This window comes from Egretta garzetta, unplaced genomic scaffold, assembly GCF_000687185.1.
Source record: "Egretta garzetta isolate BGI_Z169 unplaced genomic scaffold, ASM68718v1 scaffold133, whole genome shotgun sequence".
NCBI lineage: Eukaryota > Metazoa > Chordata > Aves > Pelecaniformes > Ardeidae > Egretta > Egretta garzetta.
Window position 1 is genome coordinate 4,871,867 of NW_009259111.1, and position 53,998 is coordinate 4,925,864.

At 43.0% G+C, this 53,998-nt stretch overlaps 1 protein-coding gene across 1 annotated transcript; it reads left to right on the top strand.

Moving 5' to 3' along the window:
* The first annotated feature begins 11,587 nt into the window (after positions 1 to 11,587).
* Positions 11,588 to 43,385, top strand: PTPRJ (protein tyrosine phosphatase receptor type J). Its single transcript, XM_035891039.1, has 24 exons — positions 11,588 to 11,599; positions 16,947 to 16,965; positions 17,991 to 18,158; positions 18,916 to 19,185; positions 21,503 to 21,775; positions 22,670 to 22,936; positions 24,067 to 24,333; positions 25,562 to 25,834; positions 26,729 to 26,995; positions 28,808 to 29,095; positions 29,350 to 29,484; positions 31,880 to 32,090; positions 32,226 to 32,344; positions 32,908 to 32,995; positions 34,062 to 34,103; positions 34,948 to 34,956; positions 35,050 to 35,137; positions 36,245 to 36,335; positions 37,167 to 37,240; positions 37,389 to 37,523; positions 37,897 to 38,016; positions 38,788 to 38,948; positions 39,435 to 39,570; positions 40,333 to 43,385. The coding sequence occupies exons 1-24, from the start codon at positions 11,588 to 11,590 to the stop codon at positions 40,489 to 40,491; spliced, it is 3,672 nt and encodes a 1,223-aa protein (XP_035746932.1). The 3' UTR covers positions 40,492 to 43,385.
* Positions 43,386 to 53,998: the final 10,613 nt, after the last annotated feature.

The window sequence follows — 53,998 nt, forward strand, 5'->3', positions numbered from 1 at the left end:
AGATGGAAAAAACCCCCCCCCCCCCCCCCCCCAAAAAAAAAAATTAAATGGGGAAAAAGCTGTGGCAATTCAATAAAGTATTGGGGGGAGGGGGAGATGGGGATGGGGGAGAAGTCTTGCAGAAACACAGACAGCCCCAATTTGGCTAGTTTAAAGTTAACTGGACTGTTTGGCGTGACCTCATGTTTGAGCAGTTTAGCTTGGGCTTCTTGCCTGTGTGGTTTGTGTTTTTAAAACCAAGAGCCGCAGAGGAAGGCATTGGGGGGGAAGGCAGTGGGAGAGGAGGGCAGCCTGTGGTTTTCCCCAGTGGTGTATCCCTGTGTGACTTTTGTTGAAGCCCTTTTTCTTCTTTGGGGCTTGACCTCAGATCTGCCTTGCAGCAGGCGTATGTTTATTGCTTACAGTAATTAAGGGTAACCGGGCACACGGTGGAGGGCAGGTCTAAGCTACGCTGATCCCTCTCTTGGAGAGGGAGCTGTGGCCCCATTCTGTGCTTTCCCATCGCCTCAATGGGCCAGCGAGCGGGTGGCCCTGCAGCCAGCTCAGTGCACCCATCCAAAACGGGAACCTGCATAAAGAAGGATTAATCTGTTGGCCAAGCAGTGGGGAGATTTCAACCTGAATCTACTGTGTGCCAGCTGAGTGCTGTAACCATTTGGCTATTGGGAACTACTTTCACCATATTATGGCTGAATGTAGCCCTTTGTTGCTGCTTTTATTCCCTGCACCGAGCATCTGAATGTTTTTGTCGTGATCGAAATAGTTCATTTTGATCTCCTGCATTGGTTTCAATGCAAGTCGGAGGGGGTTGCCCTCAAGTGAACCCTTCTGTAAATTCAGCCCAAATTCATGAATAGTAGTTTAGTCTTCCCTGAAACTGTGGTTGTTGTTTTTTTTTAATGAATAAATGATTCGGCAAGGCAGAGGAAAAAGTTCTGTCCAGAAATGGTAATATTAACATCTGCTAGGCCTGTTTCTTTTATTGTTCAGGCTTGTTGCGAGTGGTGTGGATCCAGTTCAGCCGATAAGCAAACTTGACTCCCTCAGACAAGTGAGGGCTTGCTTTTTTTTTTTTTAAAGCCTATCGCTTTAAAAAGAGAGCTTTGCACCAAAAGCTGTGGTACTGTAGTAGAAGGAACTAGCTCATATGGTAACACAAACAAGGTATCTAAAAGGCAACATAAACTCTCTAATAATAGGGGAAACGATTAGTCATTTTAAACTCATCCTTATTCAAAGCTGTTCTGGCTCTCGGGCATCTGTTCGGTATTTGAAATAAAGGAGGAAGCTCTGGTGCTTTATTGGAAATGTTTCTGCAGAAGATCAGCTCAGTTGGAAGATGATGTTTTGGTCTATTTTGAGTTGCGTAGCTGTGCAGGCACTGTGTTTCTGGGCTGGCTGAGCCACCATTTACACACAGCTTTTCTGATAGTTGCTATAAATACACTCTGATGGGTTCTGTTGATGGAATTGCAATAAAATTCATAATAATGAAATTCATGAAAAAAAACTCATGGGCTGCATATTATAGGTGCTAAGACTTGGTAGGTACATGAAGTGTTCATATGAAATGGGAGAGGTATGTGAAAGAACAATGTAAGAGTTTAAAACATTACTGTCCTAGTATTTGGGGATGGGGGGATCTTCATAAAGCATATGTTGAAATGGGGCAAGAGAGATATTGGGAAAACTGGTAATATCTTTTGGCATGAAATTCTAGTTAAGTCAGGATAAAGAATAGAAAGAATAAAACACTATCCCCTTTTTCAGTTGTTTTACTCTACAGTCTCCAGCATGGCTAGTTTGAATGTAGGGTACAAAGGACATTATTCAGATGAGACGGTTTCGGTAAGCTTCCAATATAAATGCTTTGAGTGAGAGTCAACACCACCACAAGTGAAAGTCATTTTCTTTCATTTAAATATGAAGGTTAAATACTGATAAATCATATCATCTAACTTCAGTTTTTGAGAAACTGGCTAGGAAATAGAGTGGTAGTTGTTGGATCAAAAACATCTGGTGGAATATGTTATCAAAGACTTGCCCATTTAATTACTGCCTTTTATTGTAGTACTTGTGCCTTTCAGAGCAGGATTATCCCTGGGCTTAATGACTAACCATGATGATTTTTTTCTGTTTGGTTTCTTCTGTGCTTGGGTTGTCTCTGCTGGTGTTGGATTCCTGTCTCCAGAGTAGTAGTGTTTGAATGAAAATAGGTAACTTCATGTCGCAGCACATAATGAAACATGGTTGTTAGAAGTACATGTAGTGCAAAAACTTTCTTTTTTTGGCACCTACAGAACCCTACCTACTTGCTTCTTGTAGGAAAATTTAGTCTTGAAATGTTTTCTATGAACATATCCCTGATTTCACAGTTATCCACTGATAAGGCATTCTAGCTGATGGTTGGTTTTGGGGGATTTGGTGTGGGGGTTTTTTTGTTATAAACCCTGATTTTGAGAAATAGGTGGTGCTATGTCTTCCCTCTTTCATGCAACGATGTCATATATGATCAGAGCTCATCTTTTTTGTAACCTGCGTCTGAACCCGCTGCATAATAGTGCAGGGGCACACACTTGCCAGTCTCTCCTCTGTTTTAAAACAAGAAGGAAACCCCTTAGTTTTCCAAATGCTTTTCTGTTTGTTTGGCTTGCTTGTAAGGAATGTGCTTTGGTAAGTGTCTTTGAGAGACAGAGCAGGGGCTGGGCTCTAAATCTTAAAAGTCAGGATTTAAAGTGAGCTTTGAACACAGCTTTCACAACATGCGGTTGCTGTTAGAAGAAGCATAGACATAAAACCTGCTGTATGGTGCAGGGGAGAAAGTGTTATAACAGTGGATTTTAAAAGGTTATGAGTCATACAGACAGGATATATCACTAGAAAAGAAAAGGAGAAAATGTCTTTATAAAGATGTTAAGCCCTTAGAGGTTGTCTAGACATCTGCCTTCATGCCTTTTGGCATCTGGAGACTCCTGTGTTGCAATACATGGTATTCCCTTGACAGAAAAAAAAAGTCTGCGGGTATATTTCCATTTTCATAGCTTGAGTCAGGTGATGGATCAGGCATCTTTCTAAACTAGGGCCTTGTCTGCACTGGTGTATTTAAGCTAATGTGTTTCTCAGCCATTTGAAAAGTCTTTAGCTTTGCACCAGGCAGTCTGGGTGCAGTGAACAGTGGTCTTTAGTTCGACTTGGTTTGGTATGCCTTCGGCCTCATTCGTATGTGTCTTAGCTGAGTCTTTCATCTAGATAAAACTCTTCCCAGTTAGTGTCTGCAAGATGTCTCCTCACCAAAACACAGGGTGGGGGTTATGCCACGCAGGCAAAGGCTAAAACCTTGCTGGGTGTGATCAAACCCTGCTGGCACCTCTTGCTGATAAGGCAAATTGGTCCAAAGTGCCATTTCTTGTTAGTTTGTTTTCCACAGTTGAACTGCTGTAATGTAGTTGCTATAAGCAGTGATAAAGCAGTACCTCCTAGAGATGATGAGAGGCTGCCATAGCCTGTGAAGGATGCACTGCTTTGTTCTGGTATGTAAGCATACTTACAAAAGTTTTACATACTTTATTCAAACCTGTTTTTCAGGAAGTCACGTTTCTGTCAGCATTATATAACTCTGTGACATCTCCGTTAGAGACAGGAGAGGTGCAAAGAAATCCAGCTTGTGAATCACTCTTGGTTTAACCCTTACTGGAAGGTATAGAAAGAGCGTGAGGCCAATAAGGGAGCAGTTCAGGGAAGGCAGTGTGGAAGTCTACACAACCACATCAATTACGAGGTACAAGATAACAAGGTTTTAGCAGCTGGAATACAATTAACTTCCTCTTTGCTCTTATCTCTCTCCCCTTACCTGCACATTTCATGCAGGTGAATAGCCACTGGCAGGTAGCAAAGGTCCATTATTTATGTCACCTGATACAAAGCTTTGACTTCTGACTCAGCACCCTAACATCTTGCGTATTTTTTTAATGTGCTAAACTTTAAAGACCTAAGAAGATCCCACCCAGCAGGATGATGCAGAGTGCTTAAGGTTTGTGTAACTCCTGTTTTATATTGCTGCTTTACAGGCTTTACTGTTGGCAAGTGGCAGGTTATAGATAGTTACAAATATGTATGTTATTCCCCTAATCTGGGGGAAATCTGGCTATTACATGAGCAAATACATTAAATGACTTAGCATTCTGTGACATGCACATAAAATATGACACAGACATGGAGGATTTAGTTTCATCTTTGTCTTAATGCTAGTTTGAAACACGAGAGGTTTCAGTTGAATATGAGGAAGAACTTCTTCACTCTGAGGGTGGCAGAGCACTGGAACAGGCTGCCCAGGGAGGTTGTGGAGTCTCCTTCTCTGGAGATATTCAAAGCCCGCCTGGATGAAGTCCTGTGTAGCATGCTCTAGGTGAGCCTGCTTTAGCAGGGGGGTTGGACTAGATGATCTCCTGAGGTCCCTTCCAACCCTTACGATTCTGTGATTCTGTGATGTCACCTGATAGAAAGCTTTGACTTCTGACTCAGCACCCTAACATCTTGCGTATTTTTTTAATGTGCTAAACTTTAAAGACCTAAGAAGATCCCACCCAGCAGGATGATGCAGAGTGCTTAAGGTTTGTGTAACTCCTGTTTTATATTGCTGCTTTACAGGCTTTACTGTTGGCAAGTGGCAGGTTATAGATAGTTACAAATATGTATGTTATTCCCCTAATCTGGGGGAAATCTGGCTATTACATGAGCAAATACATTAAATGACTTAGCATTCTGTGACATGCACATAAAATATGACACAGACATGGAGGATTTAGTTTCATCTTTGTCTTAATGCTAGTTTAATGTGGCTTTAGTATTTGAGTGGGAAAACTTTACTTTTTTTTTAATTGGCAAATAAATAATAGCAGTGACTGTGCTCTAGCTGGCTTGGGACATATCCTTGTTTCCTCCCTGAAAATGATAGAGATGTTATGCCTTAGCTATTGCAAAGTATGAAAAAATTAAAACATTAAATGTCAGGCTAGAAAGAAGTGTCTCTGATATGGAAAGGTTTTACTACTGTTTGTTACTTTCTTGGTTGGAAATGCTTTGCTACTGTTGATTGTAGGCATTGTTTCGTCTTTAATATGTGAAATCCATATAAACCTCTATGTATGTAAATCATAAAGTTCTTGTCCTTCTAGGCCTCTGAGGCATTTTGTGGTGCTGCAGGGAAACTGTTTCTACAGTTTATCTCAAGGTTAGAAAGCTTCTAGAGAGGAAGTAGTCATGTTTTTCAGTTTTCGTGTATGTGGTTTGTTGAGGACATAGGAACAAAAGAGAATATATCCAATGTTTCAAAGACATTGAGTATATAATTTGGGTGAAATAAAATTAAATCTATTCTTGTGACTCTTAGTTTGAGTCAAAGAATAATTAATTGAAACTGTTACGTGGTTTTGAAGATGCAACATAAATGAAGCAGGAGGATGAGCAGTTGCCATTGATTCTAGTGCCTGCTACTCTTCTTTCATCCTGCAATTTTTTATGTAAGTATTAAGAGAGGTTTGTCTAAAATACATTGAAGATATCTGGGAGACATTCCTAGACTTAAATTTCTAACTATACCAAATATGCTTTTAAAAAATAATTTGACTAAATGGGTTAATAACATAGATAGGAAAAAGGAGAGATACTGATGAAGCTTTCCCTGTGCCCAATCTCTTCCGCAGTGTTGGTGCCTGGCTACTATTGGTTCTTTTTACTATCTCACTTTTTTGCAGCCACAGTTGAGGCAATAGTTGCTACTGCAAACTCTACCACAGTGAGATCATGCTGAAGTGCTCGGAGGATAGTACTGCACTTGTTGCTGCCCCTTTCTGGTTTTCCATTAGGGGTAACACTCAAATGTTGTGGAGGCCTGCGCGACAAAATTGTTCTTAGTAGTGCACTACTATTTCTAAGAAATCTTCAAAGTGATTTTTAAATGTTTTGCCAAGGCAATCTGTTAAACAGAAGGCTGCCTGTATAAAATATAGATATATATGTGCCTTCAGACACATAACTTTCATAGAAATTTTCTTTTTAAAATCTCATGGGTTTAAAATTCGCAATAACCATCATCAAGATGAATTTCTGATTGAAATAATTGTGCTTCATCATTAAACTTGCTGGTAGAGGATATTCATTTAGTGGTAGTACAACCAGTTTGGATTAAATTGGGTAAAATTAAGGAATGTTTGTCTTTCACTTAATTGCATTTTTTAAAAAAAGTTATTTTCAGTAATCTTTTATGAAAACTTTGGATTTGTCTGTTAAAACCATGCAATGGAAGGAGGAATGCTTTTGTATTCTGGTGATACAGGTAGCAGAAAATAGGTAATTGTATGGAAATAGCAAAGGCTATGGGAAGCCATATCAGCAGTATTATTGCTCTAAGCAAATGATGACCAAAATGTTGTAAAATTTGACTCTTAGTTTTCAAAGCTTCCTCTGTTTCTTTTTTCAAGCGATGTACAAGGCTAAGCAAACACTTCACAGTGATACAGTATGCAATTTATTTGAAATGAACATGTTTTGAGACTCAAATAACATAAACATGTCTTCCTCTTAAATGTAAGAGTTTGAAATGAGCTATTAGCTATTTGATCCGTATCAGAGCTAAGAAAAAAAATATTATTTTTCTAGAACAAAAAGGTTGCAGCTGGTCAGGCTGCAGTGTCAGTTTGATCTCCGGTTCTGACCCTGCATCACCCAGCCTTTTTCCACCATAGCTGGTCCTCCCAGATGGCCATGAAGTTGACCTTTGATAGACATGTCTATTGACTGGTAAGTGAGAGAGAGCCCATGTTGTTGTCTGTGAATAACTTCTCATGCAGCCTTAATGTATTCATAGAGGCGAGTCTGGTGATGGGGTGATGGCGGAGCCAATTCTCATTCCTGTTTCTATTCAGCTTCTGTTCAAAGATGAGGAAAAGAGAGGCTCTACCAGAGCCCTAGATGAACTTACTGGAGCCGTACAATGAGATCTTTTGTTCCCTCCCAGGAGTATTACTACATGTTTTGAACGCTTGCAGTCCGTTTGTCTTTTGCTACAGTTTAAATTCATTACAGGATTAAATGGGCTGACAGTTGCAGACAAACCTCAAGGGTGTCCCCCTAGCCCTATGTTGCTGCATGTGAAAACAGCATATGGGAAAACATTGTTTAATCCAATTGTTTGTGTTTGTGATAATCTGATCCTTGTAGATCAACCAGATCCCTGACTTATTTTAGAGTTGGAAAAGGTTTAGCAGCACATTATTTGCAATGAGGCAATCTGCATTTATTTTGAAGAAATTGATCAAATGTTACTTTGCTTTTAGGGCCCACCAAAAAACATAGATTCAATATAAAACAGTGCAGCTGAAGATGTGAGATGCAGTAAACACCATGAAGAAATTCTAGGGTCCAGCCAGTAATTTATTGTATAAAATTACTTCCCTCCTGACAGGTTTGTGATGCTTGAAGAGGCTCTGAGCCTGCCTTAGCTCAGCTCAGCGTAGTGTCATTAGCTCCCACGATCTGCATCTGAGCCAGTGTTTACATCTACATCCATGCTTTATGCTCTAGTGTGGTCATTCCTAGCCTTGTACTTTCCAGAATACGTCAATTTTTATGGGAATTTAGGCATATTTCACTGCTGTTAGTCACTCAGGCTGAAGTTCGATGGTTTTATTGGGGCCTCTAGTGGTCTCAAGACTACATTACCAAACCAGAGTTGCTGTTTGGGGATGGTGAGAAAGGATTGCTTTCCTCCCTCCCTTTGAGTGGATTTACCCAGTTACGGGGCAAGGGCAGTGCCATACAGATAATTTATTTGGATTCTAGTGGAGCATCTTACATGGAGTTAGAACTGACCATGCTGAAGGAGCATAAATAAATGGTAATAAACTGTAACAGAGCGTGAAGGAGGAGATGAAGGTTAGCCTGAGAGGTCTCCATGTCAGGCAGTGGTCACAGGCTGGTTTCTCCCAGCTGCACGCCTCATTGCTTTTTAAATTAGGAAGTTTTCAGGACACTGGTAAGGGCAAAAAGATAAACTGTCCTAAGAAAAGTATAGAAGTAAGGCAGGAAACAACAAGCCCTTCATGTACCAGCATTAAGACTGCCACAAAAAAAGGACTTTCTGTCCAGCGAGGCAGTTTTGAGCTCTGTGTGAGCAAGCTGAAGGCTTTCAGACACCATGGTTCTCCTGCCCCAGACAGGGTGTCAGAGATCAAAAGTTTGGTCTTTATTTTCAATACAAATCATCTTTTCGATAGTGTATTTGAGCTTTTGTGTAAGTTTTAAAATCCTTTTACAGCTAATTTAGCTTGGAAAACTCTCAAACCAAATCTAGCTCAATGTTGTGCTCCTTGTAAAGTATCTTTTAACACTTTCCTGAGCAAAAACTGTGTAGATTCTGAAGTGTCCAGCTCAGGAAAGTGAAATCTACTTGTGATGAGAGAGAAACTTGAGTCTCATTGCTCTCAGCTAAGCGGTTCTGAAATAGGGCCCTGTCAAGAAATGCCCCTCATTTTCACAGCTGTGCTGCAAAGGCCAGGCAGCTGCTGGCTCTGGTGTACATTTTCCATGTTGCCTGGGTGGCCAACCCTGCTGATTTGGGGACAGTTAGCATTGTGTCATTGCCACTGGAGTTTGGTGGTTTTTTTTCCTTTTTTTCCCCCCCCTCATTGTATCCTCCTTCTTCCAGGGTGTGCCTGAGTAATGACTCAGAGTGAAAAAATAGTGCTGTTAGGCTACATGCAGGAATGTGCCTTGCTCACATAAAATAAAGGTTGATGCTTTCTTAGTTTTGAAAGAAAATGACTGGCAGTCTTAACTGAAAATTCTTGTTGAAAGAGGAGGTTTTTCGATTCAGGCATTGCTCATTACACACCCAGCTGCAGTTCCACCGATGTCGGTATGATGTGTAGCTTGAGTAGGATAACAATTTGGGTTTTAGTAAGTAATTGTTTTAAATATTACTCATTGCCATTGTCAAATAAGCGCACTGTTCTCTTTGTAAACTTCTCCAGCAGGATCGTCTCTGAAGAGACATTACATGTAGGACTTACTGGGTTATACAAATAATTGAAATTCAGTGAAACTTCTCAGCCTTTCTCGGGGATGAAGTTTTGTTGTTGTTTTCTCAGTTGGAAGATTGCTGGTTGCTTGGAGGGATGCTGCTGAACTGTGAGGTGGTTTGCAGCACCTACTGCCTGTAGTTCATTGGGACCTGCAGGTTTGGGGCAAAGGGAAGAACTACTGCTGGGTTGCATGGAAAGGTTTTAAACTGATGTTTGATCTGGAAGCTGTTGGAAAGAAGTCTAATGGTGCTTCCTAGGATTAGTGGGGAGAGAGCTATCAGTTGCAATGCAGTTGTGTTTGGTGTCTGGGCCTCTTGTCAGCCTGTTTCCTACCAAAATCTGTGCTGCTTGGTCTTAGGTATTTCTGTTGCTTGTTTGTTTTGTATGTGCACAGGTAGGTGAATCACTTCCTTGTACCAAACCACAGGAAAACTTACCTGAGAAGTCTTTTCTTGAAGGCAGGACTGAGGAATGGGAAACAGATCTAAAAAGTATAATTCGGATAAGATCCATTCTGTATATTTCTCTTTATTTTGGATGTGTTGCCCAGAAAAATCCTTGGTCCTGGGCTAGCCACCTAAGAAGCAGATACAGGTAAAATTTGGAGAAAAATCAGGAGAGGAAGGAAGAACTTTCTCCAGTATGTTTCATCACAAATTTTCATTTGGTGTCTCATCTTGGCTTTCCTACAAGGCTTTGTCTTCCACAACATTTTTAGTTCACTGGAGGTGCTGCACAAACCAGAATCTCCTCATTTGTTTTCATAAAAGCTAGTGGAAAAAAATGATATTTGGTCCCTCTTGGAGAAAAGCTTGCTTCAGGGAAGACAGAATTTAGAAATGTCAGGGGTAAAATATAAATGCATGCAAAGTGAAATAGTCTTTCCTCTTTCACATAACTGCGTAACAGCTCAAAATAGCCTGTGGACAGTTGTGTATGGCTGTCAACTGCTTTGGGGTTTTGAATAGCTTCCTAATACAACGTGGTGTCCTAAGAGGGTCCAGCCCTACCCAATTAGTAACAAACATCGGTTCATGTTTGTTTCTTCTGGGTCTCTGTGTGGTCCCATGCAGTCTCGTTAGTGGAGCTGCTCATTTAGAGTTAAAAGAAGAGAAGACTCCAAAGATCTTGCAAAAACTTAGTGCACTGCTTCTAAAATTAGAGCTTTTTTTCCCCAGGATAAAACCACATCAACCAAACATTCTGTGAAATTGTGTTTTGTGGATGGGCCGTGAGTGCCTGCCTAAGATACCAGAGGGGAAAACATGCGGAGCTGACACTTGCCACAGCATAATTTTCAGTTTTTTATTGGAAGTGAATGTGTCATATTATTGAGATCATCTAGAGTTAATTTGAATCAAAAAACCTGTTGTGGGTTGCAGTTAAAATGAATTTAGCAGGGTAAATGCACACTGGAAACGGAAAATACAAAACCCCAAATGCTAGGACCAAATCCACAAAGTAATAATTCTTAAATGAAGCTACATAACATAATTAAATGTTAGCTTCTGACTTAGCCTCCTGTTGACTATTTCCTCCTTGAAGTAGTAAGGACCTGAAGCAGGAGGACCACTGAAATGGATAAGTGAACTGTAAGCGTAGCTTGGAGCGCATCTACAGTACGCAGGTTTAATCTGCATTGTCTTTTTTCTTTTCATACAATAAGCACAGGATAAAACACTTGCTTTTCTTGGCTTGGAATATCTTTAATTGCATATGAATTCCTATACATTTTATAACAGTATAGCAATTTGTCCTTAGCAGTTGTCTGCTTAAATGCAGATAAATGCTTTGCAATTGAAGACTTACAACTTTTTAGGAAGAAATTGGAAAATAGGACAAAATATTGCACAAGGATATTGCAGCTCATTTTCCAGTATGGTATTTTTTCACCCCAAACCCCAGAAATTGTCAAGGCCTGTAACTTGAACTAGGTTCATACAGGTTTAGGCATATAGCTCCATGCCTCAGTTCAGGTCATCTCCTTTTTCTTGCCTGCTGCTGTAAGCCTACGAACTTCATTCATTTTGACATAATGTGGAAATGAATGAGGTGAAACATCCCTGAGATGGGTTGCAATGGGTTGCAAGAGACAGAAACATTACATCTTTCCAAACCCCACCCTGTCTCTGAGATTGTTGTCTCCTGCAAGAAGGTGTCACTCCTTGCTGATTTAGACTTTACACTCTCAGTGAAGGGGGAAGATGTCGCTAGCTGGAAGAGCAGTCAATGCCTTACAAATCCTAGAAAATCATCAAGTATTGGAAAGCTGTATCAGTCTGTGGATGCAATACCCGGACAATCCCACTTGCGTTATTGTGGGGCTTCCCAGTAGCATTCCAGGATTTAATTTTTGCTTACCTTGTGTGTCCTTGAATAACACCTCTCTGTGGGAATGCTTTCTGAATAAACCTGTGCCAAGTATGAAATATCAGAGGTGACAGAGCAGTCTGCAAGTCACCAAGTTGCTGCGTCTTTGCTGGTTAATGTTTGTTGGCCGGGCAGCGATGACCGATAAGGTCAGTGAAGCAAAGCCTGGAGTCTTAAAACCATTGTGGTGGTTGTAGTGTGGTGGCTTGCCCTAAAGCCCCTAGTTATGGATGTGGGACAACTAATGGAAAAAAAAGGAAGCAAGTCCAGGGTTACTGGGGCAAGGATCTTAATTATGCTGTTGGTTTTGTGAAAGGTTGTTGAGAAAGAATTTGGAGACCACTGTGATAGCGAAGCAAGACCAGGGTTACTGGGGCAAGGATCTTAATTATGCCGTTGGTTGAGAAAGAATTTGGAGACCACTGTGATAGCTTGGTGGTATTTTTCTGGAGCTCCTCCAAACCTGAGAGGATGGGTGGGTGGAAAAGAGAAGATCTGAAGGTACACATGTGAAAGATCGTTAGCTTTGAGAGGGGTGTGATTAATTTCCTGGCTTTTTGCATCTGAGTCACAAGGCACACACTGGTGAGCACGCAAGAAACACTAAGCAGCAGCCTCAAGTTGTGTTCTCAGAAAGGATTTGTGGCTAGGGTTTTTTTTTGGTTAGGATCTTTTTGGTTTGCTCACTTTGACTGTTAAGCCAGCTTCTTAACCTTGTATTTATATGAACCAAACCACATTGTTTTGGAAATTGGAGCACCTCAGGCAGGTGGGCTGCTGTTGACAAGGGGGTTCCCCCCAGTGCAGGAACCCTAACTTCATCAGAGGGTACAGTTTGGCAGCAGAACCAAGCTGATGTAGTCTCTTGTGGCCAGCAGGAGGGGAGGCACTCCTGTCTTCCCCGCTGCTGACCAGCTCCCATGGCTTCCCCAATACATGTGTACAGCAGGCACATTTTAAGTCCTGCACCTGAAGATGTCTTAGTCCAAGTCTTACCAGTGGAACTTGGGCTTCTCAGTCACAGTATTTTTGAAGATGTTTTCCTGCAGCACATCTTACATCTTCCTCAATAAGGTTACCTGTAAGACTAATAGTAATTCCTCAGTTAGGTGACCTACTGTATACCTGAGGAGGACGGAGCTGAGTCCTGCATTTATTACACACCACCAACTCCTGGTCAATAAATAACTGCACGCATAAGGAGTACAGGACAGACCTTGTGCAAGTGCAGATGAATTATTCAGCTCCTCTGGAATGTACAGCCTTTGATCAGGCTCGAAGAGTGGCTGTGTGACAAATGACAAGATTCACTTGCCATAGCTGATGACAGTGATGAGTTTGTGTATACACATTTCTCCCGCTGTTCAGTTGAAACGTTCAGTGTTTTGCATTTTGCTGTCTTTTCTTGATCTGTTGAGTGTTTTCTAGGGGAGGGATGTTCTACCCCTACCACAAGTTACAGTTTTTTGGTTAAAAAAATGCATAACTCTATACATGAATAATATGGATTCATGTCATTGAAAAGAAAAGTGGAAATGGGAGGGCTCCTGGTACATTAGGTGCAAACACAAGGAGAATCAGGTGTTCAGCACAAATATCCTCTGAAATAATAAACAAATGTTTTGTATAAATAGCATCTCATTCAGTAATAACATAAGGCTGGAGAACAGTTCAGTTCATGGCTTGTGTTGAAAAATACAGCACGGAATGACTGAGTCAGGCAGGCTGACGCTGGGGAATGGGATCATTTGTTTTGCGCGGTTTTGTGTTTCAGAAGGAGGCCTGCCTGCTGCTGACGGGATGTGGGTTTTTTTGAATTTGGTTTGCACATAGGGTTCTGGAAAGACAGACGGGTATTGTGAGAGGGGATTGCCAAACTGTGTGATAAACAAAAGCAAGTAAAATGATGGGAAGTTGTTCGTTCATCACGTGACAGGAGTTTTAGCATAACTTTCCTTTTGTTGTTTGAGCATCATTAACAAAACCCACAGACTACAGTACACCCAAGTTTCTAGCAGCTTGGTAATAATTTACCATTAGATCAGATGGCTGTAGCTGAGGGTAGAACAGGAATCAACATGCTGCTTTTTTGAGCTGGCAGGGAGGAAATGGGGAGGTGACAGGCAGGGGTGCAGGGGACTTGGTAGTGGCATACCTGTTTCTCAGTCATATGATGTCTGTTGTTCCTGTTGCTCGGGAAGGATGCTGTGCCTCAGAACTCAAAATGTGGGGAGAAGGAGATAAGAAATTTTGTCACCTTCAGGCAGTTTTACAGAAGAGAAAGTAACTGAAGGACAGGTTGTCACTGATGTCAGGCTTTTGCTGTTTTGTCTATAGGGCTGCAGAAATCGCCATGTCCTGTGGTATATCTTCATGTTTTGTTCTTTTTGCAAATTCCCTTTCTTATTAAACATAGCATCTTTTTGGCTTTGCCTTTAGATCACCCTGCTTTTCAGGGAATCCCACTTCTTGCTCATCATTCAGTAGCTGTTTCCACAGAGCTTCTACTCTGAACGTTGCATGGTAGTGTTTTCCTGCCTTAAGATTGGCTTTTTCCTTTGTAGTCTCTTCCTTGGCCACTTCTTCATGAAAGACTACAGACAGGCTCTTGACCTGAGTACAGACAAACATTTCCTCACTTCCTGATAGACTTGCAGTTTGGCTGGGCTCTTGTATATTCAGAAAGGTTGAGGAGGAGCCTCGCGCTTGTACGTAGGACATCTGCATCCCAAGTAATTTATTCATCAATGACCTGGACGAGGGGACAGTGTACCATCAGCAAGTTAGATGACGACACAAAACTGGGAGGAGTGGCTGATATGCCAGAAGGCTGTGCTGCCATTCAGCGGGACCTGGACAGGCTGGAGAGTTGGGCAGAGAGGAATTTGATGAAGTTCAACAAGGGCAAGTGTTGAATGCTGCACCTGGGGACGTTGAACCCCATGCACCAGTACAGGCTGGGGGATGACCTGCTGGAAAGCAGCTCTGCTGAGAGGGACCTGGGAGTCCTGGTAGACGACAAGCTGACCATGAGCCAGCAGTGTGCCGTTGTTGCCAAGAAAGCCTGGGGTGCATTAAGAGTAATGTGGCCAGCAGGTTGAGGGAGGTTCTCCTTCCCTTCTACTCTGCCCTGGTGAGATCCCACCTGGAGTACTGTGTCCAGTTCTGGGCTCCTCAGTTCAAGAAAGATGAGGAACTGGAGAGAGTTCAGAGGAGAGCAACAAGGATGATAAAGGGACTGGAGCATCTCCCCTGTGAGGAAAGGCTGAGAGAGTTGGGCTTGTTCAGCCTGAAGAAGAGAAGACCGAGAGGGGACCTCATCAACCCATACAAATATCTTAAGGGTGGAAGTCATGAGGACGGAGCCAGACTCTTCTCAGTGGTGCCCAGCAACAGGACAAGGGGCAATGGGCACAAACTGAAACATAAGAGGTTTCGGTTGAACATGAGGAAAAACTTCTTTACTTTGAAGGTGACAGAGCACTGGAACAGGCTGCCCAGGGGGGTTGTGGAGTCTCCTCCTTGGATGATATTCAAAGCCTGCCTGGATGATGTCCTGTGTAACATGCTGTAGGTGAACCTGCTTTAGCAGGGGGGTTGGACTGGATGATCTCCTGAGGTCCCTTCCAACCCTTGCCATTCTGTGATTCTGTAATGTCCTTTGTGTCCCGAGTTGTCAGTAGGGCTGTGCTAGAGAAGACCAGGCGTTAGTTCTTTGTTGCTTACAAGTGTTCTTTTGCCTAGGAGGTGTGCCCAAACATCTTGCTGTGGCACCGAGACCATCACAGGCTAGAAGGGGGCCTCTCCACTCGAATCTTTTTTCTGGTGCATTTCTGCTTACTGTAAAGCTGGAGGGGTTGCTTCTAGTCAGCTGGCCTGCCTCATTTGTGGAGTGCTTTTTGTAGTCTCTGTTATGGAGAACAAGATGATTTAATGATATCTTCTGACTACTTTTTGTATCTGCTTGGGCCCACAACTGTGATGCAGGGAGCTACTGCTGATGGAGCTACTTGTGGCACCAGCAATGTGAGAGCTGGGGGGCGAGTGTTTTGGGTTTCAAGCTTTGCATTGGGTTGATAGGATATAGCTGCTTATTTTGGGTTAGCTCATGGAATTGCAGAAACAGCTAAGAAACTGTCCAAGAAAACAGGGTGGAAAGAGATGAGACAATTTGAAGTGCTTTGGATAAATGTGTCAACCTCTGCAATCAGCAGGCTTGGTGCTCTCTGTGAGTAAGGCACCATCCAGTATAAAGCTAAGCTGGATTTTCTAGGAACAGCACAGTATAAGGTCCAACCAAAGGGCTAGCCCTTTGAAGGTGATGTTAGAGCAGTCAGGGCTGGAGACTACCTCCGCCTGCACCCACCATGATGCCAAAAACAGACCCAGAGGTGCATGGGCAGAAATCTCCCGTCCCCTCAAGCCTCCCTGGCACAAGGCACTGTGGATCTGCAGCATCAGGCTGGGGGCTTGCCTGTCTGTGGAACACGTATCTCTGCATGCTTGTTTTTGCCTTGTCATGTGTAGCTTTGCAAGGTTAATAGTTGTATTTAATGCCTGATACAATTGCTGAAGTAATCTGCTTGTTACATGACAAAAGTGGCTGCTGCAGTCGGTTGGAGTCAGCTGGCTACAAGAGTCTTGGGAGTCTCAGGAAATCAGAGTTTTCCTCTCAAGCGCCTGCAGACCTCAATCTGGGGTTTTTATTTCACTCCTAAAGGAGCATTTTGTACTGCCATCTGGAGGGAGATGAAATAAACAATTTACAGGCCAGTTTGCACACTAACAGGAAGGGAAATGGCTTATTAGGAAGTAAAAGCATGAAGTTGGAAGACTAAAAAAACATTTTCAAAGCAAAATTCTGGTGTGGTCAGTAATACTAGCAGAGTAGTTTCAGGTTGCAGTTAAATGGCAACTGCTGATACTTTATGGATATGTACACATACATAAACTAGATTTTAGAATATATACTAAGTGTTTTGAACTTTGACTACACTGAGTTTGTTTCAGAAAATGCAAAATGTTCTTTTGTGAGAAGTAATAATAAAATTTATACAGCAATAGGATGAAAGGAAAAATCTTAGGGATAAAAAAGACCTAATTTGCATCTGCTGCTTTTTCTGGGATGGTGTCGAAGATACTAACTGAAGTGTCTTTTGACTAAGATCTTGTAGGGTTTGTTTTTAAATTTATATGTGCAAAATAATCAGCAAGTGAAACTAGTTTTTTAAAAAAAAAAAAAGTAACATTTTGCCCGTGTTTGGCTTTTTTTCTCTAATACTTCATACGTTTTTCGGGTTATTTTTATGTCAGTAGATTTTTAGGTATCTCTCTTGCAGGTTGAAAGGTCTGGAGTGTAGCAGTAGTGCTTTGGGTTGTTTTTTTTTTTTTAACTGATTCTGCCCCCACCCCCACCCCCCCATGTGTTAATTAACCCAAAATTTACTTTATTTGAGCTTCCAGTAGTTTTAAAGTTTTAATTTTTTTTTTTTCCAGGTCAGATGTACAGTTGTCTGTAAGTATCATTCTGTTACTCAATTATATATTTCTAATATAACTCTCATTAGCTTGATTTCTTTTAAGAAAGATCGAACAGTATCAGCTAAGTATTTAATTCATCTGAAAATAATTTCTAGAAATAGCATTCAAAAATGTAAACTCACTTATTTTAGTGACTGTAATTCCTGCAATGTGTTTTATTTAAAAGGATATTTAAGGATATAAATGGTTGTAAAGAGTTCTTGTAAAATTAAGTACAAATATAATGTGCTTATGAAGATTGGAAAATATACTTTGCCTTTAGGCAATACAAAACAAACCCCAAAACAAAAAAAGACACCCGAAGTGATGCTTTAAGGATTTTCTGAAGCGAATATAGCAACTGCTGTACTTGCCAAGATGACAAGTTTTCATGTGGCAAAAATTTCCAAAAGTGCTTGCAGATGAGTTCTACCTTAATATTGAACATCTGACTTGCATGACTTAGCCTTTAAATTTTAGGGCTTGAATCAACTCTCTCCACACTTTGAGCTGCACTATATAAACCTAAAGTTGTTTTCTGTAGATATGTTGTGTCTCTTCCTTACTTGTGGGAACACACCGTGTGAATATGAGAACTTTTTTGCTCATACACTGGGGGGAAGAGACAAAGTTTCTACGCCAGATTGAGTAAATAGGCTCTTCTGATACTATGTGAGAAAAATACACATGCAGAATGTGGCTGCAAGTCTCTTGTTTGAAAAGAACAGAACACTGCACTGAAAAAATGGCAGATTGGTGTGTTGTAGCTTTCATCCAAACCGTGGGTAGAGTCAGTGAATGACCAAAATAACGTGGCAATCTCTTAATCTAAATTAAGTCACCTGGCAGAAGTTAAAAGTGGTAAAACCAGGAAGCGTGCAGTGAAATCTATGCAGGAGAACAAACTGGGAAAACAGAAGTGACTATGGGTCTGTGCGTGCTATCTAAAAATGACTGTACTTTTGCAAATGGGAAACCCAGAAGTTTTGTAAAGATACTTATTGCTTTGTATTCTTTCAGGCACTGAGGATTGCAGTTCAAAAAATGTAACTGCTGAACCAGGAACCAGTAGTAATGATAATTTATCAGTAAACTTTACAAGTGAAAACAAAACCTATGGAGGTGGAAGACCGTCCAGGGATGTGTCAGTATCTGACAGTGCAGGAAGTGATCAGAACAGTGTAACACGTAAGTGGCTTGGAATGTGACTGGGATGTGAATCTTCAGCTTGTTTTGTGCTTTTGTACTGTGTTAGCATTTTAAGCCCAAACTCTTAGTCCAGAGTGCAAAGAGTATGCAGGGGCGTGGATCCAACTCCTTTACTGGAGTAGAGAATGGGCCGAAGAAATGTATCTGCATGGCTGACTGAGAGTGCAATTTAGCACTGAAATTGTTGTGTGGCCTTGAAATAGTTTTATCGCTGTTAGACTTGGGCTCCCTTCACTGCTTATTATGGCTTTTTATGTTACAGCTGCAACAGTTCAAACATGCTGTGACATACAGATTTGAAATACCTATGTAACAGAGTACAGCTGAAGTACTCTACCTAGTATAGAGGGCATTGTGTATCTAGGGGAAAGCCGTGTGGATCTTGCAGTTACAAAGTCTTCTCTTTGGGATAGCCACCTGAGGAAAAAAACAGTGGGTTGTGTGTTCCAATCTTTCTCAGCACCCTGCATGAAGTTGACAGCTGAGGCAGGTCAGTAATCACTACTGCACCTAGACAGTTTTACTCCTTGAGATGAAGTGAAACTTGAGGAGTTAGAGTAGACTGCAGAGCTAGCAAGTGTGCCTTGCAACATATTAGGATGGCTTAATTATTTTCCCTGGCTGATTACTGTTTTACAGAGTCCTGTTGTTTGCATAGGGTGGGGAGAAGAGCACTTTATGTGTTTGTCAGCAAATATTCTTGCGGGTTAATTTTTTTTTTCCTTGCCTTTCACAGAACCCAGACCAATCTATGGTCTCAAGGCAGAATATGTTGGTATGACTTCTGTCAACTTAACGTGGAAGGTGAATGACAGTGCTTCCAGCTCCTACACATACAGGATAGAGGTAACCATTGCCAATGGTACCTCTATTAGTAACGTGACGTCCAATGTCACTGCAGCTGAAATTACTGAGTTAATCCCTGGGACACTGTATAAATTCACAGTATTTGCAGTAGTGAATGACAGTGAGACGGAAGAAGGGGAGCCCATACATCTGTATACAAGTAAGTCACAGCTTCTTGCAGCCCTGTTCTGGTGGGCAGCTCAGAACTCTGCCTACCTGCCTGAGGGCGGAAATAGAAATATATAGACGTGATGTTTTAGTCCTGGTGCCTAATCTGGGCTGTCTACTAAGCATGAGGTCTTAATGTGTGGAAGACGTATATGCCTGCTTTAAAAAAAAACAAAGCAAAACCAGCCAGACAAAACCCACCTTCCTTTCCCTCTGTCCTCATCTCATCATATCTCCTCATATGGGAGATAACTTCTTGTCGCAGGTACTCAGTGAGCAAGTAGGAAAGATGCCCTCCTAGATCTGCTATTTGTGAATAGAGAAGGACTACTGCGGGATGTGGCTGTCTTGGCCAGAGTGGTCATGAAGTGGTTGAGTTTGAAAATTCTCAGTGTACTAAGACAGTGAAGTTGCTACTCAGGACTTCAGGAGAGCAAACTTTAAGGTATTACCTGCTTTTGAGAGCTTAGGAGTCCACAAGTGCTGGTCAGTTTTTAAGAACCACCTTTTAGAAGCACAGCAAACAAGTCAAGCAAGTGAGGCAAAAGACCAGCGTGTCTGAACAGGGAAATCCTTGTGGATCTCAAGAGGAAAAAGAAATTGTATGATCTCTGGAAGCAAGGTCAGGCTTTGCAGGAAGATTACAGAGCTGTGGTTCATATATGCAGGAAGAAGACATGAAAGGCCAAAATGCAATTAAAGTTGAAACTGGCCAGTGTTGCACTGGACAAGAAAAAAAAGGCTTTTTAAAGTATGTTAATAGCAAGAGGAGGTCTAAAGAAAACATTAGACCGATACTTGTTGAAGTTGGTCACCTGACTAATAGGGGTGAAGAAAAAGCAGAGGCATTCAATGCTTTTTTTTTTCCTCAGTCTTTAATAATATGGATAGACCTTGGGCTTCCCGGTTCCCAGAGTCGGAGGACCACAAGTGTGGGAACAGTGACTTTCCATTTGTGGACACTGAAATTGTAAGGGACCAGCTGGATGTTCTCAAGTCCATGGGGCCTGATGGGATTCATGAGAGTACTGAAGGGCTAGCGGATGTTATGGCAGGATCCCTCTCGATCACCTACCACAGGTCTTGGGAGTCTGGGGAAATCCCTGCTGGCTGGGAGGTAGCCAATGTCACTCCGTTTTATGAGACGGGCATGAGGGAAGGCTGAGGGTACTACAGACCTGTTAGACTAATCTCAGTTCCTGGAAAAATTATGGAGAAGATCATACTGTGTCCTATTGAAAGGCATTTAAAGAATAATCATCAGTCAACGTGGGTTTACAAAGGGAAATTCCTGTTTAACCAGTTTGGTATCCTTCTATGGTAAGGTCACCTGCCTAGTGGATGAAGGGGAGGCACTGGATGTAGTTTTTCTGGATTTTAGCGAGGCTTTTGATACTGCCCCCATTCTTCTGGACGAGTTGTCCAACTGCGGGATGAGCAGGTTCATGGTGCGCTGGGTGAAGAACTGGCTGAAGGGCAGCGCTGAAAGGGTTGTAGTGAATGGTGCTACATCTGGCTGCTTGACTGGTCACAGCAGTGTTCCTCAGGGCTCAATTCCAGGGCCAGTTCTGTTCGGTATGTTTGTCAATGATCTGGATGCAGAAGTTGAATGCACCATTAAGCAAGTTTTCTGATGAAACCAAAGCGGGAGGTGCTGTTGACTTTCTTGAGGGACAAGAGGCCTTGCAGAGGGACATAGATAGATTGGAGCATTGGACAAGGATTAATGGGATGAAAGTCAACAAGTCAAAATGCCAGATTCTACACCTGGGATGGAGTAATGCTGGGCACAAGCATAAATTGGGAGAGGAGTGCCTGGAGAGGAGCCCTGCAGAAAGGGATCTGGGTGTGCTGGTTGACAGCAATGAGTCGGCAGTGTGCCCTGACAGCCAAGAGGGCAAGTCGCATCCTGGAGTGCATCAAACACAGCATCTCCAGCTGGTCAAAAGAGATGATTATCCCGCTGTATTCAGTGCTAATGCAGCCTCACCTTGACTTCTGTGTGCAGTTCTGGGCCCACAATTTAAGAAGGATGTGAAGGTACTGGAATGCGTCCAGAGGAGGTCAAAAAAGCTGGTGAAAGGGCCGGAAGGAATCCCACTCAATATGACTTTTCTTCCATTCCCTCTCAGCTGCCCATTGATGTAAAAGCATCCATGAGTGTCTGGTGATGTTGTTGGGGTGCTCCTGCACTCTGAGCGATGAATGATGTGATGAGAGCAAAGCAGTGGTGTGCCTGTGTTTCTTCTGCCCATGTACACGAGCGGGTGTTCTTGCAGGCTGGCAGATTGTTGTCTTGCCTTTCACAGAGCCCAGCCCAGTCCATGATCTCAAGGCAGAATATGTTGGTGCTGAGAAAGTCAACTTAACATGGAGAGTGAGTGATGCTGCTTCCAGCTCCTACACGTACAGGATAGAGGTAGCCATTGTAAATGGTACCTTTGATAGGAACCTGACGTCCGATGTCACTGCAGCTGAAATTACCAATTTAATCCCTGGGACGCGGTATAAGTTCACAGTATTTGCAGTTGCAGCTGATAATAAGACAGAAGGAGAAGGACTGCCCGTACACCTGTATACAGGTAAGTTGCAGTTTCTGGCAGCCCTCTTTCTGGCAGACTGTATTTGCTGTGCAGCACAGGGCTCTGCATACCTGACTTGCGGGTTGTAATTTAGTACTGATGCAGGCAAGAGGTGCTGTGCTTTGCCTGTTTCCAGTCAGAGATGTTTGTGTGGAAGGGATATAGCCTTCTTCTTAAAAACAAACTAAAACAAACCCCCTCTAAAACAGCGATTGTTGAAGGTGGTCACCAGGGCCTGCGACACAATAAAGGAACTCTTCCTGAGAGCCTGCCTCCCCGGCCTGGGATTTGTGTGGGCAGTTTTTCTGCCTTCACTTTTTGGAGGATGGGGGCCTTGGACCCTTATTTTAGAGGGCTCCCCCACACAGAGCATATGCCCAAGGAACTTTTGTGATTTGGGGGCCTGTGGCTGCCGTTGAGCTGCAGCAGGAGAGTGATCTTCAGGCAGCGCTAGCTCAGGAGTAAGCTCAGGGCATGAAGGGTGCCTGGGTTATCACCTCTGTTCCTCTCCCAATGACACTTGATGTTCCTTTACGTTTTGCTGTGCACAGACACACAACCATCTTCTTTTCCCCCCTTTGCCTGTAACCTTGTATCTTTCCTGACCGCATCTCTGAATTCATGGGAGCGCTGTCAGAGTGGTGAGCTGTGCTTCTGCTTTGGAGTGTCAAAGGGAGATGAATCCCACCCAGAATGACTTCTCGTTGGTTTTCCCTTAGCTGTCCATTGATGCAGAAGCCTCGAGGAGCATCTGGTGGTGGTGTTGGAGTGCTCCTGCACGCTGAACGATGAGTGTTGTAGAGACAGCGAAGCAGTGGTGTGCCTGTGTTTCTTCTGTCCGTGTACATGAGCGGGTTCTTGCAGGTTGATGGATTGTTGTTTTGTCTTTCACAGAGCCCAGCCGAGTTCTTGATGCCAAGGCAGAATATGTTGGTGTGACTTCTGTCAACTTAACATGGGTGGTGAATGACACTGCTTCCGGCTCCTACACGTACAGGATAGAGGTTGTAAATGATACCTCTATTAGGAACCTGAGGTCTGGTGTCACCGAAACCGAAATTACCGATTTAATCCCTGGGACGCGGTATAATTTCACAGTATTTGCAGTAGCAGCTGATAATAAGACAGAAGGAGAAGGATTTCCCATAAGCCTGTGTACAAGTAAGGAACTGGTGCCTCTCAATTGCAAGTAAACATGCAGTTTGTACCAAATTGCCCTGCTTTTTTATCTTGGTTCTCCGGCTTTGTACTATTTCTCATTCTAATTTTGCTTTGCTCCAGGTGCCTGTGAGCATGATTGCCGAGTGGTCTTTGGTAAAAGGGAAAAGGACTGAGATTTTACATGTCTCTGTGTGTGCATGCGTGCATTGCCTATAAAGCAGTTATTTCATCAGCTTTGCACTTCAAGACTATGTAGAGATCCACCTGCTACAATAGCATGACTTTCTCTAGACTTGGGGGCTGAATGGGTCTTCTACAATGCTTCTGGGAGCAGGTTATCACTGCTTATACCAAAGGACATGGTGTGCAGGGATGCGGTGTCCAGGATCACACAGGGTTTTTGTTCCTGTTAATTGTTTTAAACTCTTTCCAGAGTCCCTGGAAAGAGTAGGCTGTGACAGTGCCTAGGGCCACAGTGATGAGTTTGGTGCCATTTTTGTTGGCTTTGTGCCATTGCACCTTTTCCCAGATCAGAGGGACGGATGGGAGGAGAAGATTTTTTTGTGTCTAGCTCTGGAGTGGAAAGGGAACAGGCAACATCCCTACAAAGCAATTAGAAACAAGGTGTCTTGGAGCTGCTACTGAGTAGATGAGCTTGTCTAAGCTGCTTGAGGTGAGTCTTGCCTGCCTAGTGTTGATGCTGAATCAGGCTTGGAGACACAGCCCTGCAGCATGGGTCAGCTATTGGACCTGCTCAAGGAGGCCATTTCCTTCTGCTGAGGTTGGGCTGAAGGGCTCAGATTGACTTCTGGGCACAATTTTGAGTTAACAGACCAAGATCACCCTGCACTCTTCTTCCTTCCCTGATATCCATCTGTTTCTCTGTCTAGAAACCTGCAGTAGAAACAAATAATTTTAGCATGTGAAATGAAATAAAGAAAGTATCCCCCAGAACTCCTGTGGCCTTTCCAGTGATGCCCCAGCATGAATGTCTAAAATTGGACATTGGTGCTGTAGAAGTGCTGCTTGGCTACAAATAGTGCTTATTCTATGTGGAATAGGGAAATGTGGTTGTGGCTCTTCTTCATTTATTTCTCTGTCTTGATGGATTGTTGTCTTGCCTTTCACAGAGCCCAGCCAAGTTCTTGATGCCAAGGCAGAATATGTTGGTGTGACTTCTGTCAACTTAACATGGGTGGTGAATGACACTGCTTCCGGCTCCTACACGTACAGGATAGAGGTTGTAAATGATACCTCTATTAGGAACCTGAGGTCTGGTGTCACCGAAACCGAAATTACCGATTTAATCCCTGGGACGCGGTATAATTTCACAGTATTTGCAGTAGCAGCTGATAATAAGACAGAAGGAGAAGGATTTCCCATAAGCTTGTGTACAAGTAAGTCACAGTTTCTTGCAGCCCTCTTTCTGGCGGACTGTATTTTGCTCTGCAGCACAGGGCTCTGCATACCTGACTTGAGGGTTGTAATTTAGTACTGTTGCATGCAGAGCTGATGTTTTGGTCCTGCAGCTGGAGATGGTCAATTTGCCAAGCATGGGATGTTAAAGTGCAGAAGCAGCATTGCCCTGATAGAAACCTGTTGGTGAAGTTTATCCCCAAGGCTGACAACGCAGAGAAGATTTTTTTTTTTTTCTTTTTTTTTTCCTGGGAACGTCTATCTTCTAAATTTGGAAAAGGGGAGTGGTTTCATTTCCTAGAGTATGGGGGCCTCAGACCCTTATTTTAAGGGAATCTCACACTGAGCATATTGCACCAAGGGAACTTTTGCAATTTGGGGGCACACAGATGCCATCAGGCTGCACCAGGAAAGTGAGATTTAGGCAATGCTAGTTCAGGAGAACTGCTTTGGCCATCCAACACCTTGCTGTGTTGAGTATCAAAAGTCTTTATGTGGTATTGGATCATTTTGGAGCTGGCCTGCAAAGCTCTAACCCAGTCTGGTTATTCCACAGGGTGTATTTGGAAAGAAACAGATGTCTGTTCTTGTCATTTGTTTTCTCCTGAAATGTACCTGCATGTGTGCTCCTACCTTTCCAGTTGATTCCCAAAAGTCTGTCCTATGCTGCCTGACTGTAATGGCAAGTTGCCCTGTTTTGAAGGTGCACAGACATGGGTGCTGCAGAGAGGGTTTTTGGAGATGGTCTCTTTGCCATAGAAGTGAGCTCAGGGGATGAGGATTGGAGAAAGAGCAGGGTGCGTGGGTCATCACCTTTGTTCCTCTTCTAGTGATATTTGCTGTTCCTTACCTTTTGCTGTGCAGAGATGTACCACCATCTTTCCCCTCTACTCTTTTCTCCCTCCTGCTCACCTCTCTGAATTGACAAGCAAAACGCTGGGAATGCTGAAACCTGATGGCCTGTTCTCTTGCTTTTGAATGTGAAAGGAAGACAAATTGCACTTGAGATGCCTCTCCTTATTTCTATGTTACCCAGCCATTGATGCAAAAACGTCCATGAGTGTCTGGTGATGTTGTTGGGGTGCTCCTGCACTCTGAGCGATGAATGATGTGATGAGAGCAAAGCAGTGGTGTGCCTGTGTTTCTTCTGCCCATGTACATGAGCGGGTGTTCTTGCAGGCTGGCAGATTGTTGTCTTGCCTTTCACAGAGCCCAGCCCAGTCCATGATCTCAAGGCAGAATATGTTGGTGCTGAGAAAGTCAACTTAACATGGAGAGTGAGTGATGCTGCTTCCAGCTCCTACACGTACAGGATAGAGGTAGCCATTGTAAATGGTACCTTTGATAGGAACCTGACGTCCGATGTCACTGCAGCTGAAATTACCAATTTAATCCCTGGGACGCGGTATAAGTTCACAGTATTTGCAGTTGCAGCTGATAATAAGACAGAAGGAGAAGGACTGCCCGTACACCTGTATACAGGTAAGTTGCAGTTTCTGGCAGCCCTCTTTCTGGCAGACTGTATTTGCTGTGCAGCACAGGGCTCTGCATACCTGACTTGCGGGTTGTAATTTAGTACTGATGCAGGCAAGAGGTGCTGTGCTTTGCCTGTTTCCAGTCAGAGATGTTTGTGTGGAAGGGATATAGCCTTCTTCTTAAAAACAAACTAAAACAAACCCCCTCTAAAACAGCGATTGTTGAAGGTGGTCACCAGGGCCTGCGACACAATAAAGGAACTCTTCCTGAGAGCCTGCCTCCCCGGCCTGGGATTTGTGTGGGCAGTTTTTCTGCCTTCACTTTTTGGAGGATGGGGGCCTTGGACCCTTATTTTAGAGGGCTCCCCCACACAGAGCATATGCCCAAGGAACTTTTGTGATTTGGGGGCCTGTGGCTGCCGTTGAGCTGCAGCAGGAGAGTGATCTTCAGGCAGCGCTAGCTCAGGAGTAAGCTCAGGGCATGAAGGGTGCCTGGGTTATCACCTCTGTTCCTCTCCCAATGACACTTGATGTTCCTTTACGTTTTGCTGTGCACAGACACACAACCATCTTCTTTTCCCCCCTTTGCCTGTAACCTTGTATCTTTCCTGACCGCATCTCTGAATTCATGGGAGCGCTGTCAGAGTGGTGAGCTGTGCTTCTGCTTTGGAGTGTCAAAGGGAGATGAATCCCACCCAGAATGACTTCTCGTTGGTTTTCCCTTAGCTGTCCATTGATGCAGAAGCCTCGAGGAGCATCTGGTGGTGGTGTTGGAGTGCTCCTGCACGCTGAACGATGAGTGTTGTAGAGACAGCGAAGCAGTGGTGTGCCTGTGTTTCTTCTGTCCGTGTACATGAGCGGGTTCTTGCAGGTTGATGGATTGTTGTTTTGTCTTTCACAGAGCCCAGCCGAGTTCTTGATGCCAAGGCAGAATATGTTGGTGTGACTTCTGTCAACTTAACATGGGTGGTGAATGACACTGCTTCCGGCTCCTACACGTACAGGATAGAGGTTGTAAATGATACCTCTATTAGGAACCTGAGGTCTGGTGTCACCGAAACCGAAATTACCGATTTAATCCCTGGGACGCGGTATAATTTCACAGTATTTGCAGTAGCAGCTGATAATAAGACAGAAGGAGAAGGATTTCCCATAAGCCTGTGTACAAGTAAGTCACAGTTTCTTGCAGCCCTCTTTCTGGCGGACTGTATTTTGCTGTGCAGCTCAGGGTTCTGCATACCTCCCCAAGGTTTGAAATACAGTATTGTTTCCAGGAGAAGTGCTGCACATGGTCCACCTGCACTCAGCAGTGTTAATGTGTTGGAGAGTGTTCTGTGGGAGGTTTTGTTGCATTCTCCTTTGTGGATGAAGCCTTCAGGCCCTTATTTTGAGGGGCTCCCACACAGTCCATTGTGCCTGGGGAACTTCCCCTGTTGGAGGGGCCTGTGGCTGCAGTTGGCCTGTGGGTAGCCCTGGGCTGTGTGGCTCTCGGCAACGCTGCTCTACTCAGGTCATCAGCAGCAAGGAGAATGTTGAGGTGCTCCTGTGGTCCTCATGCTAGGCATTGTGGCCATTGTTGTGAATATGTGCTGCTGTGTTCTTTTCCTTCTTTTTGTCCCATTTTAACTGAGGTGAAGTGAATCTGTTGCAAAGCTGCTCAGTGGGGTTTCCAGAGGTGCCCCAGCATGACTCCATTAAAAGTATCTCTGGTACTGTGAATGTGCTGCTTGGCTGTTTGTAATGCTCAGTTTGTCCAAAGTGTGGAAGCATGGCTGTGCCTCTGCTTTTTCTGTCTGTGTTTGTCAGCAAATATTCATGAGCGTTGATGGAGTCTTTTCTTGACTTTCACAGAGCCCAGCTCTATTTTCCATATCCAGGCAGAGTATGCTAGTCTGATATTTTTTTTTTTTCCCACGGAGCACGATAATACTTCTAACAACACCTACAGGATAGAGATCCACAAAGTCACAGTTCCTCCTCTAGAAACCAGACATCCAGTGTCACCAGAGCTGTTATTACAGACATAAACCCTGGAGCCTTCTATGATTTCACTGTATTTGTAGGAGTAGCTGACACTGTTACTGAAGGAAAAGAAATATTTATAAAATGCAGTAGAAATAAGTCCCAGTCACTCACATTTATCTTTTAACTATACCTGTTTCTTTTGGTACACAATTCTGCTTCTCCTCAATTTCTTAAAATAATACTCCTTTTTAATAACAAAATAATTTAATCCATGAGCCTTTTACCCCACTTTTAGAAGTACCAAATACTACTTCATCAAGAGAGGAAATAAATTTGCTGTGTGTTACAATTGTGGAAGTTACACGAGTTTTGGTCTCGAAGGCCAAGTTTTATAAGATGCTTAGTTTAGAGGGACCTTTTTTCTCAGTGTTACTGCTACATTGGCTTTTAAAATATCTTTTTGTATCTGGTCATAAGGTTGCAATTTTAATAGTGTCCTGTAGGACTCTCACACAAACTGACATGTAGCTGCCACTCTTCAGGATGGCTACTGCTGTGCTCTTAATGCATGGAGCTTATATTTGTTTTCTTACTTGTTGGCTATTAAGAGCTTTATGTAATTATACAGGGAGTTAGTGTCAATCTACACACTACTTTAAAAATGGTCTTAGAGTAGTATGTTCAGTGGTTGAACAGTATTTTGAAAACTTTACTGATCATCACAGATATTCAACCTAAATTTTCTCAGTAAACCTGTCTGCAGAAGAGTTAGAGAGCACAGAAGAGGTCTGTGTACTTAATGTGCTAAATACTTTTCCTCATAGGGTAGCAAGTCCTTGTAGGCAGTAACTAGTAACTTTGTCTTTTTAAAAGTGGAAAGGAATATTGAAGTTTTACAAATGGTTGTACACAGAACTTACAAATAGGCAGCTTTTTCTGTTTATTACAGCACTTGATTTCTTACTCCTCTTTTTTTTTTTTTTTTTTTTTTTTTTTTTTTTTTTTTTTCTTCCAGTTCCTGCCTTAGTGAACTCATTTCAGTGTGAACCAGTGGCCAAGAAATCTTTCCTAATGCTTAAGTGGGAATGTCCTTCTGGTAAAAATTCTGGCTTCAAAATTAAAATAAGTAATAATGTATGGGAAAAAGAAGAACTGGCTCGACCCTGCATGACAGAAGGCTCAGAGGAAACCTTCAGAACAGCACCTTTAGATTATTTCAGCACCTATACTATTACTATTGCAACTCTTTCAAATAGTTTTGAAAGCACTGCAGTGCAGCAAACATGTAATACGAGCATTACTGGTAAGCATTAAGATTTGAGAATGAAAGACATTTGTAGCATCAGAACACTAACTTCATGATTGCAGAATACCAAACTTGATATGCAGTACGTTATCAGCCTACATAGTGTGAATAAAACACTACATTCATGCAAAGTCTAATGTGATGTACAATAAATATGCATTACATGAACAGCATCAGTACTACAGCATTTTCTTGTTTGGAAAACTTTTCTTTATCAGTCATTAAAGTACTAAAAATATTTCTGGTTTTAGACCCACCTGCTCCAAGCAAAGCTCCTTTAGTCAAGGCAGTCGGTCACAGCTCGTTGTCTGTCGAATTCTCTGATTTTGAGTCAGTGAATGGACCATTAAAAGCCTATGCAGTAATGATCACAACAGAAGAACATGGTAAGATGTTATGATATTCTCTTGCAGCTGTATAAAACAATTTATCACACAACATTATGTTTTAAACTCTCTAACTAGGTGTTAAATAGATAGAGCAAAAGCTGACTCACTATTTTCAATCACCTCTCAAAAATCATAGAATAGTAGAATAGTAGAATCATAGAATCATTAAGTTTGGAAAATTCCTCCAAGATCATCAAATCCAACCATCAACCAAACACCACCGTGCCTACTAAACCATGACCCGAAGTGCCATGCCTACGCGTTTTTTTTAACACCTCCAGGAATGGTGACTCCACCACCTCTCTAGGCAGCCTGTTCCAATGCTTGACCCGTCCTCCTCCTTCCCTCAGTTTCATACACTGAGCGTGACATCATATGGTCTGGAATACCCCTTTGGTCAGTTGGGGTCAGCTGTCCTGGCTGTGCCCCCTCCCAGCTTCTTGTGCACCCAGCAGAGCATGAGAAGCTGAAAAGTCTTTGACTAGCATAAGCTAGCATTTAGCAACAACTAAACTGTCAGTGTGTTATCAACATTATTCTCATACTAAATCCAGAATGCAGCACTATGCCAGCTACTAGGAAGAAAATTAACTCTATTCTAGCCAAAACCAGGACAATCTTGCAGCAGTTTGACTGTAGATCTTTCTTCTGTGGTTTTTCATACAATGTATGTCCAAGAAGTGCACGGAGATACATATAACGTAGTACATCAGTGCAGCAAATTCCTATTTTTCATATGCCTGAATGTCAGTCTCTTGCACAAAGCAACAGCTCTGCTTGTACCTTCAGCCAGTCCTGTTTAGTCTTGATGAGATTCAGTGCATTCTGTGTGGTTTTGATTGCAAGCTATTCAAGAAAGAGGACTTCCAAGATGTGATTGAGAGAAACAAGGAAGGATGATCGCTTGTATTTATAATATAGAGTCTGAGTGTTTTGACAGGAGCAGAAAACCATCCTTACAGGCAGGCATTGCTTCCACTTTTTAGTGTTGATGTAATGTTAATATATTTGAGGTGTGTTTCTCTGTCTTAAAATGGACATCGTTACCTTTAGGATAGACAGAAGGGACTTAATTCGATTGTGTAAGCAATGGTGTCTGAGGCTGTTTGAGATGTCCTAGGGTGACATCCGAGACATCCGTGAGGAGCTGCAGTTATAACCTGGGAACATACATCCTTTTGGAATGGAAACTAGGGACTAAACAGGACATATCATGTAGCTCAGATAGTACTGAACACCCATTTCTAGGCAACTGAGTTAATTGCAACCTCAGCTGCTTTTAATGTAACCAAACTACTGCTTTAGAAGAGCTGTCTTGCACCCTGTTCCTGCACAGTTATGGTTGATGAGAACTTCGCTGCTGGTGGCAATGAGCCATCAGCTCACTGGTGGTATATGAAATCTTGTCTACACAACTCTAGAAAATTTTCTAGAGCTTTTCCACCTTTCAGAGCTCCTACAAGGCTTCGCCTTTTTAAAGTTGAATTCAATACTATACCTGCTTTTAGAAGGAGCTTTTGGCTTTGCAAAGGCAGTCAGTAGAGAGCAATGTACGCAAACTTCAGTCAAATGAGCAAGATTTTTCTTCCTCCCTTAACACTTTGAATATTTGCGTTAGTTTATTTGCTCTTGAGTTGTCGGATACCTGGTAATTTCAGCTGGTTTTTTATCTCTTAGGTCACACGTGCCTCAACTGTGTAACCTGCCTCAAGTTTCTAGGGTTCATCTTCTACTAACAGGCACTGTAAAGTGATGCTGTTCTGCAGATGGTGTCCTGTTGGTCACTGCACATTCTTAGTCTTCTGGAAGAGGAACTGCCCTGATTACTGTTTTGTACAATACTCATCTATGTCAAGAAAAAGCAGAAAATAACTCTTTTGTCTCTTAGGCTTTAGGTGTGAGACTTTTTGTAAGACACAGCAAGGAAGTGCAGGTCAGGATGAGTTCAGTGTCACCCTGAATGAGGCTTGATGCTGTTTGGCTAGCACTATGTTAACACATATCAATTGACTTTTTCTACACTATTTGCATTATACTTTCCCTATGTGATAGGTGATAGTGTGCGTATGGATATGAGCAACTTCTCTAGCAAAGTTTGTCCACAAGAACGCCAGAAACCACCACTAATGTACATTTACAGAGAAGCTCCACTATACAGGAGATCAAAACAAATAATGCTGGGCAGTAGAGAGGTAGTTCAGTAGCTTGCACTGCAGAAGAAGAGATTTCTGAGGTTGTCTGTTGCACTCAGCCTTTCATTTCAGGCAGTATTTATGGAGTAATGACAACTGTGGTTAATGTGACATGCTGTATTACCATCTCGGTCACTGTTCTGGTCAATACAAAATCGGTGGATGATGTACACCACATATATCCTTGTTTTTTCCTGAAGGTTGTGAGTCTTTGAAATCTGAACTGAACAACACATACAAAGATTTCCAGAAGAAGACGACGGTCAGCTATGTAACATACGTTATAGATACACAGCAGGCAAAATCACCTTCTTTCCATTCTCAGAATGGTACAAACATTGTTAACGTAGGCAAGGGAAACTCAATGTATGGCTACGAAAACGGACCATTGATTCCACTTCATTCATACAGGTAAGTATGCTGTTTGGTTAATTTTGCTGCAGTTGAAATCTAAAAGATCATCTAATAAAAAGATTACAGATCTTGCTTAAGGCTGTTAAAACCATGTAATGCACCTGTGGTTTTTTTCTTCTCCTGTATCAACAGGGCAAGTGTTGCAGGTTTCACTAATATAACCTTTACCACGACCAACATCATTATGGGGGAAGATAGTTATGTATCATTTTCACCCTGTTCTGAGGCAGTTTTGCTACCCCAGGATCCAGGTATAGTTGATGTCAATATAGAACTGGTGGCTTGGCATGTACATGCTGTGTGAATATTCCTTAATTATGGCAGGTTTCATAATAGCAAAGCACCCGTTGGTTTCCCTGTGATGGACTGTTCCTTTCTAGATTTGCAGTGACGTTCATACCTTGCTAGTTCTGCGGGTGACCTCTTTTTTCCATGTATGATTTCCACTATGGAAGTAACCAAAAGCTGTGCTACTTATGGCATGCTAAAAAGAATTGGATGGCACAGTGAGACTTTGGTACAGAAACAAGTAGCGAAAAGCAACTGATGTTCTAACAGTTCTAGTAAATTAGAAGCAGGTGTGTTAGAATGCAAATACTGGTTCTTTGATGCCAATTTTTTGTTAATTTATCATCCTCATTGTGTTATTCTTAATGAGCTTTCAATGCTGATGCTGCCAAAGGACGCAGTAAAGAAAAGATGTTTAGTAGAGCTGAGTGTGTTGTCACTTGCGAGGTTCTCTTGTAGTATGTTGACTGAGATCACTACCAAAGAGGGAAATTGGTAATGACTAATACTTGTTCTCTTTTATCAGGTGTTATTGCTGGAGCTGTTATTGGGTGCCTTTTAGCTATATTGGCTGTAGTCGCTATAGGGGGTTTCATATTCTGGAGAAGGAGAAGGTAATGTATGTTCATTATTGTATGTGTTGTGATGAGGAGCACCAATATTTCACTTCTGTATCATATCTTTCTCCTAAAAAGGCTTCTCTGTTTTATACACTGCTGTCATGATGCTTTAAAATACATTCTATTAAAAAGCTTGTTTGTATGTTACAGATTAGAGATGATGTATCAAACTAGTTGAATGACTTTGTTCAACCCCATAGTTACAAACTAATGAGTTAAGATTTGTTTTGTTTAGCTCTTCTGAATTCATTAAGTAATTCAGTCAGGAGTGAGCAAACATCACAAATGATTGTGCTAAAAGACATATGTACTTGTATCTTAGTTTTATTTGAAAATATCCATTAATCACAATTTTTAATTGCTTGATGGCCTGCCACATGAAACTTCCATTCTGGAGGTTCCAGAAGCTGCTGAGTTACCTAGGGTTTGAGCTGGTCTATCAGTTTCCAATCCTTTCCAAATAATCTGTGACTTAAGAGTCCACAAAGGCTTTTTTCCTGCTTCTGATCACGTGGTACATCTTTTCTAAAGAGTTAGCTGTAGGTGCCTTAGTCCAGTTTTCTTAGTTTCTTCGATTAACTGCTGTTATTCTTACAAGCATGTCCAGTAGCTGTGGACAATAATGCGAAGAGCTTCCTTTAAAGCTAGGAACACCTATTTTCATTCAGCTACCATTTTCAGTACCGCTGATGCATCGCTGTTGAACACTTACTATAGGGGCTCTGGGATTAGTAGCAATTCTCCTGAGATGTTAGGTAGCCGTGCAGATCCCTCGGATGTACTCCTTATACCAAACTATGTGTTTTGTGTTTGGGCGTTACGCTCTGATTCCAACAGAAAGAAACAGTCCCACGGCACAGCATCACTGAATGAAGGATGAAGTATTTTATTCTTGGTGCAGGTGTAAGGTTTGCCTCAGGATGGTTTTCTCGCACAGAATGAGATGCTTTGAAAGAAATCGTTCTGAACAGGCACAGGAAATCGCTGTCATCAGAAATCTCATGTGTGTTCCGTTAAATTCTGCTGTTAACCTATTGTGTTGTTTTCTTTCGCCTTATAGGAAAGATAAAAGAAATACTGAAGTGTCCTTTTCTCCAATTAAGTAAGTCCATATGCTTTGACATATATTGTTTTCTGAGCTCAGGTGATATTTGCAAAACTTACTCTAAACCCTGATACTTGTTCTCTGTGTGGTTTTATATAGAATTTTGCAGTATTAATTCTTCAAGGAATTTAAAGACTCCAGCCTGCAGGCTAAAAATCATCATACTCATTGGGACATCTAAAGCTGCCGCAGGGATTTGAGTGCTCATTTCATGAATTGCTATTAGACACACAAATGCTCCACATAGTTTAGAAAAACAGGATGTTTGGATAAAACACAGGCTTCCGTGCATGTTGAGGAAACAATCCAAATTGTTGATAAAGTGCACATAGGCAAAACTCTGCACTGCGGCCTGAATTTTCTTTTGCTTTGTGCCAGGCCATTAATTTGGATGCTGTTGAGATTGCAAAAGCTGGCCGTGGGAGGGTAACCACAATATATCAGAAGTCACAGGCAGTGCAATTGAATCACATTATTGGTTTTTACACTAATTTTTGTGCTGATGGAAAGGCACGGCCAGAGCATCCCATGAAGTCCCCATCTATGTAGACTTTGATAGTTGACATAAAATACACCAGGGAATGGGGCCAATCTGGTGGGAGCGCAGAAGTGAAGCGGCTGACTGACACCTTCTGCGATATCCTTCTGCTGAAGGATATGCTATTCTCTCCTTGGTTTAACTGATCGGTTAAATGCTATGCCTGATATCCTTTCCCCTGTAAATGCAGTTTTGTGGCTGCTACTAACAGTCATGCTTTCATTCTTAGATTGACATAGTGAAAAATACAGCTGCATGTGTCTAATCAACCTTTTTTTCTTCCCCCCCCACCCTCCCCTGAAGAGTCAAGAAGTAAGTAAAGCACACTTCCTAACACATTAACCGAATTCATGGTTTATTTACCTAATACCAGTTGTTACCAATACATGGCTTTTCTCATCCTAGATCAAAAATGATTAAAGTGGAGAACTTTGAGTCCTACTTTAAGAAGCAGCAAGCTGACTCCAACTGTGGTTTTGCTGAAGAGTATGAGGTATGTGCCCTCAGTGGAGAGAGCTTCACAAGAAACATTTTTGGGAAGGCAAATTTCCTTTGGAGTATACGCGAGGCTGACTGAAGGGGAAGAGAAGGAACCTTTATTAGAGAGATCATTAAGCTGCATGTATAGCCTTCCCTTCCCTGATTCAGCTCCAAATCTAGTTGAAGTGCATGAGAAATCCTTCACATCCTGAACCATTATGCTTATAGCACGGCCTGCTGCTCAGAGCTCATAGCAGAGCCAGGATCTCCAGAGTCCTTGCCCAAGTTGCACTACAGCATTAGCCTGGGTAAAAGCTATTTAACTTCTTTGCGCTTTTTTTTTTTAATCTTGTTTTTGATTTTCTACACGGCAAGATAGGTCTCTTGCTAGTATCACTGCCCCCGTGAATGTATAGGTGTGATTTGCAAATCGTACCTGTGAATAGCTTGAAGGAGCAGTGAGAGAAACAGCAGTTATGATTTCCTTAGTGACCATAACTGTTTTTCTATGAAATGTGCCAAAGCTCAATTGTTAGTATGTATAAAAGACAGGAATCAAGTGTCAGTAAGGATTCTACGTTGTCATGTCTGCTGTTAAAGAATCTAATTTTTTTCATCCTCTTGAACCTATTAATTGACTTTCTTCTTCTTTCCAGATCAAATTCTGTCCCTTTTATTGTACTTTGCAGGCTGGTGCTCTGCCTTGACTTCCTCTCAGATTTTGCTTCCTTCAGTCCTTTCATGATACACTTGCTCCCTTTCTCCCTGTAGTGTCTGCAAAGCTTATGCTAAGTAGTTCACTGCCTTGGCGTCAGAATGAGTGTGCAGTTGATGTCAGTGTTATGTATTTCTGCTAAACTGTTTCTGGGCTTTTAAAGTCCATCTCTGGGTTTTAAACACGCTACTATTGCTACATTCTGTATTAACCCCTTCTCTAGCTGCTTTGCCACTGTCACCCTCCCACTCTTTAAAAAACTGATTTTTATCATCATTTATTCCAGTGTAATGTGCCTACTTTTACAGCAAAGGTCAAGGGTGTTCGGAGTATTTGTCTGTTTCAGTCATGTGTGATGATTCCTAAACCAGGACCAGGTGCTCATGAATCCTTCTTTTATTGTAGGAACTTAAGTCTGCTGGTGTTCATCAGCCCAAATTTGCTGCTGAACTTGCCGAGAACAGGGGAAAAAATAGATACAACAATGTCCTACCATGTGAGTTACTCTCTTTGGTTTTTGCATCTTCTATTGGTTGAGTTTTTAGGTGAAAAACCTTGGCTTTGGCTAATCTGGCTTCAATAGTACCCAAAGGTTTCAAAGAGGGATTAATGTCATCAATTTCCAAATGAATTAATTTGGGCTGCTGCTTACCCAGAAGCACTGTGTAGACCTAAGGAGCTTTCCCTCAAGAATGTTCCCAAACTTTCCCTTAACTAAATAATTTTAATTTTCATTTGTGAGAAACTTGCAGTCTAGATTGAAAAAACAAGAGGTTAGTGGTTGACTATGGACAGGCAGATGTACAGAGCTATGAGAAATATTAAGACCCTGCTGGCCAGCTTTGCAGGCAAACTAAGAGCCTAAGCCCTGCCAAGCTGTCTGCAGGCACCCCAGTGCAGCAAAGTGTAAGAAGGAATTGAAAGGCGAATGGTGACAGGTACATAGGGATGCTCTGGAGGAAAAACATCAGCTGCAGGGGCAGCAGGAGACAAATTACCTAGTTTTCTCCAGTAATTAAAACTATAGTAAATTTTATGTTGGTTAAAAATATATAAACATGCAAAACCAAACCATGTTTTAAAAAAAATAAAAAAAAAAAAAATAAAAAAATCTGTGTTGAGTATTCTGAATCATGTTTCTGGCCACTCATTTTTCTGAAGTCTTTCATTATAAAAATTCTAAACTACTGCTATTTATGATTCCTAAAGTTATGTTCTTATTCTTAAAATGTACATTGTTCTAAACCATGCATCAGATAAGCAGCATTTTGCTGAAAGGTTCTAGTTCTAAAATTCATTATTTTCTTTTCCTTTTTTCTTTCTGCAGATGACATTTCTCGTGTTAAACTTTCAGATCAAAGCTCTGCAACTGGTGATTATATTAATGCAAACTATATGCCTGTAAGTTGCTTCCTCAGGTGAAATGAAATATAATGTGTATTTTTACGATGCAGGCATAATGATGCCTAAAATTAGCTTTTTTGTGTCTCATTGATGCAAGTGTGCATGTGTGTGTATACTTATTTTGGTTTTTTCTTCGTCTTCTTAGGGCTATAGCTCAAAGAAGGCATTTATTGCTGCACAGGGTCCTTTACCCAATACTATAGATGACTTCTGGCGCATGATTTGGGAGAAGAATATCTACTCTGTTGTTATGTTGACAAAATGTGTTGAACAAGCCCGGGTATGTTTTTATTAAAACTGAGCTGTCTCTTGAAGACGGTTGGGTCTCTTCTAATTTTGTTGTTACCATAGTAGGTTGGAGACTGACCACTTTTCTTTTAACTATCATCTACTTACTGGAAGACTGTTTTCTAAATTAAATAAGCCATTTTCCCATTTTTATACTTGCTGACTGCCAGAATAGATTGTTTCAGGAGCGTTGTGGAATCACTGTCCTTAAGGGTGGGTTCTTCTCCCTAAAGAATGATTTTGGTCGAGCTTCTCCTGCCTTGGCATAGGCCGCTGGGAAGGGTGATGTGCTTTCTAGCCCTGCTTCAGGTGGTGTGTGTCTGCTTTGTTGCTGTGTGTTTCTAACCGTGTAACTCTCCTCTTAGACAAAATGTGAGCAATACTGGCCAGACAAACAATCCAAGAGCTATAGTGACATTACTGTGACAATGGTCTCAGAGATTGTCCTTCCGGAATGGACAATAAGGGACTTCACTGTAGAAAAGGTGAGTACCCCCTCAGTTGTTAGTTGTATATAAATACCTGAAGAAGTGGTTTATTGTATCACTGTGACTTCACGTCAAGCAACACTGGAGTGACAGAATATAGTAATTGCACTAAAACATAATCAAATTCAAAGTTATCTGAAGGAAAAGGGTAAGAGTGGTTTATTTTAATTTGAGGCTTTGAATGTATTGGTCTGCTTCCTGCCAGAAGGTTGATTTAAAATCTTTCACGCTATTTACTGAGAACAAGATTCCTGTGATATTTATGTATACGCATTTTTTCCTATGCCCTGGCTTCCCGCAACAGTGTGTGAGTAACATATCCAGAGGTGGGAATGAGTTGTCAGTAAGACCCTCCCTGTGGCAGAAAGGGATCTGCGAGCGAAATCCAGCCTGCTAATGGGAATTACCAATTGCCCCATCAGTGATCCCGCAGCTCTTGTTTCCCTGAGACTTGCACCAAAACTTGTGCTTATGCAGATACTTGTAATATCTGCGAGGCTGAACAATTAGCTCTATCTCTGTCAGCAAATGTAATGCAAGCAGAGATGATCTTGGAGTAAAATGAAAACGAAAAGGAAATTATTTCAAAGTATTCTTTTTGAATTCTTTGAAGGAAGAGGAAAACTGAAATATCATTGGTCAAATTACTGCATGGTTTGTAACTGGCATCTTTAATGAAGCTGAGCTTTGCCCAGCACATACGGCAGGAAGCCTGCTGTTGCTCCTCTGAAGCCTATTTTCTTTTGGTTTTAATGTGTATTCATCTAGGCTGACACACCAGAGAGCCACACAGTGCGCCAGTTCCATTTCACCTCCTGGCCAGATCATGGAGTGCCGGAGACAACGGACCTTCTCATCAACTTCAGACACCTTGTGCATGAGTACAGCAGTCAAAATCCAATCGACTCTCCTACTCTGGTGCACTGCAGGTAAGAACATGTTTGTGTTAGGCACGCTTCTTCGTGCGGTTTTTTAAGAACAATTTTTTTTCAACGTGATCAGAAAAAAAAGTCTCCTTGCTGAAGAACATGGGCTATTCATTCACCCTGCCAAATTCAAACCTTTGCCCCACGCTTCAGAAATATAGCAGTGCCAGGTAGGTAGCAAAGTACATGATACAAAATGTCATCAGAACTGACCGTTTCTCCTAGCCTGGAAAACTTAGCTGAAAAAGTTGCCTTTTCAAGTGCTTTTATATGTGACCGTGTGCAAGTGCAAGGCTGGGAAGCCCCAAAGCGTGTCCTGCCTCCCTCCTGGTGATGGTAAAAGCCACTGCTACGGACTGCAGAGGCTTGTAATACCTGTGCCACTGAAATAATAGAAAGCATCTTCCTAGCTTCACTGACTTTTCATGAGGCCACCGGCGAGCAGTTGGTTGAGAGAAAGCAGTAAATAGCTTCCCCGTGTCATTGCAGTGCTGGGGTTGGGAGGACGGGGACGTTCATCGCTATCGACCGCCTGATTCAGCAGATCGAAATGGAGAATACCGTGGATGTGTATGGAGTGGTATATGATCTTCGCATGCACCGGCCTTTAATGGTGCAAACTGAGGTAAGGCTGTCTTTCATCCAGCAGCATGTTTTTCAAATGTGCGTAATAATCCAGGAAGGGTGGATTTAAGACGTAGCTCAGCCTTAGAGGAAGATGAGATACTAAGGAGCAATCTGAAATTGCTCTTTGTTTAACTTCCCTCCTTCCTGCCTCATCTCTGCCCACAACAGTAGTTGCAGCCAAGGACCGCAGTGTGTCCAAGCAATCTCTTTACAGAGCATTTTATAGGACCGGCATTTGCAGCTAGAAGGACTCAAATCCTGAAAAAGTTTTTGGTTTGGTTTTTTTTTTTTTTTTTTTTGCAGCTTGTTTTACCCATGTGAGTTTTATCTTTATAGCTGCAAGCCAGAATAATCTTGAGTCAAATGGCCTCAGTGTGCATCTTTTCTTCCCTGTTCCGCAGGAACACGTGTTCCTGCAAAAAACCTGCTGAAATTATCACTTTGATCCAAAAAGGTGTGTGGATTAACTCAAACTGATTTGGAAAAGGCTGTACAATCTCTTATCACGAAAGTGAGCATGTTAGGCATGACAGTAAATTTGATCCTAGTTTTTTTAGGGAGGGTTGATCAGATGACATCATGAGGTCCTTTCCAACCCTATTTTCTATGAACTTTATAGACAACTTCTAAAAAATACCCTGTGATAACATTCAGTGCAGTGCATCCAAAAACCAAAACTTATATTCAGGAGCAGAACTACTTCCAAAATCAGGAATATTCTGGAAATGCATTACCCTCCTTTTTCTTTTCCTCCCATCAGGACCAGTACGTCTTCCTAAACCAATGTGTTATGGATATTATTAGATCCCAGAAAGACAAGAAAACCGATCTTATTTACCAAAACATGACAGCAATGGCAATCTATGAAAACTTCACACCTGGGCCAGGCTTCGGGAAGGCCAATGGCTACCACGCATAATCTGGAAGGAACGCGGTGTCTCCAGGAGGTGTTATCTGCGCATAGGAAAGGGAGATGTTCTACTCGTGTTCCGGGATTTTGTGCAGCGTCTCACGTCTGGCTTCTCCAGTTCTGTCTGCATTTGAAGGTGTGATCTACAGGAGGAAAAATATAATGCTGGCAGGAGCTGCAGATTGGTATTAAAAAAACCCCAACAAAACCCAAACCACAAAAACCCAAGCAAAACTATTGAAAGTTAACAGAGGGATCTTGCTTTTTCTTGGGAATTTAACAGTGCCGATAGGTGAAATAGCATTTGCAGTATGAACAGCGAACTAGAATTTAAATATTAAAATAATAACACAAGCTTTTTATTACAATTTTATAAGATTTCATTTACAGACACCAGGCTTGTGGGCTGTTTTAATATATTTAATTATAAGTTTCAGGAACATATTTTATCTACTGTATCTGGTTACTTAGCTAATAGATATGTGCCTCTGTGATTTTTTTTTTTTTTTTTTTCTGTGTTCCTTTTTATTTAAAAAAGGAGTACAAGCAGCTCCTTCAAATGGACATTTATACTTGGAAAGCGTGCCTTTTCTAGTTGCTATTCTAGAAAAAAAAAAACAGCAGAGATTCTATTTTTGTACTGAAACTCTTAATGAAAACACAGATTTTTAAATAAGGCTTATGTCAAACTTAACTGTAGTTGCACTGTTGTTGGCAGGACTCTCCAGAAGTGTGGAGGTGAGCTTCGTTTTTGCATTTCACCACAAATATCCCCTGCCTTAATGTTTCGGTGCCTCTGCTAGAGGAAAAGGAGTGTGGTCTGTCACTCCGGGCTTTAACTATAGTAAAAAACCTGAGCAAGTGAATATGTGATTGTGTGCGCGGGGGTGTGTGTGGGTGTGTATGAAGGACAGAATAGCTCCTCCCTGTTCCTGGCTGATATTCCTGTTTTTATACAATTTATAATGATTTATTTAAAGGTGCAATATATGATTTACTGAATAATGATTACTCTATTCTAATAGAGTTTTACTCAGGTTGGTGTCTTTATCATTGTTGTTGTTTTTCCTCAGATATATAAATCTGTGAAAATGTCGAACTAAGGTTCCAAGTGTCCACGCACTCCCAAACAGATTGACTGGCTTTACTGTTTCTACCAAAACATATTGCACAAAATTCTGCTGTAAAGACCAATTTCTTGGTTGTTTTAGCCATTCAAAACTGAGACACATCTTACCTGCTTGCATCTCGTTGATCTAATGTAATTGTTTTACAATTATTTGCAATATACTGCTGCTGTTGTTTTAACTGGTCCTTTTAAAAACAGAAGCAGCAAGCAGAAAACCCCTAGTTGCTGATTTTACAAGTCAGGGATTAGACTGGACTTATTTTGCTGGTACATAACTGTTAGACTTACGGAGGCATTACCAATGAAGGGCTTCTTAAGTAGCGGGGGTGGGGTGGAGGGGTGTGTGTTTTTTGGTCTTCGGATCATTGCACTGGTTGCATTGCAGAGGAGTATGAAGTTTATGAATAATGCTATAGAATAGCTATAAAGTGCTGAAAATCTTATGAAGGTTTAATAACCAGAGTTCCTGGAATTCTGCTGCTTTTGGGAGGGTTGGGGGGGTGGTTTTTATTTGTTTTAGCAGAGTTGTCAAAAAAGCTAAAGATCCTAGGAGTATATGTGGAACAGTGGAACCTGGCGACCTCGCAGAAACCACTGTCAACTGAAGGAAAATGTAGGAATTCCTGATGCACAACAGTAACTTTACAGATATCCAGAGGAATTTTTTGCAACCTGGTGTGAAATTGTGGTGTGCTGTGTCATCAAAACTGGAGGACAAACCACAGCGCGCTTTTTTTTTTTGTAGCAGCCACTTGTGTGTTCTTGAATATTTTTTTTTTTTTTCTTGCTTTCTCTGGAATACTTTAAGATAAATAAATAATTAAACCCCCCTGTTAATGATCCCACCCAAGTCCATCCAAACTGGCAGTCCACATAGTGGATCTCTTGCCCGATGTTCTTCCTAAGCTGCTGTCAGATGACAAACAAAGATAACCACTTGGACCAAACAGGACCATTCCAAAGGAACTGGGAGGGAGAAAAGTCTGCCCCTTACAGTCACGTTATTTTTCTTCTCTCTTAATCTTTTAATTACTGCACATCTGTGCAGAGCACAGAGCCAGTATTCATTATTCCAGGTCTCCCAAAAACTTGCTGCCTTACGGTGGCGAATGCTCTCTCGCTTCAGAAGGCCCTTGTTCTGTGCCGCACAGAAGAGAGGGACGTGAATCTTCTATGCTAGATCCATGTGTTTGCATTGTACGACAGCAGCACAGCAGAAACTGGCCAGAATGGTGTGTTTCTGCCTACCTGCTGCCCAGATGCTCTTGCAGAAAACAAATGTATCTGTCCCATTGTTGTGATGTTGGAAGCAGGCGCCAAATTCTCACTCGTGTCATCATCTAATGAGTATCCATTTTCAGTACAGCTCTATGCATGTGTTTTCCCCAAAGTGACTCATTGTGAGAAGAGACTGAAGTTTGAAGTAAATGACCTGCTAATCCCAGGTATAGGTGGAAAAAGCTGGTAAGGTGTAAAATGTTGTAAACATGATGTTGGCCGTAGTGTCGATGTGAGTCGGACATACCTCGCAGGGTATCTCTGCAGGAGGAGGAGGAGGATTGCAGGTAATGCTCTGCTACCTTCTGGGTCTGTCTTGGTCAAGGTGACTTGAATTCCTGCAGATAATTCTTCCCTGCCTTCTGATGTTACAATTGCCGAGATCTGTCTCTTTGGTCAGTGTTTTCTCTCATCGTCGCTTACCTAAAGCTTTCCCCTTCTCGGGCTGAAAGCTGTGTCGCAATTACATCTGCAATTCTACATCTGCATCTACATTCTGTTCTTCTCTTTTTTTTTTTTTTTCCCCCCCCATTTGGGGCCTGCTTAAGAAGGGAAAAGTTGATGTGTTTCAAATAAGTGACTGTTGAATATCTTGAAATGATGTACAAATTTTATTGTTTTCATATTTGTTGTACAGGAAATTTCAGCACATGTCTATAATGTTTTTAATGGTTTGATTTGTTTTTAAAGATATAAAAATAACAATTAAAAAGCATCATCCTAGAGCACTTTCTGTCTTGTTTCCTTTCTTGGGGTTTTCAGTTCCTTTTGAATAAAATTAATTTGTCAAAATACCCATTGCTCGCTTCTGAGGTAGGTACAGTGTTCTCCCACTTCTCATACCCACCAGACGTCCATTTACTTTCTTTTTCCAGTCACTGTGTCTCTGCTTCACGAGTCCCTTTCAGCTCTTCACATAAGAGAAGAAACCTTGTGTTGTTGAAACCTCTGGCTTTAAATGGCTCAATTCTCAGCACTTTGCAGAAGCGTTTACGGAGTTGGTACCAAACAGTGTCTCTCTCCAGCATTGTCCTTCGTTCTGTTCTCCCTTCTCTTGGGTTGGGCAAACTCTTTGCCCGTGCCAGCCTCCTGCCTGCAAGGGAGGAGGGGGTAAATAAAGCAGAAAACCTGACTTGGCAGCACCAGGAGGAGCTCCTCCCTGCTGGCTTTGCTGGCAGAAGGGAAGGAGCTGTTCATACATCTCACGTGGGAGGGAGCTGGGCGCCCCTCTTGGACTCTTCCTTAGACCTGAAGAAAAAGATTCAGGATCCAGGCTTGCTCTTTGTCCCCGACATTTAGCAGAGTCCCATTTACTCACCCAAGTTGCTTTTCCTGGGTTTATTTAATTTTAAATTAATAGACAACATCTCCTGGCAGCCAGAGCAAAGCTAGCAAATCGGCTCCTCTCACTGAGAAGAGGCAGCCTGGTTTGATCCAAAGTGAATTACTTTAACTTGTTTTTACCTCCAGCTTCCCAAGTGAGCAGGGGAAAGCCACACTCTGGACATTATGCTAGTTTTTCATGGGCACCCCTAGTGTTGATAGTGCTTGCGAGAAGGTTGCTGGGGACACATGAGCTGTGTGCTAGGGTCAGCGCGCTCTCCACGCACTGTGCCATGTCTCTGCCCTTGCTTCAGTGCAGGGCAGGGTGGGCAAGAAGATACATATCTGCTGTAAGAGATTTCTGGGCTCTTTTTTATTTATTTATTTTATTTATTTCTGGACTTTTTTTAATCTGGCAGGTTACTGATGTGGTGCTTCCAGTGTTGGGAACGTACTATCAGAAGGAGAACAGGCTCTGTGATAAAGGCTGCACAAATGTCAGCTCTGATTAAGGTACGCATTTACCTAGAAGGTGACTGCTGTGTCTCCAGAGAGGAAATACAGCCTGTTCGTTTCTCTCTGCGCCTCCAGATGGCACATGATACCGCTTTTCTTTCCAGGGAAAGCGCTTCCTGCCAGGCTGCTCACTTTTTCACTTCCTTCCCAGATTCCTGTAACCTCCTGCCACCCCACATGCTGTTTCCCCTTCCCTCTCCCCACGCTGTAGGTGCAAAGCCCATCCCCTCCAGCCCTGGCCAACGTCCCCTCCAGCCCTGGCCCGTGTCAGCAGTTGAGCCCAGGCCCCTGTGCCTATGGGAGGCTGTCTGCCCGCTCCGTGGGGGCTGGGTACCTCATGCTCATCTGCAGAGCGTTGTACACCTGATCAGATGGCTTTTTGCAGAAGCTCTTAAGTTCAGCAATAGCCTGACAATGCCAAATATCCCTTTGCTTCCCTGGGGAGTGCTCTTCCACTTGAGTCCTGCTGACACCTGGACATTTTCTGGTGGTGCTGTAGTCCAAGGTGTCAAGGCTCTGGCTTTGACCAGCCTGGAGCTGGTTATGCAGCGCCGTTGGCTCTGTGCTCATTTCCCAGCTTATCAGTCTGTTCTGCAGCTGTTCCCAGCAATAACAGATTTATAGGACTGCTGAACACAGGGCAGATACATCAATAATGAGCAAACAATGATGTGCTTGCTCGTACTGCTCAATATGAATAACAGTTAAAAGTTAATGGGTCTGTTTATGTCTGTGTGTGTGTATAACACTAACTGTGAGTCTTTCATGCCTTCTTTTACATAGGTCCTTAGGGAGGTTTTAAATCCACCTTTTAAAGCATCCGGCAACATCTGCTGAGCTACTTTGGCTTCTTCCATCTCCAGCCTGAAACGCACTGAGATTTCAGTGCAGAGCTCTAGTGATAGATACATTTTTTATTTTTCTTTATAAGCACAGCTATAATGGAGATGGGTGTGCAAGCGAGCTTCAGCAAAATGCTCTAAATCTACTGGAAGATGTTGTCTGAAACTACCCAGCTGCTTACAAACCCTTCCACCTTTGAACGAGGAATAAATCTAAAACCAGAAATAACATTTCGCATCCGAACTTCCCATGCTCGTATATCACCATTGGTCCCGTGATCTGAGCGGGGTCTGTCCTGGCTGAACGGCTCTTGTCTGCCGCCCCCTGGCCCCAGCGATGCTCCCCAGCGCTGACGGTGATACGCCAGGTTGGCACGTGCTGGAGGGAGGATGAGCTCCGAATGCCATTTGTAGGCCAGTTACCAAAATACTGAGAAAAATTTCTGAGCAACAAGGACTAATCAAACCTTTAAAACCATTGTAATTTAATAATAAGCCATGTCTAAAGCTATTGGACTGTTTTTCCTCTGCATGATGATCTCCTAAAATGTGACTGAGATGCCAGCAAAATAGATTTCACAGTGTTAGCTGCAGCGAGACCATCAATATTTTCATTTCTCAAGCTCACTGTCAGCATGCTAGTACCAGTCGTGTTATTTCTGTTAAGACCCTTGATGCTGCCACTTGGTGTTTTGAAAATGAGCTTTTCAGGGCTTTAAAAAGTATTACCTTTAAAAAATGCCACCAAACAAAGATTTGAAGAGTTCCACAGTACCTGAAAAGAATCATTCTTGGGAATTTCTTTCCATTTTATTTTTCTACCATTTCGACATTTTTTTAAAGCAATTTAAAGTAAAGGTGACTGCTTCCATCAGGATTTAAGAGTGTATTGCATTTTCGTTTCTCTAAAATGTGTTTTGTAATCAAGGGGACTGAAATACTGAGAAATCCCAAGAAAGCACCAATTTCAGTCACATGTGGAACACGACCTTATCCCTGTTCCTCTACCCTTGCAAGTCAGATGAGAGAGGGAACGGAGGCGTACCCAGAGCAAACAGCCTGCACAGGGCCTTGGCAAACCAAGCTAGCTCTTTTTTTTTTTTTTTTTTTGGGGAACTAACATTTTAAAAAGTATTGCCTTTAAAAAATGCCACCAAACAAAGATTTGAAGAGTTCCACAGTACCTGAAAAGAATCATTCTTGGGAATTTCTTTCCATTTTATTTTTCTACCATTTCGACATTTTTTTAAAGCAATTTAAAGTAAAGGTGACTGCTTCCATCAGGATTTAAGAGTGTATTGCATTTTCGTTTCTCTAAAATGTGTTTTGTAATCAAGGGGACTGAAATACTGAGAAATCCCAAGAAAGCACCAATTTCAGTCACATGTGGAACACGACCTTATCCCTGTTCCTCTACCCTTGCAAGTCAGATGAGAGAGGGAACGGAGGCGTACCCAGAGCAAACAGCCTGCACAGGGCCTTGGCAAACAAAGATAGCTCTTTTTTTTTTTTTTTTTTTTGGGGAAAAACAAAACCCTCTAAGCACTCCATTAGAAAATGGTGGGACAGAGAATAGGGAATCTGAAGATACATGGATATCAATCAGTAATATCGCTCTAAACTCTCTGCAGATTGTAACCTGAGCTATCTGGAATAGAAGACAAATTATTGTACCACCGATAGCTCTCCTAGATGTAGATTTTGGTACTGAAATAGGTCAATACATGTAAGACGTGTTTTTTCCACAGTATTCTCTTCCCTGATTTATAGATTTGAGTTAGGGCCTTATTCTAAGCAGCTGTGGAAAGTGTGCGCTTTTTCCTGAAGAGCGTTGCACAGGGCCATCCACCATGTGTATTTAGGTATTCAACTTTCCATTTCACAGAAATTAGAGGGGTTTAAAATTTTTTTTGCCCCTAGCCAAGTTATTCCAATGTGATGTAAGTGTGCATGGCTGGGTAGGCTGAAATTTTACAGATCGGTCTGGGGAAGGCAAAATGTTACCACCAAAGCAGAGCCTTAAGCCTTTCTCAAAGACACTGGTTTTAAATGAGGTCAGAAGTACATGGAAGTATTATTCTATAGAATATGGCCAAGTGGTTCCAGATGAAACACGCCTGTAGTCACAATTTATTATGTAAAGTGATCAACATGTTTTAAGTGCTTTTACTAGGTAGAGCCAGAATCCACGTGAATGCACAGCCACCGGCACCCTGGTCTGCAGAGGCTGCTCTCTCTGCACTTGGAGAAAACACGACACCGCAATGTTACCCAGGATTGGACTTCTCCTCAGCAAACATTTCAACTTTCAAGGACTTTGCTATTTAGTTTATTTTGGAAAATGCAGGTTGGCTCTGGGGGAGTCAAGCTGGCTGCTTTCTGAGCTGGGGACAGAGCTGCTGAGGAGGGCTGGACCATCTCCCGATGAGAGTTCACAATCAATGATATGGCTGGAGGCAGGAGATAAATACAACCAGCAGCTGAGTGAGGCACAAGACAGCAGTGTGATGATCATGGTCACCCTGATAAGCAGCATTTGCAATCGTCTACCATTTTCTAGACTTCTTAGATACAAAATTTTGGGGAAACATTTGAAGTCAGTTTTGCAAAATGTTCACAAGTAGTTCCTTTCAGGAAAATGGGTGGAGTGGGAATAAAATCAGAGGGGTTTCTGGGCAATTCAAAGCCCGGACAATGAATGTTGGTGTCATCAGCAAAGACACACAATTACCTATGAAATACCACAAAAAGGACTGTCAAAATGAATTGACATCTTTGCCAGCAGCTGCGTTGTGGGGCTGAATCACTTTCCCATGCACTGGGGGAAGCAGAATATGCTCTTGCTGTGACGGAGCCGGGGGGCTGTGGTGGGGAAAACCTGCGTGTTTCGCTGCAGGTGTACGCTGCAAATGTTTGCAGAAGCGAAGCTCTGCTACCTCTTCTTGTTTCACGCAACAGAGAAGGAAAAAAATAAAGCATTTCCACATAGTTAAGTAATTCCATTGCAACTAATACAACATCTTAATAACGTGGGACTGTACCAGAAACCAGCAGGCAAACAGCAGGGTGAGATTAGTGTGGAGCCTCGTCAGCCTCCACAGGGAAGACATCACGCTCCAAGCTGACAGTGGCCTTTTAACTTTGCTGGCGTGTAAGGAAAATCCTTACATGCTAGTAGTCAAATTATGATTTCCCATGATTGAAAGGCAGGAGCTGCTAAGCACAACAAAGTGAGCTTTCCCTTGCTCACTAGGACATCTGCCAGCACTGTGATCAAATCATGGCTTTCCTTGGCCCACAGTCAGGAGCAAACTGCGTATTCTTGATCAAAAGCACAGTCTGCTTGGGTGGAGATGCTTTAATTATTGGTGACAAATCTGACAAAAGTCCTCTGAAGTGACAGTCTCGGGATGGCTCAATATTTGCACATGGGGGTAATTACAGCAAAATAACCTCAATGATGAAACTGAAACATAAGGTGGGGGTCGGAGCTGCGCAGAGTCACAGGCAGCAGGCGTGAGGGTGGCCAGGCTAAGGGGACTTGCCCACGCTAAAGACTGTGGGTGGGGGGAGAGACGTTTGGGGTAAATCAATCACCTGAGGATGTGCCTGGCTTTTTGATCTTGCTCTTGCCATGCAAAAGCAGCTGAGGGGCCAGCCCAAGAAGTCGCAGCGGGCAGAGCAGTGTTTCCCTGTGGTGCCTTGCCAGCCTTGCAAAGGAACTGGCAGGACTCTGCCCCTCTGGCGTGGGCCAGTCCCCAGGAGCAGCCCAGGGCCCTCTGCACCAGGTGGAGCCGCAGCATGGGAAACCAGGAGATACAATAGGGCTGCAATGGATGGGAAAACCCAGAATAACTCATAGTTAACTGAAATGCCAACTACTCCTAAGTAACTTCGCAGCAAAGGCAGAACGCAAACAGATGAGGGTCTTGCTGCACCTGGGCAAATCCCTCCACCCTTGAAGCTCACTGTTTTATTTGCAAGGAGGGGTTTGTGAGTGGCTTGAGTACGCCTGCTGTCTCCAATCCTCCCTGCTCCGCTGGTAAACCAACACCAGGCAGGCATCTTGAACGCGGCCACAGGCCTGCTGCCTGCTAACGGGTGTGGGGAGGACTCATTTCAAAGGGCGGAAGTCACAGCACCCAGATGGATTCCTCTTTGGCAGCAGATGAAAGCTCTGTGGTTTCAGAACAAAGAGCTCAATTTTTGCATATAGGAAATTAAGAGATCAGCTATGTAATGTTATGCAGGCTGGAGGGGAAGCCTTAAAAGTAAAAAAAAAGCACATTATACTTGATGCATTTGCTGGTGATGCTGAATGAGGCATTCTGCACTAACTGAAGTTGCAGTACAGCGCAGGTGAGGGCACTGGGCCAGCAGAACAGAGGTGACAACAGATTTATACCTCTTCTACACTGCAGCACATCACTGTTACTGAAAGGAGGAGAAAGGGGGGAGGGTTTAACAGAAATCTCTTTGTGGCTGTTTGGAAATGGGAGCTGGTGCTTAAGTGACAGAAGCCAGTAATAATTTCTTACTCTTCCTTAGTTTGGCTGTGCCTACAGACTTGCATGCTGGGGAGCTGACTCCCAAGGACTTGGCTGGCATCAAACATTTTCTTCTAAGGAAGGCTTCATGGCTCCCATATATGACCCTGTTGAGCACATATGTGAGTTAAAGCAAGACTCCTGTGGCACTGGAAGTTGAGAACAGCTTTTAAGATACTGGCTCACAGAAAAAGCTACTGTGCTGTTATGTAGTACCTTATTCCATGGGTTTATACATAAGAGCGCCCTGGAAACAGTGGAACATGTGGTACTGCTTTGGGAGAAAAGATGTACCTGCCCCCCTGGGGGAACATACCTTGAGGCACAAAGACGTGGAGAGACCTGAGTGCACTGGAGTGAGTGCAACACACAGGAAAATTGTCCATGTAGCCCACAGAAACACGTACAGCAAATCTAAAGACAAACAAATAGGGGAGAGTCAATCATAAATGCTAACAGGAGCGAAGGGAACAAGTGCAAGGCTTGTAGTTTGATAAATAATAACATGCAGTGGGTTGACCTTGGCTGGCTGGAGACCCCCGCTCAGCTGCTCTCTCAACCCCCACTCCCCAACAGGTCTAGGGGGAAAATAAAATAAAAAACCTCGTGGGCCAAAATAAAGACAGGGAGACTGCTTACCAATTACCATCATGGGCAAAATGGGCTCAGCTTGGGGACAATTAATGTATTGTGGATTAAAATAGGTTTGGGTATCAAGAAACAAAGACAAATTAAAACACACCCCCACCCTACACTTTTTTACCCCAGGCTCATCTTTGCCCCTTCATTCCCAACTCCCCTGCCTGGGGAGGTGCAGGGTTATGGTGAGTGGGGCTGTGGTCAGCCATGACGGTCCCTCTCCGCCCTCCCTCCTCCTCACACCTTCCCGAATGGCGGGAGGGGGGATCCCTGCTCCCTCCTGCCCCTCCGGGCTGGCTGCCGGCGGGGCTGTTGCTCACTTTGTCCCTCACCCCTGGCTGCCTGTGCAGCGTTGTGCCCTTTCTGCAGAACATTTCCCCAGAGGTGCCACCAGCCCCGCTGCCAGGCTGGGCAGTGCCCTGTGGGGGGGCCCCTGAGGAACTGGCTGGGCTGAGGAACCGGCTGGAACCGGCTGGCTCCTCTCCTCACAGCCGCCACCCTGCAGCCGCACTGCTGCCAGCACCTGGGCACAGACACCAGGCGTCGACCGCCTCCTCGCCACCCTGACACCTTCGGGCCTGGGCTCCTCGTCCAACCTGGCCATCATGTCCAACCTGGCCATCATGTCCAACCCACCCCGCTCCCTCCATTGCTGGGGACAGGACAGGCACAGCCCCGCAGCTGCCCCCCCGCCCTGAGGCGGCACCAGGCCCTTGTGTCACCCGGTGGGTAGGTCTACCTTCTTCAGATGTTTCCCTCCAAATCAAAATGAAGTGAAAATGTTGCTGAGAGTCCCATCCCAGGCAAGAGTGCCCTCAGGGTCCATCAGGGCTGGAGGCGCCCTGGGGTGGGCGGGAGGGGAAGCAGAGGTGCCTCCTCCGGGCTCCCCGCCACTTTGGGGGCTGAGGGGAGGGTGTTTCGGATCTCTCATCAGGGTTTCTGGGGCAGGCGGTGGCTGCACCACAGGTTTTGGGGGTACACCAGGCTCTCCCCAGCCCACAGCACCTGCTTGAGGGGTAGGAGGGTTGTTAGGGAGCCCACGGGAGGCTGACATTTCCATTCGTCAGCCTCCTGGTCTAACACAGTGCTCCTACGCCTTCCTGAGGTCTGAACCAAACCGGTCAGTAACTATGCAGGATTTTGGTTTCTCTGGCAGAAGTCAGCAATGCCCAGAGCTGGGCCAGGCTGCAGGCTCACACCTTTGAGAGCGATGAAGGGCTTGAGTTGATGAATTGTACTGATTGATCCTCGTGCAAGTGGAAGGGGAAAGGGGGCGAGGGTGGAGGGATTAATGAATAATTGAACACTGAGACAGAGCAACATACATAATGTATGATAAATTAATCCAAGCACAGCAGAGGAAGCATGGGTAAAGTTTGTTGTTTCAACAAGCAGAAAATGGGATGTGACAAGGTATTTATGCCAGAACGGCTGTTTGCTAAAATTTTTCATTTACACAGACTTCCTCCCCTTTGCAGTTAGGGGTTCTGGCTAGGGTGGGACAGAAATCAGCAACTGAGCTGGAAAATAAATTTGATTCCTGATGCTGTGTCCCAGTCAAGCACGCTCTCTGCCTGGGAGCCCTCCCTCCTTGCCTAGTACTAGACTTTCCTATTTGACAATCTGAAGCAATATTTCCTGTGCTGAGAGTCAGCCTGGTTGTTTGGGCTGCAGTTTGATTGCAGTTAAGGCGGGTAGAGTAATGCTCATAATTCCATGGAAACCAAGAGGCCCATGTTGACTCACTCTAGCCTTTTCTGATCCCATTTTCCCCAACTGTCGTCTTCTTTCCAAACTGTATTTGCTGTTACAACATAAATTATTTATGTTTTAAGATGTTACATTCATTACAGATGGTAACGAGGCTGCCAGCCAGAGGGCATCGACTCTATACTGCAGTGTCAGACTGATTTAAAGGTGGGTGTGTGTGTAAATAAAAATCCAATTCCTTCCTTTGTTTAAACCTGGCAGGCCTGTTTGAATTCAGTTTTCCTGTAAATAACACTGAAGGCCAAAAGCTGCGTTATTAGACTTGCAAAGTTCTGAGCAACATTACTTTTTTTCACTGTGAATCACTTAAGGTCTCCTTTCGTGTGTTAATGGATAAGCTCGGTATTTGTCATGATAGATCACAGGACACCATACTCGGAAGGTGTTTATTACAGACAGCTGGTACAGCTACTCTGACACACAAAAACCCCAGCTTTGACAAAGCTGGCTTCATCCCTTTTGCTCATCATGGGCTGCACCGGGGGTAGGATTATGTGAAGCTACCAGGAGCTGAGCACTGAGCTTTTCCTCCCACTCCTGCACCCTTCACACAAGGGCTTTCTGAAACACCAGTCCTTCGATCTTGTCTCTCCTTCCAAGCTCTGCCTGCTCCAAAGCAGTCTACCTCCTTAAAGCAAGGGTCCCTTTGTCATGCCTGCTGACCTGCCTGCTCCAAAAGAGGGTATCCTCCTTCTCACAGGTGTAAACAATACACAAGATGGATGCTTTCTGGTATGTATTGCAGTTCTTTGCCTAGGATTGCATTTGGGTTTCTCCATGTTTCTGGAGGTGACAGAGCAGTACCCTCAAGCAGGGTCTGCTTAGACGTGAGGTGGGGAAAAAGTAGTCTGAGTTCTTCTGATTTTTTTACTTTTTTTCCCCATACATGTTCTTTCATCATTCATTGCTAGAAAGGGTATAACTATGGAAAGTGATACTGTCCCGCTGTCACTTGTGTGCAAAGTAGGTGTGAAGGGATGAGTATAAGACAGCTGTCCCCCAAAAGTCTCTTTATGCTCTCTTTAAACATTAAGGTCATCTATATAATTAAAAAATATACTTCTTAAAAAACATGCAAATACTGAGCCTATATAATGTGCAAAACCAGGAGATTGCTGTTAAAAGTCTAAGACTGACTGCACAACCTACTCACTGAGGACACATCGATGCAGCTGCATATTCAGGTGCTGGAAGGGATGTGGAAGAGGGAAGCAGCTTTTGATCTTGCATTACAGAGAAGCCCAATGCAGTTTTAACAGCCTTAGCTGTAACTACAAAGATATGCCTTCAGTTCCTTGAAGTGTTGTAGGCTTCCTGCATGCTGCGGGGCTCTCCCAGTAGTAAGAAAGCAATGTAACTTTCCCAGAAGTAATGCCCTACTTCACAAAACCATCCTAATGATAAATGTACTAAAGAGAATAAAAACATGCTACGGCCAGGCAAAGCACAAGCGTGCTATGGAAATTCCTCAG

What these genes read in the sequence shown, in the direction of transcription:
- PTPRJ (XM_035891039.1), top strand. An exon ending in TCCCATAAGCTTGTGTACAA is followed by an intron (nt 24,334 to 25,561) that starts GTAAGTCACAGT and finishes TGCCTTTCACAG; the next exon opens with AGCCCAGCCCAGTCCATGAT. An exon ending in ATGTAATACGAGCATTACTG is followed by an intron (nt 29,096 to 29,349) that starts GTAAGCATTAAG and finishes TTCTGGTTTTAG; the next exon opens with ACCCACCTGCTCCAAGCAAA.